Source organism: Ursus maritimus, unplaced genomic scaffold, assembly GCF_017311325.1.
Source record: "Ursus maritimus isolate PB19 unplaced genomic scaffold, ASM1731132v1 scaffold_31, whole genome shotgun sequence".
Taxonomy (NCBI): domain Eukaryota; kingdom Metazoa; phylum Chordata; class Mammalia; order Carnivora; family Ursidae; genus Ursus; species Ursus maritimus.
Window position 1 is genome coordinate 18,401,649 of NW_024425675.1, and position 72,089 is coordinate 18,473,737.

Here is a 72,089-nt window from a genome sequence, read left to right on the forward strand (position 1 = left end):
GCCCTGTAAGAACTGGTGAGCTGGGTCATACTAATGGTGCATCCAGCCAGCATCTTATCTTTGACATTTGTGATTCTGACCAACAGTTTCTGAGGAGAGTGTAGTGTGGTGCCCTTTTATTAAGCCAATCTCAAATGTGCCAAAAATATTTTTAGCTTCAGGAAGTTGTGTTACTATTTACTTTTTCTGAAATCATACTATCTATTGATAACAGTGGAAAGAGCTTTATCTAAATGCTCCTGAAATATTTTTTTTCATTGGCCCTTCACACATTATCTTTCCACTAGATAACAGCAAGCCTGTTTGACCTCTCATATCATGGAAAAGGGGAGAAGGGTCTATTGAGTTGGGAAGTAGATGTTCTGTTTCTCTGGTCTTCTAGATTCATGCCTCTCCCTTCCTTCTCAGGTCTGTGCCCTGGAGGGTAGACCTTTGTTGACTGCATCAAACACTCTTGCATGCCTTCAGACTTCCATTAGGTTTCAGCCAATGGGAGGAACTAGTAGGACATGAGAGCGTAGGAAGAAAGAAAGGTCAAGGTATTTATTCCCCTGTCATCCTCTCTCCATGGTCTGAGGTTGGCAAGAGCTCCATTTGTGTATAGAGCGTACAGCTCCTGCTGGACCATCCTCTCTACAGCATTAGGTCTCCCTGAGTTTGGGGAATGGCTCCCATGCCTTTGCCCTTTTAGTCCAAGGCTTGGTTTCTCTCCATTTCTCCTCCTTGTGTGTTTTATCATCTCCTCTTTACTACTACTTTTAACTCTGCCTACCCTTTTGCAAATAACCATTTTAATAAGCTCTCTTCAGCTACTCTTTTTGAAGGAGCCATCTGTTCCCTGTTACACCACTGACTGATACAGAGTGGTTTGTACCCTTTATTTGGGTGCTGTGCTCCTTAGGGTGGGTGCAGAGACACTGAGGAACTGATGGAGTCAGATGGGTCTTATATCTTAAGTACCAATCTTGTTGAGCTCTACAGAGCATTTGCTGGGGGAAATAATTGATGGGAGTTTTTCCCCTCTGTGCCTAGCAGGAGGAAGGAAATTTAGTGCCTTCCTATACGCTAAAAAGGAAATTGAACAGAATATAGCCTTGAACAGTGTATTAGTTTCCTATCGCTCTTATAAAAAAACTACCAGAAACTTAAGTGACTTAAAACAACACAAATTTATTATCTTAGAGCTCTGGAAGTAAAAAATACAAAATGGGTCTCATTGGGCTAAAGTTAACATGTCAGCATGGCTCTGTTCCTTTGAGATTTCTAGGAGAAAAACTATTTTCTTGTCCTGTCCAGCCTCTAGAAGGTGCCACATTCTTTGGTTCATGGCCTCCTTCCATTTTCAAAGCCAACATAACATCACTATGTTTCTCCCATAGCATCACTCTGACTCTACTGTTCGGTTTCCTCTTTTATTTATAAGGACACTTGTGGTTTCATTGGCTCACCTGGATAATCTAGGATACTCTCCTAAGCCAGAGGCTAGCTGATTGCCAACCTTAATTCCTAACCTTAATCTGCCCTTGTCATTTAACATAATGTTACAGTTTCTGGGGACTGAGAATTTGACTCCTTTGGGGCCATTATTCTGCCTATAGATAAAGCTTGACATTATAAAGAGGTTGGAACTGTATAAAACCAAACATTACGCTTCTGTCACTACACAAACACAGAGGCAGGGTAAAGAATATTACCAAGGACTTCAGGGACTTTAAATTAGAAAGTGTGAATTCTGAGAGCTCCTCCATCACCAACAAGCCATGAGACTTTGAGAAAGCAAGAATTATTCCAGCCAAACTCTGAATTTTCTTCTAACTCGGACAGACAGTAATTATTTTCATGGGTAGAGGAAGCATTTTAAATTCTAGTCCTCTGAAAAAGGACCAGAATTTCTGTTATTTATTTATGATTTCAGTGGAAAAGTTTCAAAACTTAGGACCACAGTGTACCAATATCTTTCCCATACTACCTGTAACACATTACAGTCAAGAGTTGTGGTGATGTTTTTATGGTACCAGAAGTGGTAGTTACATTGACTCTAACCAATGGAGTTTCCCTGTGCAACCTACCTATTGACCTACATTGACTTTGCTAGAAAGTTGGTCTGCATTTATTCAGTGAGATCATTGTACCTTTGCTTAAAACCAGAATATGCCATTGAAATAATAATTGACTGGTTTGTACTCCATAATAAAAGATTTTCAAGACTTGGAAGTCAGTTTTCATCTCCAGGCTCCCCAGTAGGAACCAAAAAAGCAATGTGATAGTGTGAAAATAATAAAACAAAAACAATCCTAGAGTATCTCCAGAAGTGAAAAGTATTTTCCAGTTCTCTTAACGCATCATGTATGAATTAGAGGATGTGACATTAAGACTGCTGAGACACAGAGAGCTGGGGCCCTTGTCCAAAATGCATTAACATTCAGGGCCATATTTTCTGTGCTGAGATAGGTGCTGGGAATTTGGAACATGTATATTTTTTTAAAAAATGATATCATATCTATTTCCCCAACCATTTATTTTTCCCTTCCAAAAACCATAGTAATAACCTTTTCTAACTACATAAAAACTGTGTTCATGCCAAAAAATTGCAACAGCATATGCTAATTCAGTACTGTAGTAACTTCATGACTTGATACTGCCTTAGAAATGAAGTGAGCCCTGAAACAGGGTTTGAATTGGACCCTCTGGGCAAATTCTAACAAGGAAGGTAAGTGATACTGCCTGTATCAAAGCCCAGGACTCCATCTCCTGGCCAGGGATGGACAAGATCCCTTTGAAGCATCTTGTCATGCTTGAGAAAGGAGAGGCCACAAAGAATATAGAATATGAGAAGAGGCACATATGACAAGTTTGACACAAACATGTTCCGGTATTGGCATGCAGACATGTCATGACTGGTGACTCAATCCTTTGGGATTTGGAGGTAACTGTAGGACCCTAACAGAAATACTTTGACTTGGAAGGCATTGTAGGGCTCCCTTCCCTAAATATTGGAAAGCAGAATAGATTCTTACCTGCAGTATTCTTTGCAGTAAGCTAGTACAATCTGGACCTCAAATTCAACCACTTGATACATGTACATATGACCTTGTATGTCGTATGATGTGGGAGTAACAGAAGGTAAAATTCAGTCTCTGTGGCTGTCAAGTAGGTGAGGAGATAAGATGTGAAAATGAATAGATAACGGACAACCCAGGGCCGTATTTAGTCTCTGCAGAAACTAAAAGAACTTGTGTTTTCCTGTTTTATTTTGTGCTCTTTATCAAAATACCATCCATCCTTTAAAGCCCATCCTCCAAGAAGTCTCCTTAGCTCCTGCTGAAAAGAGATCTTTTCCCCTTTCTTGTTTCATGGCACTACTTACTGCTTTTGTAGAATTAAAATATTTATTGGTGTGTATATCTTAATTACCCTACTGAATGGCGGCAGGAAGTAATATGAGCTATACTGTTTCTTCACGGTGTCTGTTTCATGTTTCACCTATAGGACGAGCCAGTAAGTATTTATCAAATGAAAAACTGAGCACATTCATTCTTATTAAATGAAAAAGTGAGGTATAATAAGAACTTAGAGTATAAGGTGGTTGCTTCTGCTTTGAATGTTGAGGGAAAAGGTTTAATGGGAGAAATAACATTTAATTCCCTTTTAGGATTATTTTAAGAGTAGAGTCCTTGCTAATATGTCAAATGCACGGTACATAAAAGGATAAGATTTATACATCTCTGAAGAGACATCCACGGAGTATCATATTCCTTCTCTACCAACACCCACTCCCGTCCTGCCTGCGTGCACGCGCGCGCGCACACACACACACACACACACACACAACGCAAGGATTTCTGACTTGGGGGATTTCGCACGTTGTCTGGCACACAGAAGAGGTCAGTAAAACTTGAATAAATGGTTGAAATATTTTGATGAAAAAAATTCCTCTCAAGTCTTTATTGCCAGTTAATAGTTTCTTCATTTTCAAAGAACAAAATTGAGATTTATTAAGACCTCTGTTGTAGGAAATTTCACATATATTTTCTAACTTCAATTCTGGCAACAGTGATGTGAGGCTGATATTATTGCCACCATTTTTATAAACAAAACTGTTGGCTCAGTGAGATCAAATAACTTTCACAGGTCACAAAGTAAGTAAAAGAGTGGCAATTGAAACCCGAAATGATCTTTCCATTACGCAGAGTATATGGATAAAGCAGATGACGTAGGTACCTCTCCTGGTGTGGTTGGTTCATACTTTAAAACAGCATTGTCATTCTTATTTTTAACCTTGCCTGCCATGAATTAAAATTTTTTTAGGCATCACCTTCAGAAGCTATTGTGATCTTTCTTTTGAAGTCACCCGAGTCTCCCATCTTGACCAAACCCTCTGGGTTTAGAGAGATGTTCATGAAATCTTTCCATCTTTTCTCTAGCATTATTGCAAACCTGGTTTCATTTTTACATTAACACATCCTCTGGTATTATATATATAAATAAAATAAACTAAATTCGGTGCTTCTTGTGCATCCTGATTGGCCAGGCCAGATGGAGTGATTTCTGAACTAGAATTGAAAATCAAAACACAGTGCTTTTTAAAGAGGTGGAAGTTTAGAAACAACTGTTCATGGCAGACTTAGCTTTAATTCTAAGGGGGTTAGGGTTTGTTTTCAAGCCCTGTTTGATGATGGAATATTGGAATCTCCACCCTTGAGCTACTATATATGTATCTCACATCTATATTGCCCTTGACAAAGAGGGGGGCATAGCTAGAGCTGAGCTGTAGGGTTTTGCAGAGCAATGTGGCTGTTATGATCATAGTTATGGTAGAAGCGACAGTTGTTTCCACTTTTGATTTTTAAAAGCCTCTATGCAGCAGAAACCAAGTGACACGAAGTCCCTTTGTTGAATAGGTTCCGGGAGGCCCCAGAACAAATACCGGAGAGTAATAGATGCTAGTTTTCAAGCACTTACTATGAGCTAGATTCCTTACACTAGCTACCTGATTTCATCTTCAGGACAATCCTATGAAATCAGCATTACAATTCCTGTTCTGAGGATACATGAGATCATTAGGGTCACACAACTAGTATAGAGAAGAGCCGATTTAAAAATCAAATGTGTGACTCCAAAACCCTTAATTTATTGCAACGTCAGCTCTGAACTTACTGTTAGGAATGTAGATTCATCAGAAGACAGGTTTCCTCTGTCACAGAGAAGAAAGGGGCTAGAACATATCTCTAAGTGATGAGATTAGCGTTCCGTGATATATAAAGCTTGGGGATATCCGATGCTTCTTGTTACTTTTCACCAAGACCAGGCAAAGGATGTCATGCAATAGGACAGTGTAACGATGATGAAACCCTTATGGAAGCCACTGTGGCATCATAGCCTACAGGATTTGGATCCGGAAAGTTTTAGAAGAGGACTTCCACTCTTTTCCCAGCGAGGTAACCTTAAGCAAATTATTTACCCCATTTAATTCTGTTTCCACGTCTGTACAATGAAGGTAAGATAGTCAATTCTCATTATTCATGGATTCTCAATTTCTAAATTTGTGTACTCACTAATTTGTATTTTTAAACCATTTTTGAGGTATGATGAATGTATAAAAAGCTGTTCATATTACTGCATACACCTAGATAAGTTTGGGGATAAGTATACACCTGTGAAACCATCACTGCCATCTGGGACAGAAACATATCCATTACCTCCCAAAGTTTCTCCCACCATCATCATTATTACTGTTGCATTGTTATTTTAGTGCAAGATAGGCTATACCTTCTTAGCAGTTTTAAGTCTATAATACAACTGTGTTAGCTATTAGAACTGCAGTGTAGAGTAAATCTCCAGAACTTACTTATCTTGTAGCACTGAAACCTGCCTTTTATCCATCGTCTCCTCATTTCCCCAGCCCCTGGCAGCCATCATTCTCTCTTCTTCTAGGAATGTCAATTTTAGATTCTGTATAAAAGTGAGATCATACCGAATTTGTCTTTCTGTCTTATTTCACAGAATATAATGTCCTCCAGGTCCATTCACGTTGTTGCAAATGGCAGGATTTCCTTCTTTTTTAAGGCTCAGTAATATTCTGTTGTACGTATATACCACAATTTCATTCATCCATTGATGGACACTTAGGCTGTTTCTCTATCTTGGCTATTATAAGCAATGCTGCAATAAGCATAGCACTACAGGTATCTCTTAGAGATCCTGATTTCAATCCTTTGGATATATACCCAGGAGTGGGTTTGCTGGTTCATATTGTTGTATTTTCAACTTTTTGAGGAAACTCCATAGTGTTTTCTGTAATGGCTGTACCAATTTACATTCCTACCAACGATGTCTAACAGTTTCCTTTTCCCTGCGTCCTTGCTAACACTTGTTATCTCTCTCTCTCCCTCTCTTAATAATGGCCACCTTAATAGGTGCGAGGTAATATCTCATTGTGATTTTGATTTACAGTTATCTGATGATTACTGATGTTGAGTATCTTTTCATGCACTTGTTGCCCTTTGTATGTCTTTTGAGAAATGTCTGTTCTGATCCTTTGTCCATTTTTAATCAGACTATTTGGGTTTTCTTGTTAAAGAGTTGTATGAATTCCTTGTGTATTATGAATATTAACCTCTTCTCAGATATGTGGTTTGCAAATATTTTCTCCCATTTTACATGTTGCTGTTTCATTTTGCTGATTGTTTCTTTTCACATGCAGAGGCCTTTTATTTTGATGTAGTCCTACGTGTTTATTTTTGCTTTTGTCTTCTGTGCTTTGGTGCCACATCCATTGCTAACACCACTGTTATGGAGATTTCCGCTGTTTTCATCTAAGAGTTTTATGGTTTCAGGTCTTGAGTTCAAGTCTTTGATCCATTTTGAATTGATTTTTTTTTTTTTTTTGTATGGCATAAGGTAAAAGTCCAGTTTCATTCTTTTGCATCTGGAATCCAGTTTCCCCAGCACCATTTGTTGAGAAGACTATCTTTTCTCCATTGTGCGTTCTTGGCACCCTGGTCAAAAATTAGTTGACTGTCTATACATGTTTATTTCTAGGCTTTCTATTCTGTTTCATCTGTCTATATATCTGTATACCAGTACCGCATTGTTTTGATTGCATTAGCTTTGTGATAAAATTTGAGATTGAGTTTTCTTTTTCTTGATCAAGATTGCTTTGAGATTGTTTTTTCTGTATCCGTGAAAACTGCCGTTGGGATTTGAATAGAGATTGTGTTGAATCTGTAGAATTTTTTGGGTAGTTATGGATGTTTTAACAATATTGTCTTTTTAAAAAAGATTTATTTATTTATTTATTTATTAACAAAGAGAGAGAGAGAGAGAATGTGAGCAGCAGGAGGGGCTGATGGAGAGGGAGAGAGAATCCTCAAGCAGACTCCCACTGAGTGGGGAGCCCAGCACGGGGCTCAAACTCAGGACCCTGAGATCATGACCCGAGCCGAAATCAAGAGTCGGATGTTCAACTGACTGAGTCACCCAGGTGCCCCAACAATATTAAGTCTTTTACTCCATGAGCACTGGGTATCTTCCCATATATTCGTGTCTGCTTTAATTTCTCTCATCAATATTTGATAGTTTTTGGTATGCAGATCCATCACCTTCTTGGTTAAACTATGCCTAAGTATTTTATTATATTTGATGCATATTACCCCAAAATCAGTGCTTGTGAGGTTTTGAGACCACAGAGCTGCAAATAATGTGAGTTGCCTAATGCACCCATTCCCCTCCAGCTGAGGTTGAGCCAGGTAATATTCTCCCTTCCTGTTTCAGCACTCATACTATAAACAAGCGTTCTTTTCATGGTCTATTGAGTGGCAAATATTTCCATATTTTTGTGCCTGTGTGTTCTCAAGAACACAAGAAAGTGTGTGTTTTTTTGGTGATTTTGCTGTTTAAAAAGGCCACTAAGCGAGGTGCCTGGGTGGCCCAGTCGGTTGAGCTCCTGCCTTTGGCTCAGGTCATGATCTCGGGGTCCTGGGATCGAGCCCCATGTTGGGCTCCCTGCTCAGTGGGGAGTCTGCTTCTCCCTCTCTCTTTACCACTCCCGGTGCTTGTGCTCTCTTGCTCTCTGTCAAATAAATATAATCTTTAAAAATAAAATAAAATAAAATGGCCACTACACATAACGCTGAAGTGCTAGTGGTCTTAAGTGTAAGAAGGTTGTGATATACCTTACAAAGAAAAATGTGTATTAGATATACTTTATTTGGGCATGAGTTAGCGTGTTGGCTGTGAGTTCAGTGTTGATGGATCAACAATACAGTACCTCTAGCAAAAGGAAGAAGAAATTTGTCTATCTGTATGTCGGTCCACTCTGAAAAAAATGCTAAAGTAATATCTGGATTGTGTGCTGAAACAATGGAGAAGATGGAAATACAGATGAATTTGTGGATTCATGAGTTGAGTTAGTAAAGCATGGCCCCAAATATTTCTATTAATGGTCAAGGGATACTCCCCCTATCATTGACATTATTCTCTCAGTCTGTAGTTTTTTCTTTTAGAGATTTTTTTTTGTCGCTAGAGCTGCTAAATTTATTGGAGTAGTTATACAAAATTCATCAGAGAAGAGTCTTTGGGGACAAATGAGAGGAGGGGTAGATTTGGCAAATATCTGGGTCACTGACCCAGGCTGGGCCATCTCAGGCATGGGGTGATGACAGGAGAGTGATGAAGTGTGCAGTCGGAGCAGTCCTGTCTCTCAGAAGGGGCAGAAGAGCTTTGAGTGCCTCTAATGGGTCGGAGGGCACAGTTCAGAAGGTGAAGAGAGAAGACACAGGTAAATAATACAAGCCTAATAGGACACATTGACTTGCTTGCTTTATTTCATAAACTTGCCCAGATTCTTGTTGAGGCTTACAAGAAAGTATTTTATTGACATGCCTCGTGCAATGAAAATGCAGCCCATTTGGCTCAAAATAGCAATCGTCGTTATTTAGAATTTGTGCTACATGCTATTTGTGTTTCATCAAGTTGCTTTATAGTCATTAATTAAACAATTACTCAAATTGAAAATGTCTCTCTTAGGAGAATGTTAAAAAATAATGATAAAGCACATAATCCTCATTAAGAACTATTAGTCCAAGTGTGACAAGCTTCATTTTGTCTTATAGAAAACAGAGATGTGATCTGGTATTTAGTCAAAATAAATGGGTTATGACACATTCCACCCTTTAAAATGTTCCAAGGCTGGTGGGATAAAAGAAGGAGATCTGCAGATGGTATGCCGAGCAAAGGCATCTAATGAACCTAGCGTTGCTCCATAGCAACAGCATTAGCATTTCATTTGTTGCAATGAATTATTTGAGTTTTTCACTTTTTCAAAGGCTTTATGCACTGATCTTTATGCAACGGTGTAACTAATGATTAAAAATGAACAAAGACTTGAAAAATAGGACTTATTAACAAAGGTTACAAGACCTGAAATAATTAAATCTGGAAGAAGGCTGATGGAATTATTTAGTCAGGATTCTTCGGTGCCTGAATGAGGACTGTCCAGAAGATAGTAGCTAGCTGTTCTTTCTCTCTAGGGAATGAATATATTAATAGATCTCAAAGAATGTCAACCTGAACTACAATAGGAGTTATTGGGGTGAGTTATGAGAAAAAACGTGCCTGGCTATTTTGGCAGGAAAGACCAAAATAATTAAGCGAAGAAGATATATGATCTTGTTCCCCTAGGAGTTTTTCCTGTCCCGCCCCCCAAATTAGAATCAATTCTCTTTGGCCTGAGAGATATCAGGACAGTCCTGTCTGAAGATAGAGGACCAAATGGTGTTTTGGTGTCTCTGTTTTCAAAAGGTTCGGTTGTTGCAGTCAATGTAGTGTGCTCAATGCTATATAAGCCTACTACTATTCTAAGACTGCACGGCTTTATTCTTTTTATAAGAAAGATCTCAAATTAGAGGTTGAAAATGTAAAAATAACAATTGCTTTAGCCCCGTGGAATTCTTAAAGCATATCCATTTTCCTTGCCTCCTAGAACTACGAGTTCATTATTAGCAAAAGCAATTTTATTCATATTTCCTCACTTGCTTCCTCCTTTATCCCCCTCCTTTTTCCTCTCTCCCTTAATCTAACCCATGCAGAGTGGTTACTTGAGGGAATGGTTTTATGAATAAAGACTGTATCCTTTGCTCAAGAGCCTTGGTGTGCGATTATAGATTAAAGCTTTCATTTTGAAAGTCAGAGCAATATACATCCATAAAAATAGCAGTAGCAGCATTATTTTAATTACTGCATGTAAAAGCATAAGAAAGATTCAAGACAAATACAGCACTGTAGCTTGTAGGCTTTAAGGGCTACACTCTGGCTAATTGTACCAGTGTTCATGCTGGGGCCAAATGGCTACCTCTCGGGGAAAGTCACAGAGGCTATTCCTGTGCCACATCTCGGTGGCTCTGGTTCCGTGCTTCTGGTCATCCCTCTGTCCTGTTGGTTGGTTTTGTTTTATATCCCCTAGTTACTCACTTCCCTGCCACATACAGGCACTATGGCTTTCTAATCCTCCACCCTAAGAACTTACCATGTGGTCCTCACTGCTATTTCCAGGTGATCACCTAAAATAATAGACTCCATGCAATATTTGGAACATACCTACACTTAAATTACTTACTGTTTAACTGGGCATCTGTTCTATATTCTTATTTCCTAAATCTGATAGCACTACATCTAGGTGGTATTTTCACTAATTCGATGGTGTTAAATGTGATTATTTCAAATGGATGGTGACTATTGGAACTCCATAAGACTGAATACTGAAAATTCCTCAAGCATAGCAATAAAGGGCAAACTCAGAGTTTAACTTAGAGGAAGTTAAGGATTTAAGAGTGACTGTCACACCTTAGAGTGAAGAAGCAGAGTGAGCTCAGTTTGGTTGGCTGACCAAACAAAGCAGACAAGGAGAATAAGATGTGTGGACTGATCTATAGGTTTGGTCTGGACCACAGAGGTTTTGTTTTTTTTTAACAGAATGGGAACTTTGTAATTGTAACCGTTTAAAGAACTTTGTGGTTGTATTTGTTTTTATCTATGAAATTAAAAAAAAATAGAACACATAAGAAGTTATGTGGCTCCCCCTGAGCCAGAGTGAGGAATGTACCATGTATATCATTGAATTCTCTTACGTGGAGTGATGGAAATGAGGTATGTATCCAATTTTGGTAAATGTTCTGTGTCACTCAAGAAGAATGTGCATTATGCTGTGTTTGCATAGAGTACTCTTAAATGTCAATTAAATCAAGTTATTTGGTCTCAACAAGATACTTGCAAACTGAATCCAACAGTACATTAAAAGAATCATTCACTGCGATCAAGTGGGATTTATTCCTGGGCTGCAGGGGTGGTTCAATATTTGCAAATCAATCAACATGATATACCACATTAATAAAAGAAAAGATAGGAACTATATGATCCTCTCAAAAGGTGCAGAAAAAGCATTTGACAAAATACAGGATCTATTCTTGATAAGAACCCTCAACAAAGCAGGGATAGAGCTAGCATACCTCAACATCATAAAGGCCATATATGAAAGACCCACGCTAACATCATCCTCAATGGGGAAAAACTCAGAGCTTTTCTTCTATGGTCAGGAACAAAACAGGGTGGGTGTTCACTCTTATCATTACTATTTAACAGAGTACTGGAAGTCTTAGCCTCAGCAACCAAACAACAAAAAGAAATAAAAAGAATCCAAATAGGCAAGGAAGAAGTCAAACTTTCACTATTTGCAAACGACATGGTACTCTACATAGAAAACCCAATAGACTCCACGAATTCAGAAAACACGAATTCAGCAAAGTCACAGGGTATAAAATCAATGAGCAGAAATATGTTGCATTTCCATATACCAATAATGAAGCAGCAGAAAAAGAAATCAAGGAATCAATCCCATTTAGAATTGCACCAAAAACCATAAGATACGTAGGAATAAGCCTAAACAAAGAGGTAAAAGATCTGTACTCTGAAAACTATAGAACACTTATGAAAGAAATTGAAGAAGACACAAAGAAATGATGAAATATTCCACGCTCATGGATTGAAAGAGCAAACATTGTTAAAATGTCTATATTACCCAAAGCAATCTAACATTTAATGCAATTCCTGTCAAAATACCACCAGCAGTGGGTAGCGCAGTCGTTAAGCGTCTGCCTTCAGCTCAGGGCGTGATCCCGACGGCCTGGGATCGAGCCCCACATCAGGCTCTTCCACTGGGAGCCTGCTTCTTCCTCTCCCACTCCCCCTGCTTGTGTTCCCTCTCTCCCTGGCTGGCTGGCTGTCAAATAAATAAATAAAATCTTAAAAAAAAATACCATCAGCATTTTTCATAGAGATAGAACAAACAGTCCTAAAATTTGTATTTTATACAAAAGACCTGGATCGCCAAAGCAATTCTGGGGGGGGGGGGCGGGTAGAGCAAAGCTGGAGGCATTACAATTCCAGACTTCAAGCTATATTACAAAGCTGTAGTCATCAAGTCGGTACAGTACTGGCACAAAAATAGACACATAGATCAATGGAACAGAATAGAGAACCCAGAAATGGACCCACAACTATATGGTCAACTAATCTTTGACAAAGCAGGAAGGAATATCCAATGGAAAAAGTCCCTTCAGCAAATGGTGTTGGGAAAACTGGACCACTTTCTTACACCATACACAAAAATAAGTTCAAAGTGGTTGGAAGACCAAAATATGAGACAGGAAACCATTAAAATCCTAGAGGAGAAGATAGGCAGCAACCTCTTTGACCTTGGCAATAGCAACTTCTTACTAGACATGATGCCAGAGGCAAGGGAAACAAAAGCAAAAATCAACTATTGGGACTTCATCAAGATAAAAATCTTTGGCACAGCAGAGGAAACAATCAATAAAACTAAAAGGCAGCCTGCAGACTGGGAGAAGATATTTGCAAATGACATATCTGATAAAGGGTTCGTATCTAAAATCTACAAAGAACTTATCAAACTCAACACCCCAAAACCAAATGACTCAGTTAACAAATGGGCAGAAGACACGAATAGACACTTTTCCAAAGAAGACACCCAGATGGCAAACAGACACATGAAAAGATACTCAACCACTCATCATCAGGGAAATACAGATCAAAACCACAATGAGATACCACTTCACACCTGTCAAATGGCTAAAATTAACAACACACGAAACAACTGATGTTGGCAAGGATGTGAAGAAAGGGGAACCCTCTTGCACTATTGGTGGGAATGCAAACTGGCACAGCCACTCTGGAAAACAGTATGGAGGTTCCTCAAAAAGTTAAAAATAGATCTACCCTATGATCCAGCAATTGCCCTACTAAGTATTTACCCAAAAGATACAAAAATAAAGATTTGAAGGGGCACATGTACTCCAATATTTATAGCAGCATTATCAACAATAGCAAAACTATGGAAAGAGCCCAAATGTCCATTGACTGATGAATGGATAAAGAAGATGTGGTGAAAGAATATTACTCAGCCATAAAAAAGAATGGAATCTTACCATTTGCAATGATGTGGGTGGAACTAGAGTGTATTATGCTAAGTGAAATAGAGAAAGACAAATACCATATGACTTCACTCATGTGGAATTTAAGAAACAATACAGATGAATATATGGGGGGCGGAAAGAGAGGGAAACAAACCATAAAAGACTCTTAGAGATAGAAAACAAACTGAGGGTTGATGGAGGGAGGTGGGTGAGGGATGAGCTAGATGGGTGATGGAGGGAGCTCGTGTTGAGCACTGGGTTTTATATGTATTTGATGAATCACTGAACTCTACTCCTGAAACCAATATTGCATTGTATGTTAACTGAAATTTAGATAAAACATTTAAGGAAAAAAAAAATAAGTTAGTTGGTGGTGTTCAAATCTACTGTGTTTTTGTTCAACACAATACTTATTAAAATAATTATTGAAAGAGGCATATTAAAATATATAATTACATCATGAATTTCTCTATTTCTTCCTGCAGTTCTATCAGTTTTTGCTTCATGGGCTGTGAAGCTGTTGTTAGAGGACTAAACATTTAGGATTACTATGTCTTTTCAATGACATGATGCCTTACCCTTTACTCTCTGTGAAATGATCCTCTTTCTCTCATAAGATAAACTGTATTCTGTAATCTACTTTGTCTGATACTCCAGCTTTCTTTTTCTTGTGTATGTGTATACACATCATATGTGTGTGTGTGTGTGTGTGTGTATCACATATTTATCCACTTAATTTTTGATGGATCCTTAGGTTTCTTCCATAATTGGCTATTGTAAAAATGCTGTCATAAATATAGGGGTGCATACATCTTTTCAAACTAGTGGTTTCACTTTCTTTGGATAAATACTCAGAAGTAGAATTGCTGGATTTTATTTGTATTTTAATTTTTTAAAAGATTATTTATTTATTTAAGAGAGAGCAAGAGTGAGAGAGCACAAGCAGGGGGAGCAGCAGAGGGAGAGGGAGAAGCAATCCCCCCACCCCCTAGCTGAGCAGGGAGCCTGAGGTGGGTTCAATCCCAGGACCCTGGAATCACGACCTGAGCTGAAGGCAGACGTTTAACTGACTGAGCCACCCAGATGCCCCTCTATTTTAATTTTTTGATGTAACTCCATACTCTTTTCCACAGTAGCTGCACAATTTTGCATTCTTGCAAACAGTGCATGAGGGTTATCTTTTCTCCACATCCTTGCCAACACTTGTTATTTATTGTCTTTTTGATAATAGTCATACTGGCAGATGTGATATAATATCTTATGGTGGTTTTGATTTGCACTTCCCTGATGATAAGTGATGTTAAGCATTTTTTTTTTTTAAAGATTTTATTTATTTATTCGACAGAGATAGAGACAGCCAGCGAGAGAGGGAACACAAGCAGGGGAGTGGGAGAGGAAGAAGCAGGCTCATAGCAGAAGAGCCTGATGTGGGGCTCGATCCCAGATCGCCGGGATCACGCCCTGAGCCGAAGGCAGACGCTTAACCGCTGTGCCACCCAGGCACCCCGATGTTAAGCATTTTTTAAAATATGTCTGTTGGACATCTGGATGTCTTCTTTGGAGGAATGTCTATTCAGATCCTCTGCCCATTTTTCAAATTGGATTGTTTGTTGTTGTTGTTTTTTTTTTTTTTGATACTGAATCACATAGGTTTATATATTTTAGATAACGACCTTATTGGTTATATCATTTGCAAATATCTTCTCACATTCGGTAGGTTGCCTTTTCATTTTGTTGGTGGTTTCCTTCAAAAAACCTTTTTAGTTTGATTTAGTTCCCTTTATTTTTGCTACAGTTGCCCTTGCCTGAGGACAGAAGTCCAAAAAATGTTGCTATGATCCATGTGAAAGAACTTATTGCCTATGTTTTCTTCTAAGAGTTTTATGGTTTCTGGTCTTATATTTAAGTCCTTAAACCATTTTGAGTTTATTTTTATAAATGGTGTATGAAAGGGTCCAGTTTCATTCTTTTGCATGTAGCTGCCCAGTTTTCCCAGCATCACTTATTGAAGAGATTGTCTTTTCCCCATTGTATATTCTTGTCTTCTTTGTTGAAGATTAATTGACCATGTCAGGGCGTGTTTACTTCTGGACTCTGTAGTCTGTTCCATTGATCTATGTGTCTGTTTCTGTGCCAGTGCCATACTGGTTTGATTACTATATCATTGTATATGGTTTGAAATCAGGGAGTATGATACATGCAGCTTTGTTCTTTCTCAAGATTGTGTTGGCTATTTGGGGTCTTTTGTGGTTCCATATAAATGTTAGGATTCTTTGTTCTAGTTCTGTGAAAAATGCCATTGGTATTTTGATAGGTATTGAATCTATAGTTTGCTTTGGGTAATATGGACATTTTAACAATATTTTTCCAGTCCATGAGTGTAGAATATCTGTCCATTTATTTGTGTTATCTTCAATATCTTTCATCAGTGTCTTATGGTTTTCAAAGTACAGGTGTTTCACCTCTTTGGTTAAATTTATTCCTAGATATTCTTTTTAATGCAATTATAGAAAGATGATTTTCTACAGTTCTCTTTCTGATTGTTCATTATTAGTGTGTAAAAATACAACAGATTTATATATATTAATTTTGTATCCTGCAATTTTGCTTAATTTATTTATTAGCTCTAATATTTTCAGGTGGAGGCTTTAGGATTTTCTATATACTGTATCATGTCATTTGATAGTAGTGAAAGTGTTACTTCTTACTTCCCAATTTGGATGGCTTTTATTTCCTTTCTTGCCTGATGGCTGTGACTAGGATTTCCAATATGATGTTGAAGAGAAGTGGTGAGAGTGGGCATCCTTTTTGCTCCTGATCTTAGAGAAAAAACTTGTTTTGCTTTTCATCATTAAGTATGATCTTATCTTTGGACTTGTCACATATGGCCCTTAGTACACTGAGATATAGTCCCTCTATACCCACTTTATTGTGAGGTTTTATCATAAATGTATGTTGAGTTTTATCAAATGATTTTTCCACATCTTTTGAGATGATCATATGATTTTTATCCTTCTTTGTGTTCATTGGTGTATCACACTGAATGATTTGTGGATGTTGAGCCATCCTTGCATTCCTAGAATAAATCCCATTTGGTAATGGTGTATGATCCTTTTAGTGTATTTTTTGCTCTGGTTTGCTAGTATTTTGTTGAGAATCTCTGTTCATCAGGGATATTGGTTTGTAATTGTGTGTGGGGGGGTGTTGTTTTTGTCTGGTTTGGTATCAGTGTAATGCTGGTCTCATAGAATAAGTTTGGAAGCATTTATTTCTCTTAATTTTTTTGGAATATTTGGAGAAGGATAGGTTCTAGCTTTTCTTTAAATTTTTGGTGAATTTATCTGTGAGATCATCTGGTCCTGGACTTTTGTTTGTTGGCAGTTTTTTTTTTTTTTTCTAATTGAAGTTCGTTGTTAGTAAATCAGTCTGTTCAGATTCTCTAATTCTTTATTCATTCTTGGAAGATAGTGTATTTCTAGAAATTTATCCATTTCTTCTAGGTTGAGCCATTTGTTGACCTATCATTGCTCATATTAGTCTCTTAAAATCCTTTGTATTTCTGCGGTATTGGTTGTAGTTTCTTTCATTTCTGACTATTCAATTGAGCCCTCCCTTTTTTTCTTAATAAGTTTGGATAAAGGCTTATCAATTTTATCTTTTTAAAGAACAAGTTTTAGTTTCACTGATCTTTTCTATTGTGTTTTTTAAGTCTCTGTTTCATTTATTTCTTCATTGATCTTTATTATTTTCTTTCTTCTACTAACTTTGGTCTTGGTTCTTTTTCTAGATCCATTAGGTATAAATTTAGATCATTTATTTGAGGTTTTTCTAGTTTCCTGAGGTCAGCCTGTATTGCTATAAACTTCTTTCTTAGAATTGCTTTTGCTGTGACCCTAGATTTTGGAATGTTGTATTTCCATTTTGATTTGTCTCAAGGTATTTTTTAATTGCTTTTTGATTTCTTCATTAATCCTTTGGTTGTTTAGTATCATATTGTTTAGCCTGCACAGGTTTTTTTACCCCCCAGTTTTCTTCTTGTGATTGATTTCTGGTTTCATACTGTTGTGATCAAAAAAGATGCTTGATATGATTTTAGTCTTCTTAAATTTATTGAGAATTCAATATTTTGATTTTCATGTAATATATCCTGGAGAACATTCCATGGGCACTTAAAAGAATTTGTATTCTGCTGTTTGGGGATGGAATGCTTAGTATATTTCCATTAAGTCCATCTGTTCCAATGTGTCATTTAAAGCTGTGTATTCTTAGTGGTTTTCAGTCTGGGTGATCTATCCTATGATATAGGGGTGTTAAAGTCCCCTAGCATGCCTTTATTACTGAACATTTCTCTCTTTATGTCTGTTAATATTTGCTGTATGCATTAAGTCCCTATGTTGGATGCCTAGATATTAATAAGTGCTACATCCTCTTGCTGGAGTGATTCTTTTATTATTAATCATATAATGCCCTTCTTTCTCATTACAGTCTTTGTTTTAAGTTTGTTTTGACTGATATAAATATTTCTACTTCAGCTTCCTTTTCATTTAGACTTGCATGGAGTATCTATTTTCTCTACCTTCACTTTCAGTATGTATGTATCATTAGAACTGAAATGAGTCTCTTGTAGGCAGCATGTAGATGGGTCTTGTATTTTCATCCATTCAGTCACCCTGTGTCTTTTGACTGGAGCATTTAGTCCATTTAAATTTAAAGTAATTATTGATAGATATGCACTTATGTATATATGGCATGTAGATATGACATTTTGTTGATTTTTTTTCCTGGTTGTTTTTGTAGTTTTTTTTTTAAAAGATTTTATTTATTTATTTGACAGAGAGAGAGACAGCCAGCGAGAGAGGGAACACAAGCAGGGGGAGTGGGAGAGGAAGAAGCAGAGTCCCAGCAGAGGAGCCTGATGCGGGGCTCGATCCCAGAATGCCGGGAGCATGCCCTGAGCCGAAGGCAGACACTTAACGACTGAGCCACCCAGGCGCCCCATGTTTTTGTAGTTCTTTTCTGCTCCTTTCTTCTCTTGCTTTCTTCCCTTGTGATTGGTGACTCTTCTTAATGTCATGTTTATATTCTTTTCTCTTTATTTTGCTTTTTTGGGGGGTATATATATTTTGTTCACCATGAGGTCTATATAACATGCTATATGTATAGCAGTCTATTTTAAGTTGATGGTTGTTTAAGTTTAAGCATTTTTTAAAAGCAGTACATTTTTACTTCCTTTCCACTTTTTGTATTTTTGGTATCATATTTTACATCTTATTATTTTGTGTATCCCTTGACGAGTAATTGTAGGTCTATATTATTTTACTACATTTGTCTTTTTACCTTCATACCGGCTATGTAAGTGGTTGGTCCACTATCTTTACTATATGTTTACCTTTACCAATGAGATTTTTTCCTTTCATAATTTTCTCACTTTTAGTTACGGTCTTTTTTTTTTTTTTTTCATTTAAAGAATTCTCTTTAACATTTCTTGTAAGGCTAATTTGGTAGTGATGAACTAATCTCTCTTGAGTTGGAGTGATAACCTTTCCAGGTAGAGTATTCTTGGTTGTAAGTCTTTTCCTTTTAGTACTTTGAATATACCTTCTACTCTCTTCTGGTCTGCAAAATTTCTGCTGAAAAGCCAATAGCCTTATGGAGGTCCCTTGTACATAACTAGTTGTTTTTCTCTTGCCACTTTTGAGATTCTCTCTTTATCTTTAATGTTGACACTTTGATTTTAATGTATCTTGGTGTAGCTCTTCTTGATTTCCCCTTATTTGGGACTCTGTGCTTCCTGGACTTGGACGTCTGTTTCCTTTGTTAAGTTAAAGAAGTTTTTCGCTATTATTTCTTCAAATAGATTTTATATCCACTTATCTAATTCTTTTCATTCTAGGACCCCTATAATGCAGATGTTAGTATCCTTGATGTTGTCTCAGAGGCCCCTTAAACTATTCTCATTTACTTAAATTCTTTTTTCTTTTTCTGTTCCACCTGACTGATTTCCTCTGCCTTGTCTTCCAGATCGCTGATCCATTCTTCTGCATCATCTAATCTGCTGCTGATTCCTCTGATGTAGTTTTCATTGCAGTTACTGTATTCTTCACCTCCAACTGGTTCTTTTTAAATATTTTGTATCTTCTTTTTGAAGTTCTCACTGAGTTCATCCACTCTTCTCTCAAGTCTGATGAGTACCATTATCACCATAACTGTGAACTCTTTATGTGGTCAATTGCTTATCTCCCTTCTAATTCTTTTTCTGAGGTTTGTCTTGTTCTTTCACTTGGACCATATTCCTCTGTTTCTGCATTTTGCCTGACTCTCTGTGTTTCTTTCTACGTATTAGGTACATCAGTTACATCTCCTGGTTTTGAAGTAGTGGCTTATGTAAAAGTTGTCCTGTGGGGTCCAGTAGAACAAAACCCCCAAGTCAGCCAAGCCAGATTCCCCAGGGGTGTCCCCTGTGTGACCTGCATGTACCCCCTATTGTGATTGGGCTGGTGTGGACTCACCGATGTGCAAGACTGCCCCCTGGTGTGGTTGTCTGTGAGCCTGGCCATGCCTGCTATAGGTGCACTGGTGAGAAGGGTTGACCCCTGACCTGTCTGGCTGACAGGCCCAGCTGCAAGTGACACAAGCACTCTAGAGTGCAGTGAACCACTTTTGGGTTGCTTTGGTGCAAGCTGAGGCCACTCACTGAGTGTGGTGGGGTGAGCAGGTTGCCTGGGAGGGGTCCTGGCAAAGGTTGGCAGGTTGGTTTGGGAAATCTGGAAGGGAATGTTGAGGTAAGGTGAGCAGTGCTAGCACATTAGATGGAGAATGTCAGAAATGGCTTCTACCAGCAATTGAGCCAGCTTGGTAGAGAGGAGTATAAAAAAACAATGGTGGCTACCAGCACTTCAGCCTCTGGAAAACATTCCAACAAATCTCTGTCCCTGTGGCACATGCCCTAAAATTAGTCAATGAATCTCTTTCATGTGTAACCCAGGCACTTTTCAGACTGCTGCCTCTGCACTGGGACTCATAGTGAGTGAGATCTGTGTGCACCCTTTAAGAGCAAAGTCTTGGTTTCCATTGCCCTCTGGCTCTTCCAGACACAAGTCCAAAGTCAGACGTTATGGGTGCTTGTGTTTCTAGGCAGGGAAGCCCAATGTGGGGCTCAGACCCTTTATTCTCATGGGAACGCCTCTGTGGTTGTGATATTCTTTCTGCTTATGTGTTACCCCATGCTGGAGTTGTGGGTTCTAACTAAACCATGTTTCCATCCCTCCAATCCATCTTGATGTGGCTTCTTACTTATAGGCAAACCTCACTTTACTGTACTTTATTGCACTTGGCAGGTACTGCTTTTTTAAAAAAATATTTATTTGAGAGAGAGAGAGAGCATGAGTGGGGAGGAGGGGAAGAAGGAGAAGTGGGCTCCCTGCCTAGTAGGGAGGATGATGTGGGGCTCAATCCCAGGACCCTGGAATCATGACCTGAGCCAAAGGTGGACGCATAACTGACTAAGCCACCCAGGTACCCCTGCAGATACTGTTTTTGTAAACGGAAGGTTTGTGGCAACGCTGCATGGAACAAATCTGTTGGTGTCATTATCTTTTTTTTTTTTTTTTCCAACAGTTGCTCACTTTGTGTTTCTATGTCGCATTTGGGTAATTCTATCAATACTTCAATATTTTTCATTATTATTATATTTGTTGTGATGATCTATGCTCACTGATTACAATTTGTTGAAAGGTTAGATAATGGCTAGCAATTTTTAGCAATAAAGTATTTTGTAATTAAGGGATGTACATACTTTTTTTTAAGCGATAATATTATTACACTCCCAATAGACTACAATATAGTAAACATAACTCTTATATACACTGGGAAACCAAAAACTTCATTTGACTCAATTCACTGTGACATTTGCTTTATTGCAGTGGTCTGGAATGAAAATACAGTATCTCTGAGATTTACCTGTATATCCTTAGTTGTGTAAAGTCTGTTCTGCTAGTCTTCAATTTGTTCTCATAGGTAGTTGTTCTATATGTAATTGTAGTTTAGTGTATCTGTGAATGGGAGTGAGCTCAGGAACTTGCTACTGCACTACCTTGATTCTGTCTCTCAACAATCTCTACCTTTTACTTGGGGGTTTAGACCATTTATGTTTGATGTAATTATTGGTGTGATTATGCTTGAGCTTATCATCTTACTGTTTGTTTTCTGTTTGTGCCATTTGTTCATTTTTTCCTTTTCCCATGATTCTGCTTTCTTTGGGATCGAGGATTTGTTATGGTTTCATTTAATCCCCTCTGTTAGCTAATTAATTGTAATTCTTCATTTTGTTGTTTTGGTGGTTGCTTTAAGCATATATCCAATTTAAAAGAAGTCTTTCTAATGTTTCCAAGACCTACTAAACATGCTCCGAGTCCAGTGCCATTGTTCTCTCAGTTCCTCTGCTCTCCTTATGTGAATATCTACGTGGTTCACTCTCTGATTTTATTTAGTCTCTGCCCAAATACCACTTTATCAGAAAAGCCCTTCCTGACCTCCTAATTAAGGTGGCTGCCTAAACTTGGTTTGTTACTATTTTTTAATCTAACTCAATTGTTCTTCATAGCCCTTATTATTTCATGATGCATATCTATTTCTTTATTGTCTCTTTCTCCCCACTAGGCTTATAAATTTCATTAGAGCAAGGGATTTTTGTTTTGTTCACTGCTGAATTTCCAGTGTATGGAAAAGTGCCTGACATATTAAGTCCTTAATAACTATTTGTTGAGTGACTGATTGAATGAAAGATTCAGAGTTGGGGAGAAGACTGATATCTAGTATAAGGTCCAGTTTGGTCTGCTACAATATCTGATCACCAGATTGCATTTGGCTAAACTAACCCTCCATCTCAGTCACTGCTCTGACTGAGGTCCTTTCAGAGTTGTACACTTGCTAGAAAAGGATAAACTTTCTAATCAGAGACAGGAACACCCACTGGTGAAATAAACATGAGGAGAAAGTGTTTTCAGGGCCTTTTTGTGCTCCTTTCTAGTCTTTTTGCACTGTATGGTCCACAGCCCATCCTGACCTTCTATATTCACACTCTAGATTCCTGTTGTCATAAGTTTTCTAATACCTTGAAGCTCAGAAGTTCAGATATGTTCAGCATTTAGAGGTCAAGGGTTTATTTTTTTTTCCAGAAAAATAATATAGCAATGTGTGTGAGGGAGAGAGAGGGAAAGAAAAAGGAATAATGATAAAATGCAACATTTGGGCAATCTGGGTGAGGAGCCATAAACATTCTTTAAATTAATTTTTATAACTTTTGTAAGCATGAAATCACTTCCAAATAAGAAGTAAAGGAAGTAACTTCAGGCATGTTTACTTCTACCCCTTCTTCTAATCCCTATGAGCTAATAGGATCACAAGTCCAATTATTTCAGTTTGTCATCTGACTTTGTACCCATTGCCTCATTTCATTTCCCTCTGGCCATACCCCACTTACTGTTCCTGCTTGCTTTCATATCCCCTACCTAGAATCTTGCAACAATCTCTGGAACTGGCCTCCTGAGGCAGTCACTTCTGGCTGCCATCCACTCCACATATGGCTGTGTGAATGCTTGGCCTGAAATATAGATCTAATCATATTGTTCTACTCAAAAGACTGTGCTATCTCCTTGTTGCCTACAGAACAAAGTGCCAACCCTTGGCTTAGAGCTTAATAGCCCTACACAATTATTCCCACACACTCTGGTCAGACTTCTATCCCCTGCCATGCCTCTGTGTCCATCCTATTTGAATACCTGCCACTCCAAGAACACACCTGCACTTTCCCTTTCTCTTTCCTTTATCTCTCATCTCTTTCCACTGAAGGGCTTCTTCAAATCTTACTGCCCCTAGAGGTCTTCTCCTTCTCCCTAAAGGTCTCCTAGTCAGTAGGACATTTCTTCTGAGGATTGTAGGTCTGTTATAGCACTGTGGTTTATGCCTTTGTTACAGAGTTTACATATCTGGCTTCAACTCTAAACTGTGAAGACTTTGAGAGAAAGAAACTTGTCTTTTTCATCTCTGTTATCTTTCTCATTTAAAACACCTCTCTAGCTTTACATATAAAGCTAACAAACATTTGCTGAATTGAACCAATTTAATTTTGAGTCTCATTTTCACCACTTCCTAATGGCTATTTCCACATAGCCCTTGTCCACCAAACTGTTTCATTTGAACCATATTCATTTTTTAAAACATAAATTTCAAAAGACCCAATAGGCTAAGTTCTTCAGTATACTATTCTGATTATCAAAGGCACAGAAATGATCAGTGTTTTAACCTCTTGAAGAAAACTCTGTGGTATAAGCTGGTGAGTGGTTATGTTCAGAATAGTTTAGAAAGGTTCTGTCACTGTTGGAATCATGCTTTTTCTTTCATCTTTAAGTAGAAGTGCTTATGCAGGTTTCTATCTTTAAAAAGCCTATTACAGTCAACACAACTAAGAGGTAGCCCACAGAATGGGAGAAAATATTTGCAAATGACATTACAGATAAAGGGCTGATATCCAAGATCTATAAAGAATTTCTCAAACTCAACACTCAAAAACTAATAAGCCAGTCAAAAAATGGGCAGAAGACATGAACAGACACTTCTCAAAAAAGGCATACAAATGGCTAACAGACACATGAAAAAGTGCTCAACTGCACTAGCTATCAGGGAAATACAAATCAAAATCACAATAAGATACTACCTTTCACCAGTTAGAATGGCAAAAACTAACAAGACAGGAAACAACAAGTGTCAGCAAGGATGTAGAGAAAGGGGAACCCTCTTACACTGTTGGTGGGAATGCAAGCTAGTACAGCCATCCCAGAAAACAATATGGAGGTTCCTCAAGATGTTAAGAATAGAGCTACCCTATGACCCAGCAATTGCAGTACTAGGTATTTACCTCAAAGATACAGATGTAGTGAAAAGAAGGGGCATGTGCACCCCAATGTTCATAGCAGCAGTGTCCACAATAGCCAAACTGTGGAAGGAGCCAAGATGCCCTTCAACAGATGAATGGATAAAGAAAATGTGGTCCATATATACAATGGAATATTACGCAGCCATCAGAAAGGATGAATACCCACCATTTGCATCGACATTGTTGGAACTGGAGGGGATCATGCTAAGTGAAATAAGTCAAGCAGAGAAAGACAATTATCATATGGTTTCACTTACATGTGAAACAGAAGGAATAGCATGAAGGACATTAGGAGAAGGAAAGGAAAAATGAAGTGGGGGAAATCAGAGAGGGAAATGAACCATGAGAGACTCCGGACTCCGGGAAACAAACTGAGGGTTTCAGAGGGTATGAGGGTGGGAGGATGGGTTAGCCCGGTAATGGTTATTAAGGAAGGCACATATTGCATGGAGCACTGGGTGTTATATGCAAACAACGAATCATGGAACACTACATCAAACACTAATGATGTACTGTATGGTGACTAACATGACGTAAAAAAAAAAAAAAAGCCTACTACAAAATAACGTTTCAAGCATCCTTTCTACAGGACCCCTGATTCACACTCTGCGTGTTGGGGAATGGCTAATTTCAAAGTCAAAAGAAAACCTTTTATGAAATTTTTGTTTGTTGACTTCTGTTATTATTTTATTTATTTTTTTGGTCACAGATTCCAATCACTGGTATTAGATACTGTAATATGTCTTTTTTGAAGAGTGAAAACAGAAAATATACATTGATTTCTAAAATCCTTATCAACTTTTTTGGATGTAAAGATTCACTATTCCCTGAAACATGTTTGAGTGGTATTAATTTAAAGAAGATTCAAAGCAATATAACATAGAATAATTACTGACGTTTGTGCTATCTGGTTCAGAGCTCCAGTATTTCGAGGATGAAATTTTCTAGAATGCTCTTCTATAAGCAAATATATGTGGCTTGATTTTGTGAGTTCTTCCCCTATGTACACACAAGTTAGGGTTCCTTTCATCTGATTTATGATCTGTTACCATAGTTTTTGTGAATTGAAAAATTTTAGTATTTAAAAATCCATTGAAATATTTAATAAAGTTCCATTTGTTTTTATTCCTTCTTGAGTTTACTATTTTCTCTTGAAGTGAATGATATTTTTCTAACACAGTTATGAGATAGACATTAAATTGGAAAATCCATTTTTTATTATATTTATTTAATCTCAAGAGACCAACATTTCATTTTTCCCACTTTCCTGGGATCTAATTTAATTTTCAAACTATTAAGGATCATTATTTAATTTCGCCTTTGGATTTGTCATGGGTAACTAGATTCATAGGTGTTTTTAATGACTCACAAAGCTGACCCTCTTGAGTCCTCCTAACTTTTGAAAGATTCCAGAAGTGTTTGTAACTAATTTCCATGTATACTCCTGATCATGCCTCTAAGTGAGCGTGCAGTTCGGTTCATTGCTGTTGTGTCAGCATAACTTCACAGATAGGGCTAGACACTGACCAGAGGGCAATAGAAGCTTTTTTTTGAACCTCTCAGCACCGAGACAACCCAACATGGTCTGACCATAGACACCTGACATGTGTACTTGCTGCTGAATCCAGCTTCACTGGATTCCTACAGTCTAGGGGACTTCGCTGCTTTCTGAGTCCTTGCGTTACACAGAGATATCTGAAGGACCTTTTCTGGGTTTTAATCACACATTTGATTTAGATAGCTTGACTATACCTCAAATAATTACCCTCCCAAACTTCCTTCTAATGATTCCTTTCTAATTACTTTGTCCCTCCCCTCCCCTCTACTTTTCTTGTCAATTATGCTTTGAACCATTCTTGCTGGATGAGTTTAAGTAATTTGGCAGCTACTTTGCAGTAATGATAGGAAAGGGCCTCGTATGTGTTTAAACCACCTCAGTTCTTATCTGCTTGCTCTTATGGGATCACATTCTGCCTGTTAATTTTAACTTGTTCTCACCCTGCTACTTATGCCAAGGTAATAATTGATTTCTGCTAATGATGCAGCAGTATATTTTAATAGCAGTACATTTATTTGCTGGGACAAAAAAAAGTTCTAAATTACTGCTTTATGTCCCAGAAATTATACATAACCATTCTTATTAAATATTATACATTCACTATAATGTTCTCAACAGCACTTTTCACTCATTTTTTTTTTCACAGAGTTTGCTTCTTACAGAACAGTCTAATCGTTCAGTGTCTTTCTTCTCTGTGGGCTTACCAATACTCGCTCGCACAGGCTTGCTCACCAACCTTCCAGCAATCCCTACACTCTGATATGTAAACTTGAAAGCCAGCTTGCCCCAGGCACAGACAAATCCCTTCTCTAAGATCTGAGCCTGCTCCCTCCCCAGTGAGAGCTAAACCTTCTCCCCAAGGAGCCCTAGGAAGGACTACCTTCTGATAGTCATAAGTATATGAGAGCAGTACCATGGTTCTTCCAATCGCAAATCTCAGAATTATCGTTGATTCTTATTTCTTCCCAGACTCCGTATCCAATCGTTCACTAAGCCTCACTACAAGCATGGAGCTGAAAAGGCATTGCAGGGGCAATTGGGGGCATAGGTTCTGACCTGGGCTGTGCTTCTAATTAACTGAGAAGCTCTGCCGTGCCCACATTTATCTTCGCACTTTCTTCCAAACATGGTTTACTCATCCTAACCATAGGTTCCTGGACCCCTTCTCCCAGGCTCTGCTCTTCCTTACCAGCCACCCATGCCACCCACCAGACCACCATTCTGCTGGCTCCACTTCTGTACTCAAGTGTGGGCAATTTCTAACCTAGAAACTCCATATAAGTGCTGCGGGTCACAGGTATGGTTTCACATTAATCCGTTCCAATCCTGAGATGCTATAGAGGAAAACCCAAAGGTCTTAGGGAAGACACTGAGATTCATTTTCTTCCATTGTCAGAAAAGAGACTGCATTTCCATTTGTTGTGCTTTTGATAAGGGATTCGTATCTTACTTAAATTGTGTACGAAGTTTGGGACTCCTTAGTCCGCACTTTAATCAGCGTCTAGGTCAGCATTTTCCATATTTCTATATTGCCTGTATAGTATATAGGGTTTCCTCACTGAAATGTTGATGGGAATGGTATTCTCCCTTCTTCATTGCCTGACAAGTTATTCCCTCCTCTTTGTTCCTACATGTTCTTTCCCCACGCAATTGTTATGGCAATTCTGAACATTAATCTTCAGTTTACACTGAGCTTGTAAATGAACAAAGTACATAAAATGAGAAAAGACCATATATAGTCTTATATATGGAACTATATAAATAATATATAGAACTCAATATGTTCTAGTATTAATGAGTTGGAAAAGACTCAACCAGAAAATGTATGTGTTTTAGTGTTTTTCAGTTATCCTTCAATTGAGTCAGGCTGGACCCTGATACATTTTCATCTCTGATAGAAGAGTTAGTATACCCTTCTTTGTTAAAAAGTTATGTTTAAATGGAGAATTCTAGGGCACCTTTGTGGCTCAGTTAGTTAAGCATCTGCCTTTGGCTCAGATCATGATCCTGCATCAGGCTCCTTGCTCAGCAGGGAGTCTGCTTCTCCCTCTAACCACCCCCCTCCGGCTCGTGATCCCTCTCTCTCACCCTCTCTCTCTCAAATAAATAAAATCTTTTAAAATAATAAATAGAGAATTCTATTAAAGTATTCAACTACTACTGTAGCAGAATGGTGTGTCTCTCTTTTTGCAGTAATAAGATCTTAAAGATTGATTAATGTGTAACTTGATTTATTTAAAATACATGAAGAACTGGTGGGAATGTAAGCCAGTAAGCCATTGGTCGATACCTGGTCAGGTTGAAAACATGCGCAGTCTATGGCCTGTGAATTCCTATTTTAGCATTATCAAGGCATTCTTCCAAATATGCAATTGTGTAGGAGATAAACATACTTTTTACTAGCTAGAGGAAATATCACTAAAAACTAACAAAGACTGAACATTGCTATCTGTTCCAAGTACTTTATAATTTCATTTAATTCTATTGCAATTTACCATCTTAGGAAAAACCTCTTCTATTATAGTAAGTTTGAGTTGATTTTCCTGAAAGTAGAATTCCATGAATCCGCTCATTATAAATTTTTCTGTCATTTTAAATATTTATACTTGCAGTGCTTTTCTTTTCCTTGCACTGTTGTTTAGAAGTCTTAGTTTATTGGATAAAATTTCTAAAATGACATTTACTATAAAGGTGAAACCATTCTGACATTAGCATATATAATCCCAGTGTTTCACCTTTACCAGTGAGTTGTTTTAGGGTCCTTATTTAGGTAAACAGTTACAATACATAGGTGTAAATTTAATAAAAATGTGTTGTACTTGCATGAAAAAAGGTATACCATTTAGTCAATGGATGAAAAACAAGATTTAAACAAACGGACACATTTACCAAATTGGCTCAATGCAAGTTCTCTTCAAATTAATATATGTTTTGCTGGCATTAAAGCAGAGCGGTGATTTCATTTGTTAGATCTTGAAAAATCCTTTCAAAAGGAAGAACATATGAAAATATTTCTCAGTGTTATAAAGGAAGACGGAAAGATGAGTAACTGAACCAGATATTAAAGCTTGTTCTAAAGTCGTAATAATTAAAAGTGTGGTATTGATTCAGAGAGAATTCAATGTTCTTTTGTGCTGCATTGGAGCCTAGTGACTCAAGCTTGTCCTTCACATCACATTTCTTCCTTGTCTCATTCTGCTTCCTTTTTATTCCTACCTGCTTCACAACCATTTTTCCCCCTGTCCCCGTTACTAATTATCTCATCATTGAATATTTCATCTCTTATTTGATAAACACAGCTTTGTTTTTTCTTGAAGGGACACATCACATGCAGTATGCTTCTATTTCCTGTCATAATTCTTTCAAATGTACTTTTTTCTTTTTATCTCAGGGCAGTGTTCTAATTTTTTGATATTGCAGATTCTTTTCATGGATTCCACATTTTCTATCTTCTCACTTGCAGTGAAAGAATGTTAACAATAGTACTTCCGCTCACAGATTTCTTTTTACTACGAGATTCTTCCTATAAGATCTTATGATTGATGGTTTATTGAAACAAATTTTTCGTAACAGGAACAAAAACAAGAAGAAACCCAGAGCCATGGGAACGCTGGGAAAAGAAAACTTCGTTTCTGTAAGCTTTGATCTGTGTTTTACTAGAAATCCCCTCTTTATAGCCAATTTTCAGTTTTGCCTGCTTTTCGTGCCAGGTATAAAATGTAACTGCCTTCTACCAAATGAATCGTATTGAAAGTTCTTCTGAAGCACAGCTTTATTCCATGAATAATCATTTACTTCATATATGTTAAAATTATCACTATGCAAACATCAGAGTCAAGGAAAATGTCAATTATGGACTATAACTCTCTAGTAGGCACCTTTCTCATTAATCCACATAACAACCTATAAAATAACTATTATATTCCCATTTCACAGACAAAATGAGTTATGAGTATATAAGTATCTAATAAACTTACTTAGATTCATTCTATAAAGTCAGAAAAACCGAACTTTCAAGGAAAGAAATAAAATTCTACAAATTCCCCTGGAAGTCATTTAACTTAACCTCTTAGGCGAGGCCTGAATGCCTTTAATAGTGTCCCTGTCAAGCAATCATTTCCCATCTGCTTGAAACCTTCCTTTGACAGGAAGTGTTTTATCTTCCAAGACACCCTATTAATCTGTGATCTGGTCAGGGCTCTGGCCTGGGAGCTCATGGGGTTCCATTCCACAGACTTTGGAAATCATGTCTAGACTCTCTCAAGTAATGACCTTGCAGTTATCAGTTTGAACAATGATGTTACCTCCTTCTCCAGAAACTAATTCACTAGTAAAACTTGAGTTTGTGTGTGGATTGAGGTCATGTAGGAAGAAGGGCAGGTATCACGGTAAATTACTGGCAGTTCTCAGAGGTCGCACAGGCCCCCTGGAGGCTAATCAAGTGAACACATTTTCTCCTTGGCAGAGCCTCTGAAGACTGGAGAGGAGTGGCGTTGAAGAGGTATGGCTGGCTGCTCTGATTTCAGCAAATAGGGTTCTCAAAGCCTCTTCATCTATAATTACTGACCCTTCCCTTTTGTTTTAAATCAGTACATTCTGGGTATGTCGCTTTATCTTCAAAAATACTCTGTTTGGTTTGCGTTTTAGCTTTTTCCTAAAAGCTACATTATTTCTCCATACCATCCTACTTGGATATATTTCACTTCATTCCTTTTCAGTCTGCAGTGACTTCCTTCAGGGATTCATAATACCAATTTGCATCTTTAATGAAAACTCCCATTTGCCAAGGGATGTCTCCTCTGTCTCAAATACTTTAACATTCGTAAGACAGAGAGCTCAGACCTCAAGCTCCCCAATTTCAGACATTTTAGAGCAATCGTGTTCAGTTTGTGATTTTATGATTTTAAAAGAAAGCAGAGAGTTCCTTGAGGGTAGGTGTCAAGTCTGATAAATTCTCTGTCCCAAAGCCAGAGTTACGTCAGTGCTAGACTCAGCAAATACTTGTTAAATGAAGAAGTGCGTTCTACTCGATTTTGTGTCTTAATTTTTGAATTGTGATTCGGGGGGTTTTGTTTTCACCCAAGTGGGAAATAAAATGTCTTCTCTCATAAACACTACCGAAATGATCTCTTGACAGGAGGAAGAGCTGCGTATCTGGAGTTGGATTATAGGATAGGAGGAGAGATGACAGTTAAATTGGGGAACTGGAGTAAGAAGGAAGAATTTCCATATTGGACGTTGGGGGAGCAAATGGACCTGAGTCTATTTGGCAGAGAGAAAAATGCAGCGGCAGTGTTGTGTGTGTGTGTGTGTGTGTGTGTGTGTGTGTGTGTGTGTGTGTGTATAGAAACAGAGAGAGAATTAGGGCGGGGGGATGTCAGTAAGGGGTTATTGAAAAGGAAACAACATCATAAACGCAAATGAGATGAAAAACTCCTAGAGTAAGGGCACCTGGGTGTCTCAGTTGTTGGTCATCTGCCTTTGGCTCGGGTCACGATCCAGGGTCCTGAGAATGAGTCCGGCGTGGGCTCCCTGCTTCTCCCTCTGCCCCTTCCCCCCAGCTCATGCTCTCTGTCTCTCTCTCTCTCATACACACACACTCTCTCTCAAATAAATAAATAAAATCTTTTAAAAAATTAAAAAAAAGAAAAACTCCCTGAGTAAACTAGTGGCACAGAAGGACTGAGAAGAGATGTGGCTGATCTTGAAATAAAGAGCCAATGGGAGAGCCAATAAGACGCACCTCCCCAAATGGAATGCTTATAAAAATAATGAAGACATGGAAAAGAAGATTGTTTTAGGTGAATGACATAGTATGAAACAGAATGAGCCAATGTTCATTTAAGGAAATCTCAGAAATATGCAGGACAAAAGATGAACATAGCAAAAGGAAAATTGGAAATGCAGCTGATATGAGGAAATATAGAAATCCAATGAGGATTGGTCAATGCACTAGAGAGTAGTGTCCTAATAAAAAAAATAGATGTAAATTTTCATTATTTATTTGCTTTGGAATGAAAGATCTGGTAAAAATGAAGGTCTCAGAATCGAGGATAGAATAGCTCTGTGAAACCAGCAAATATAAATATAACTAGTATATATACTATATATATACATATATACACAAAAATGGTGGAAATAGTTCTATTTTCCAGTAACCAGAATAAAAATCAAAGTAACTTAGATCACTTTATATGTTTCATGAAAATAGAAAATGGCAAAATTGTGAAAAATGGGGCCTCTCCCCAAACGTGGACATCTTCTATAAAGCAGGCAAATTCTCCTAAGATGACAGGGCAGGGTCTTTGATGCATTTACTAGCAGCAAGTCCAATACCGGGGAGTTGGAAACAATCTGAAGTGGGTTTTGCTTGTTTTCTTTGTTTGTTTACATGTAAATTACTAGGACCGAAACAAAGTTACTTTTGGAGTTCAAATGTGAATGTCCGCTACATAAATCTATAACTTCACCTCTCCAGTGTCTCTGCTTTGTGCTCTCTTTTTCTCTTCTAGGTCATTCGCTTTTCCAGTAGAACTTCCTTAAGCCTCTTTGCCAGTGATGGTCTTCCCTGCTCCAAACGTTTAATGGATAATCCTACTCTGAAATCTTCTGAAACACTACCCTGATCTAATAACCTAAAGTGCTTCCTTTGTCCCTTAACACCCTTCCCAGTGTAACTTGTATTCAAATGGTACGAGTATGTGACAGTACACCAAGAATCACTTTATATTCCCAATCTCTGCCTGTGATATTTGAGTTCTCGGGAAATTAGGGAAATTAATGGACCACTTATAAAATCATAGAATGTTGGAACCGGGAGGGAATTTTGAGATCATCTAGTCCAACTTATTATGAGTCATTAGTTAGCAGCTCCAAGGGACTCATTCACAACAAGAAATATAAACAATTAGGGCCTCTTTAAAAACTCTAGAGTAAGAAAAATTACAGGATTCCCCCAAGGAAGGAAATGAAGCTAAGTGTGCTAATTTGGACAGCTGCTTGAACAGCATCTCCAACACATGCAGGCACAAAGGCAGGGCTATGTTGATTCAAAACAGTAGATGAGACTTCAAATCAAACAGAGACATTTATTAAGCATAGCATCATGATTAAGGTATGCCCAAGGCGTCAAAGAACGGAGGCTGTGTTCCAGAAATATGAGAGACACAGTACCCAGCACACAGAGAAAAACCACAGTCCTCCTGGATAGTCAGTCATGCTTCTCCTTCTAAATCTGTAGCTTAGGAAGCTCGGTGCTCATACCGTTACCGAGGAACTATATCACCGCAGAGCTGTAGAAGGAGACTTAGAGAACACTGTTTATACGGAATACACTTGCTAATACCCTTGTACCGCTCTGGGGGAAGAGCGTGACTTCCCTGTTCCTGCTGATGTCATTAAAATGTATTCAAGTTAACAATTACATTTCCCCCACAAAAACTTGACGATAGCCTGGAGCTTTGTATTGTATTCTATTTCTGATCAACAAGGTTGGGCGTGTGGGAGGTCTGCCTGAGCCTTTTCTGCAGGTTTTCTTCTGGAAAGTGCTCTCAGGGTCTTAGCCTGGAGAAGTCCTTGGCTGATAAGCCCCAGCTTCTACTTTGCCTTCACTGTGAAATCTTTACGACCTCCACAGCCCAGACTGGGCAAGGTAGAGTCAAAGCCTCTCTCTGTGGGCTCTCGTAGCTCTTTACAGAGGACCAGCAAAGCAGTGGTGCCCTGGAGGTGGTGCTGCCTTCGAGAGCATTTTGGAAATCTTCAAGGAGTTTTCGTTGGAGGATAGCAGGCACTGTTGGCATGTAGTGGGTGGGAGCTGGTTTCATACAATAAAGACGTATTCTGTGTCCAGCATTTCTGCATAATTTTAATGCGCGGTGCATCTTCCAAGAGTTCGGCTTGCCATGTAGATTGAGAGAAGACTGCACATTGTTTTATTGGAAATATTACTGAGTCAGTGGCAGTGCCAGTTGTGATATTTGAGCCGTCAGCACCTGTCACCTCTCTCATTCTGCACTTGGAATTTTTGCAGTCAAGGAGAACCTAGGTAGAGGGACAATACATCATATTATGTCTATGATGTCTGTTTTATTATGTATGTTTTATTTTATCATAAGTTATCTTCCTTTTATTCCTTCTTTATTTTACAACCAGGAGACTACACACATTTTTCTGGACTCGTATAGGCAAATATATATTATCTGTGAATTTCAGTAAAGGAGATACTACAAATAATTATTATAGAAAGAGAGCATTGGGTCTGATATGGATGAGGTAGAAAGAGCAGGAGCTTTGACGTCATATCTGGATTCTAGAATGGTCTCCGCCTTTTACCAGTTTTTGGGATTCAGGGACATTACTCCTTTGTGTCACCAGGTCCTTATCTGCAAAATAGAGATAATAGCCATTGTGATTTATGTAAGTTCCTGAGACACAGCAGATGCCTTTACTCTTTCTCCTTCCTTTACTCAGTCAACAAATATTTATTGACCACCTGCTTTGGACAGGTATTAGTTTAGCTGCTTATATAAATTAATAAACAAATGGAAAAGTCTCTGGCATAGTAGAGGTCACATTCAAATGGTGAAACATCATGTAGTTTTGCTATTTCACATGAATTCTGTTGCTGTTACAACATTTTATTGAAGGTATGTGACAGTCTGTGTGCCAAATTACTCATCCTTGAAGCAGGAGGAATGTATTCGCTTCTATAGCCTTGGCAACTAGCGCCTCTTCTACCATTAATATTTTTGAGTTGGATTGGATTATCAGACATTTTCCATACTAAAACTTTAAAACTCAGAAATTCTAAGACTTAAAATTAAGTTTAAATAGTAAAAACACAAGTGAAAAATGGGTGTAGTGAGAATCAAGAACATTCTTTGCATGATTCCATAGTGTTTATTGGTGACCCAGCCTTCCTTTTGCTTAGTTCCACCTTGAACTGGGCGAGACAATGCCCTGCTCTGGCCTTAACTGTGGCATGTCCTTTCATGAGGTGAGGAGTCCAGGAAGCTGGTGTGGGGCTTGGGGGCAGATCCCGCCTCTGATCCTGCACAGCCTCCTTCCGGTCCATGTTCTGTTGTCTGCTTGGTCTGCCCCATGTCTGATTCCAGGAACTAGGCAGATGTCTTTCCCACGTCTGTTCTTTTTTTGGAATGCATGCCCTTAGGCTCAAAGGGTGGCCAGGAAATAGTACCTGGAGAGGATGTGAATGGACTGGATGTGACCACTGAGCGGGGGCACTGACCTGCCTGTATGTGAGGTGCCTGTGGTGTCCATGGGGCTGGCAGTGGAAAGTCCAGGGTACAGGTTACAGGTAGGTCATGTTCTGATCTGAAGTTCAGAGGAATCCCAGAATCAAAATGGAAACTTTGTCAAGGTAAATAGATAGAAATAACTTATTTAATGGTTTGTTACCATGATTTGTAACTTCCAAATATATCTATGTATGATATGGGCCTCTATTTTTCAGTGTACCCTGGGTCCCATGGATGGTAAAGATGGTTCTGCTTCCAGTTCTTCTCTTCTTATTAACTTAGAGCACATACAGGTGTGTGTGTGTAGTTATTTTAAAGATGCTGCTTACACTATTTCCCTGATCTTATTTATTCTAGCCAAAAGGAATTAAAAACAATTTTTTACCTATCTCTAAGAGTATTATTTTGAAATTTCTGTGCCATTAATCTAAACTTTTATTTTCCATTTGGTTGTAAATAGGATTTCAGATTTCAATAAAATTGTCACATCTCTTTTTCCTTTGTGTAGCATATTTCCCTCTGAGGATGAAAAAATCTCCATACATCTATTGATAGCTCTATTCTTAGATTCCAGCATGACAAGATATTTTGGAGCTAAAGATATTCTTAATGTTATTGGGATTTTCTGTTGGAATTTCTTTGGGTAGAATCTTCATAAGAGTTTCTTTAAAAGAGAAATATATGCATTTGTTTGTTTGTTTTTTCCATATATCCTGAAATATTTTCTCTGTAGTTGCATATTACATGCAGACTAATTATGAAACAGAGCTCCTGTCTGCCTAGTTGCTGACATTTATGATTTTTACATAGCTGTTACAAATACGTTAATATGTAATGGTATAATTTGTGATGATCTTTATGTATTTCCTAAAGATATTTTCCATAATACATATTTTAATGGAATAATTTTATTCCTCTTTATTTATATGGTAGATCCCCTTTTTGATATATGCTCGTAGTTTAAAAATGTGTATCTCAGCTTGTTCATTTTGTATGTTATGTATTGCATTATAGTATGTTACTAATATCTTTTCTTAGGTATGCAATTATCATTAATGCTTCATAATTTTCTGTTTTAAGAGGTTATTTAATTTTTTCTATTATAATAACTTCCTGTTCGTTCTAGTACATTAAAGTATTAAAATCATTGTACCCAATTATCATTTTTAAAAGATTTTGAATGGAATTCATGTTGAAATCTTAGCCATTTAGTGTTCTGCACATTGTTTCTTTCATATGAATTAGTACACTCCTCTGACTCTTCTCCGGCTAATGCAATCAAAGCAATCCTTCAAAATACAGCTTATGTATTACCACTGTCATAACTTTGACATTCATTCATTTATTTATTCAGAAATTCAACAGAATTTATTCAGTGACCGTTATGTTATATGAACAGTGTAAGTGCTGGTGATAAAAGAGCAAGTAAAAACAAACAACTGGTCTCTGCTCCCAGGGTGGGGAGATAGTGATCACATTTGCCAATCTGTAACCTCCAGTTGAGAAAGGAACTTAGCAGAAAAGAAACAGGGCTCTGTGAGAAAGACAGTGAGCAAACGTGACTCTGACCAGCCCTGGGTCTCACAGGGTAGCAATAGTGGATCCTACCCAACAGTCTGACAGTGAAGTTAACACATCTCTGATGGATTGCTTGCCAGGATGGATGCAATAATCCTCCATGTCTGTACACAGGGCTCTTTGCTCTGTGACTTTGCTGCTCTTCCCACAAAGGTTGCAGTCTATTTCCCCTCTCCTTGAATTTGGGCTGGCCTTTTGGGTTGCTGCAGCCAAGAGAATGTGGCAGGAGTGACATCATGTGAGCCCCAGAACCTAGGGTTTAAGAGGTGGTGCAGCTCCCCTCCTCACTCTTGTAGAATGTTGCCTGAGCACTACCATGTAAGGAAGTCTGGGCTGGCCTACTGAAAGGAGAAGGAAGGGCCACATGGAAGAGAGTGGAGGCTTCCAGCCAACAGCCAGAACCTATCATCAGACACATAAAGGAGGGTCTTAGACCAGCTAGCCTTATCTAGGCTACTCGTAGGCTGCCAGGTGACTGCTGCCCCATGAGTGAATCATCCAGAAGAAGAATCATCCAGATGGCTGAGCTCCTTGGTCAAATCTATTCCTAGGTGTTTTATTCTTTTGATGCTTTTGTAAATGGGATTGTTTGCTTAATTGATTTGTCATGTTGTTAGTATATAGAAACACATCTGACCCTTTGAAATTGAGCTTTAGTGGACACAAAATATTAGTTTCAGGTGTACAATATAGTGATCGACAATTATGTACATTACAAAGTGCTCGTCATGATAAGCGTAGTTGCCATCTGTCACTGTACAAAATGACTACAATATTATTACCTATCTTCCCTATGCTGTACGTTACATCCCCATGACTTATTTTATAAGTGGAAGTTTGTACCTCTTAATCCCCTTTACTTGTTTTGACTATCCCTCCACCCCGTTCCCCTCTGGCAACCATCAGTTCTTTATACTTATGAATCTGTTTCTACTTTGTTGTTGCTATTTGTTTGTTTGTTTGCTTTTTAGATTTCAGATATAAATGAAATCATGTGGTGTTTGGATTTCTCTGTCTGACTTACTTCGCTTAGCATGGTACCCTCTAGGTCCATCCATGTTGTTGAGAATGGGAAGATTTCATTCTTTTTTATGGCTCAATAATATATCATTGTGTAGATATACCACAAATTCTTTATCCATTCATCTACAGAGGAACACTTGGGTTGCTTCCATATCCTGAGTATGGGAAAAATGCCGCAATGAACATGGAGTGCAGATAACTTTTCAGATTAGTATTTTCATTTTCTTTGGGTAAGTACCCAAGAGTGTAATTGTTAAATCATATGGTAGTTCTATTTTTAGTTTTTTGAGGAACCTCCCCACTGTTTTCCACAGTGTCTGTTCCAATTTGCATTCCCACCAACAGTGCACAGGGTTCCTTTTTCTCCATATCACCCCCAATACTTGTTATTTCTTATCTTTTGATACTAGCCATTCTGACAGGTATGAGGTGATACTTTATGACGGTTTGGTTTTGCATTTTCCTGATCATTAGTGATACTGAGCATCTTTTCATGAGCCAATTAGCCATCTATATGTCTTCTTTGGAAAAATGTCTATTCAGGTCCTCTGACCATTTTTAAAAATCAGATTATTATTGTTATTATTGCTATTGAGTTATGGGTTCTTTATATATTTTGAGTATTAACTCCTTATCGGATATATCATTTGAAAATATCTTTTCCCATCCACTAGATTGCCTTTCTGTTTTGGTGGTGGTTTCCTTCATTGTACAAAAGCTTTTTAGTTTGATGTATTCCTGATTGTTTATTTTTCCTTTTGTTTTCCTTGCCTAGGGAGACATATCCAGAAAAATATTGCTAAGGCTGACATCCACGATTTTACTGCACATGTTTTCTTTCCTCCTTCCTTCCTTCCTTCCTTCCATCCTTCCATCCTTCCATCCTTCCTTTCTCTCTTTTCTTTCTTCCTTCCTTCCTTCCTTCCTTCCTTCCTTCCTTCTTTCTTTCTTTCTTTCTTTCTTTCTTTCTTTCTTTCTTTCTTTCTTTCTTTCTTTCTTTCTTCTTTCCTTGAGAGAGAGAAAGTGCATGTGCGTGCATGCATGCACAAGTTGTTTGGGGCAGAGGGAGAAGGGGAGAGAATATTAAGCAGGCTCCCTGCCCAGCATGGAGACCAATGCAGGGCTCAATCTCACATCCTGACATCACAACTTGAGCCAAAATCAAGAGTTGGATGCTTAACAGACTGAGCCACCAAGGCACCCCATATTGCCTAAGTTTTCTTTAAGGAGATTTATGGTTTCATGGTTTACATTAGGTCTTTCATCAATTTTGAGTTTATTTTTGTGTATGGTGTAGGAAAGTAGTCCAGTTTCATTCTTTTTCATGCAGCTGTCCACAGTCAAGTGGGATTTACCCCAGGGATGCAAGGATGGTTCAATATACACAAATCAGTAAGATGCACCACATTAACTAAATGAGGAATAGGATTATCTCAATAGATGCAGAAAAAGCCTTTCACAGAATTCAAGATTTATTCATGATAAAAACTCTTAACAATACAAGAAATATATCTCAACATAATAAAGCCATATATGACAAACCCACAGCTAACATACTCACTGGGGAAAAAGTAAAAGCTTTCCCTCTAAGACCAAAACAAGACAAGGATGTCCTTTCTCACTACTTTTATTCACCATAGTACTGGAAGTACTGCAGATGACATGATACGATATATAGAAAACCCTAAAGACTCCACCAAAATACCCACTAGAACTGATAATTCCGTAAAGTTGTAGGATACAAAATCAATATAGATAAATCTGTTGAATTTCTGTACACTAATAATGAAATAGCAGAAAGGGAAAATAAAACAGTCCCATTTACAATTGCATCAAAAAGAATAAAATACCTAAGAAATTTAACCAAGGAGGTGAAAGACCAGTACTCTAAAAATTATAAGATGTCGATGAAAGAAATTGCAGATGACACAAATGGAGGTGTTTTGTGCTCATGGGTTGGAAGAGTTAATGCTAAAATGTCCATACTACCCAAAGCATTCTACAGATTCAGTGAAATCCCTATAAAAATACCAATAACATTTTTCACAGAACTACAACAAAAAGTCCTAAAATTTGTATGGAACCACAAAAGACTCTGAATAGTCAAAACATTCTTGAAAAAAAAAAAAAAACAAAACAAAGCTAGAAGTATCATAACCCCAGATTTCAAACTATATTACAAAGCTATAGTAATCAAAAAAGTATGATACTGGCAAAAAAATAGACACGTAGAACCACAGAACAGAATTAAGAGCCAGAAACAAACCCACTTATATACAGTCTCTTCAATAAATGATGTTAGGAAAACTGCAAAACTGATTTTTGTACAGGCATAACTTGAAGATATTGTGAGTTTGGTTTCACACCACTATAACATAGCAAATATCATGATAAAGCAAGCCAAATGAATCTTTTGGTTTCACAGTGTATATAAAAGTTAGGTTTATACTATATTATAGTGTATTATTTATGCTTTGTACACAAAAGCATTGGTCTAGAAAAATCTATATACCTTAATTAAAAAATACTTTATTGCTAAAAAATGCTAACCATCATCAAGCTTTCAGTGAGTCATAATCTTTTTTAAGTGGAGGGTCTTGCCTCGTGTTGATGGATACTGACTGATCAGGGTAATGATTGCTAAATACTGGGACGGCTGTGGCAATTTCTTAAAATCAGACAACAATGAAGTTTGCTACATCAATTGACTTCCTTTCACCCATAATTTCTCTAGCATGTTATGCTGTTTGCCAGCATTTTGCCCACAGTAGAACCTCTTTCAACTAAGTTAATGTAATATTCTGAATCATTTGTCATCATTTCAACAGTCGTCACAGCATTTTCAACAGTAGCTTCCATCTCAAGATTTCACCCCATCACTTTCTTTGCTCATTCATTAGAAGTAACTCATCATCCATTAAAGTTTTATCATGAGATTGCAGCAATTCAAATATAATAATGAAAAAGTTTGAAATATTCCAAGAATTACCAAAATGTGACAGAGACATGAAGTGAACAAATGTTATTAGAAAAATGGGGCCAACAGACTTGATAGACATAGGGTTACTACAAAACTTCAGTTTGTGAAAAAAATAGTATTTCTGAAGAGCAATAAAATGATATATGCCTATATATTGATTTCATATCCTCAACTTTCCTGAACTCGTTTAGTAATTCTAACAGTTTTTTGGTGGAGCGTTTTGTTTTTTTCTATGTGTAAATCAGGTTATTTCCAGAGAAAATTTTACTTACTTTCTGATTTGGATGCCTTTTCTTCCTTCCTTCCTTCCTTCCTTCCTTCCTTCCTTCCTTCCTTCCCCCCCCTCTCTCTCTCCCTCCCTTCTGTCTAGTTGTTCTGACTAGGACTTCCAGTATTATGTTGAATAGAAGTGTCGTGAGTGGGTATCCTTGTCTTGTTCCAGAAAAAAACTGGGTATCCTGAGCAGCATTCTACGCCACTGGGGAAATCAGGTTACTCATTCACATTTTCTCACTTTCCCATGTGGGAGAAATCAGTCTGAAGAGGTCTCTCTTGGACCTGAGCTGTGCTGCCCAGACACATGGTGATGCAGATAACGTTAAACTGTAATTCTTACTCTCTTCAATGTGTCTATTCCCAGACTTTTTGCTCTAACAGGGTCCTGGGGCTTCTCCACTGGACTCCCAGGATCCCACAAAGGCACTCTTATCTGTGGGGGTTGTCTTCAAAATTGATGATTCTGTGGGGGAATGACAGCTATTCCACCATCTTGCTGTTGCCACTCCTAAGAACTTAGTTTTCTAAATTAACATGTATCTAACTGCTTCTGCAGGGGTGTGCTGTCTTCTTATGGAACGTAGGTAAACTTTTCCTCTTGTAATTTGAGGTCTGTATAGTAACCAGACTTGAGACTGATACAAAGGGTATTGCATGGTTATCCATATGTATGCCATAGCACCTTAACTAGACAGTACGTTCCTAACCATAGGGAAATGAGAGGAAAATCATGAATGAGGGGAAGTTTGAGCTAAGCTGAAAATGCATGCATGGTGGGGAGGACTGGGAAAGCTGCCATTTTGTGGGTCTCTTTATTTCCCCAAGGGTCCTATGTATCATGTCTTCTTTCTTCTTACTCCCATTTCTTACAACTTTCTATAGCTAGGCTTTCCTGGAAGAAACTTGAAATCCCATTAACATCATTTCATGGATTCACTTGACTGACCATCGTTCTCATAAGATTTAATATTGACATATGGCACTTTGGGAGCTGCTATACTACACTATACGTTATACCTGTATGCACCGGCTCCATTATTTCTCTGGTCTTTATTTTTGCTCCCCTGAGCTAAAGATGACTGGGCTAAATTTCACCCCTTCCTTTTTCTTGCTTTCTCCGGCAAGTTGCATCATACTCTCATCGAGTGAAGCTCAAGTAGATTGCCTTGTTGTTTTGTGAATTTTCTAATACTCTTCTATGTGTGCAAGTTCTGTCTCTCCAATTAGACCATTAGTTCACCCATGACAATTTCAGTGCATTGCCAAAGGCAGGGACTTAACAATTGATTGCTACTTAGAAGAACTTATTTGTTCATTCAACAAATATTTATTATGTGACTACTATGTGTTAGATATTCTTATTACTGCTTGGAACATATCTATGAGGAAAGTGGACAAAGATTCCTGCCTTTGTAATGTTTATTTTCTAGTAGCGGAGCCAAATAATAAACACTAGGTATAATAAGCAAGTTAACAATAATGATTTATTTGCACATAAAACATTAAGCCAATGATCTTTATTCTGATAATTCTTTCTTTTGTTGAAAAGTCCATATAAATCCAAGTTATTTTTGATTAGGAGTCCAGATTTTCATTTCTAGATCCAGTAGACCATTATGCAGGATCTGTTCCTAGCTGTAACGTCAGTACAGTACACACAAGAAAACCAAAATACTGATAACTCTCTTTACAGTACCATTGTAATTACTATTGGAATTGATGCAAAAATGAAAGGAGGACAAGAATAGACATAAAAATCTGCATAACAAAGAGGCAATATGGAATTACAGGTGGATATTGGAGCCAAATTCACCAAATGTATTAACTATATCTTAAGATGGAGGTGAGGGGATGTTTACCTCCATCTGCATGGGGTTGTTTCCAACATCTTTAAGGTTGCCTGGGATCCTAAATTCTGGAAGTGGATTAAATTTCTTTTTGTTTCCTGCTCTCTGACCATTCTTTGAAAAAGAAAAAGAAAGGAAAGGAAAAGGAAAAAAGGGAGGAAGAAAAGGAGGGAAAATAGGGAAGAGGCCTGCAGGACTCCAACATGTGGATGATCCTGCCAACGTCCGGGTCCCTCAGTTCCATGTCATTGTCATTTCCAAGGGCCCTCACTTTCATGCGGTCACTTATTCCTGTAGTCACACTACGTGCTCTGTCATCAGAACTGCTCCACCTCTACAGCCACCCATTCAGACACCCTACTTCTGGACAGCAGTCCCCCCTTCTTCTGGCCTCTTGTTAGGCTGTTTCCACTATGATTGTTCTTCGGTCTAGTGGATCCCCCAATCAGCGGAGAGACCTCGACACTTTGCCAGCCTTGTACTATGATGTTCTTCCCTTCCTTATCAGAGAGAGTCCTAGATCTGGCCTTTTGGCCACAGTGTTGTGAATACGCCTCTCGATTTCCTTTTGTACTACTTATCTCATAAAACTCTACTACTTTTTCTTCGTCTGTACATGACCAGCTGAGCCTTGCTGGAGAAGGTTGCAACAAATGGCAGATAAGCACCATTAATATTCATGATTTTTAAAACATGTCTCACATGCTGGCTAATATTCCTGTTCCATTTATTTAGTCAACTTGCTCCTTTGATCCATGACACTCATTTCGAACTTTCTACCTATCCTCAACCTCAGCCTCACTTTCTGTATGCCCCACCATCCTAACTCATAAACACACCTGCTTCTCATTTTTATCAGTTGGCTTCATCTCTTCTTCAGGAAGAATTGAAGTTGTCATTTAAATAATCATCAAATTTTCTACAATTAATCATGCACACCACTGACATGTGCCCTCTTCTTTTTTTTTCTTCTTTACTCCAGTTGCTTTAGAAGGAGTGTCCCTCCTTCTTTCCAAGACATGTTCGTCCACCTCTCTTTTGGCTCCTAATCGTGATCATGTGAACACTATGTGCTCCCCATATGCCAGGTCTTGCTCAAAGTACTGTACTCATAATACTCTTGACAATCCTAGGAATTGATCCCATAATTGCTCCCATGCTTCAGATGAGGAAACTAAGGCACAGAGTGATCGTATAACTTGTCCAAGGTAACCCAGCTAGTAACTGGTGGAGGCAGGTTTTATTTCCTGGCAGCCTGGTGGCAACAATACTATACTGCCTTTTAGGAAAGTGACAATACAACTGTCCTCTCTATACCTTGCTTAATCAACTGTTCCCTCTCATCAGAATCATTCCCATCAACATCAAACATGCCCACATCTCTTCCGTTGCTCTTATTGACCTCTCATTTCATCCAACACTGTTTCTTTTTAACAGCCAAATTTCGTGAATGAACACTTTTTGTATTTGTTGCATTCAGTTTTTCACCTTCTCCTCAGTAATCCCACTCACTCAATCTGGATCCCACACCCCCACCAATTTAGCAACCAGAATAGCTCTCAGTAAGGTCATCACTGATGTCTGTGTCCAAGAGTCAATGGGCAGTTTACCGTGTTTATCTACTGGCCTTCTTAGCAAACTTTTAACTTTCTTGAGGATTCCATTATTCTTTTATTAATTAAAAGCTTTATTTTCTAAGTAACTCACATACCATACAATTCACTCATTTAAAGTGTAAAACTCAGTGGTTTCTTTGGCATTTTCTAAGAGTTTTGCAAACATCACTACAATCAGTTTTAGAACATTTCCTATTTAGAACATTGTTCTAAAACAATTTTAGACTTTAGACTTTAGCAGTCACCCCCACTTATCCCCAAACTGCCAACCCCAGGCAACGACCAACCTACTTTCTGTCCCTGTGGATTTGCCCATTATGGACATTTCCTGTAAATGGAACCATATTATATGTGGTCCTTTGTGACCGGCTTCTTCCACTTAGCATACTGTTTTTGAGGCTCATCGATATCAATACCTCATTCCTTTTTATTGTCAAATAATACTCCATTGCAAGGATAGACCACATTTTTTTGTCTGTTCATCAGTTGATGGATATTTGGGTTGTTTCCACTTTTTGGCTATTATGAATAATTCTGCTATAAACATTTGTGCACAAGTTTTTGTGTAGACATATGTTTTTATTTCTCTTGAGTTTATATCTAGGAATGGAATTGTTGAGCCATATGGTAACACTGTGTTTAACTATTAGAGGAACTGCAGAATGTTTCCCAAAGAGGCTACACCATTTTACATCCCCACCAACAGTGGATGAGAATTCTGATTTTTCCACATCTTTGCCCATATGTGTGATTATCTGACTTTTTGATTCTAGCCATCCTAATAGATGTGTAGTGATAGCTCATTTCAGTTTTTAAAAAATTTTTTAATTTTTAAATTGAATAATTGACATGCTCTCTCCTCTTTATAGGTGTACATCATAGAGATTAAATATGGTTATACATTATGAAATGATCACCATGATAAGTCTAGTTACCATCTGTCATTTTACAAAGTTGTTATCATATTATGGTCTACATACCCGCATGGTGTGCATTACATCTCTATAACTTATCCCTCTTATAAACGGCAGTTTATAACCTCCTAATCCCCTTTATCCACTTTGCCTATCCTCCAACCTCTCCTCGCTCTGGCAGCTGACAGATTGCTTCCCATATCTAGGAGTCTGCTTCTGTTTTGTTTTGTTTGTTCATTTGTTTGTTTTTTTTAGATTCCACATATAAGTAAAATCACATGGTATTTGTTTTTGGCCCATTTCAGCCAGCACAATACCCTCCATGTCCATCCATCTTATTTCAAATGGCAAGATTTTTATTCCCTTCCATAGCTAAGTAACATTCCACTGCATATATACACCTCATCTTCTTTATCCCTCCATCAGTGGACACGTAAGTTGTTTCCCTATCGCAGACATCGTAAACAATGCTGCAATGAACGTGGGGTGCATACACCTCTTCAAATTGGTGTTTTCATTTTCTATGGATAAACACCCAGAAGAGGAACTGCTGGGTCATATGGTAGGTCTATTTCCATTTCTTTGAGGAAATCCGCATTACCCTCAAGAGTGGCTGTAGCAATTCACATTCCTCAAGTGTTCCCTTTTCTCTACATCCTCACCAAATCTTGTTATCTTTTGTCTCCCTGATAATAGCCAATCTGACAGGTGTGAGGTGATATGTTACTGTGGCTTTGATCTGCATTTCCTCACTGGAAGAATGTCCATTCAAGTCCCCTGCCCATTTAAAAATTGGGTTTTTGTTTCTTTGATAGTAAGTTGTGTAAATTCTTCACACATTTTGGGCATTAACCCCTCATGAAATGCATGATCAGCAAATATCTTCTCCCGTTCAGTAGGTTGCTTTCTCATCTTGTTTATTTATGGTCTCCTTTGCTGTGCAAAAGTTTCCCAGTTTGATGTGATCCCACTTGCCCATCCTAGCTCCTGTTTCCCTTACCTGAGGAGAGGAGTCCAAAAAAATATCGTACACACTGATGTCAAAGAGCTCACCACCCATGCCTTTCTCCAGGAATCCCACAGTTCCAGGTTCTATAATCAAGTCTTCAATCCACCCTGAAGTCACCTTTTATATGGTGTAAGCGTGGTCCAGCCTCACTCTGACTGTTGCTGTCCAGTCCTCCCAATACCACTCATTGAAGACACTTTTTCTGCCATTGTATACTCTGGCCTCCTTTGTCATAGAGTAACTGACCATACATGCAAGGATTTATCTCTGGGCTCTCTATCCCATTGATCTCTGTGTCTGTTTTTGTGCCAGTACCATAATGTTTTGATTACTGTAGCTTTGTACTACAGTTTAAAATTTGGGAATATGGTACTTCCAGGTTTGTTCTTGTTTCTCAAGATGATTTGTTCTTCTTTTGTGGTTCCATACAAATGTTAGGATTCTTTGTTCTAGTTCTGTGAAAAAAGGTATTTCGATGGGGATTTGATTGAATCTGTAGATAGCTTTGTGTCATATGGACATTTTAACAATATTTATTCTTCCAGTCCTTCATCGGTGTCTTATAATTTTCAGAGTACAGGTCTTTCACCTCCTAAGTTAAATTTATTCTTAGGTATTTAATTTTTATGTAAGCAATTGTAAATGGGATTATTTTCTTATTTTCTCTTTCTGATAGCTTGTTATTAGGGTATAGATATCCAAACAGGTTTTGTATGTTTTGTATCCTGTGACTTGACCAAATTCTCTTGTTAATTCTAACAGTTGTTTGGTACAGTCTTTAAGGTTTTCTATATATAGTTCCCTGTCATCTGCAAATAATAACAATTTTACTTCTTCTTTTGAATTTGGATGCCTTTTATTTCTTTTTCTTGCCTAAGTGCTGTGACTGGGACTTCTAATGCTATGTTGAATAAAAGTGACATGAGCGGGCAACCTGGACTTATTTATAATCTTAGAGGAAAAGCTTTCAGCTTATCAACACTGAGTATCACGTTAGCTGTGGACCAGTTATATACAGACTTTATTATGTTGAGGTCCATTCCTTTTATACTCACTCTGTCAAAAGTTTTAATCACAATGGACCTTGAATTTTGCCAAATGCTTTTTCTGCAGCTATTGAGATAATCATGATTTTTATCCTTCATTTAATGTTGTTTGATTTGCAGATGTTGAATCATCCTTGCATTCCTGAAGTAAATCCAACTTAATTGTGGTGTGTGATCTTTTTAATGATTTGTTGACTTTGGTTTGCTAATATTTTATTGAGGATTTTTGCACCTATGTCCACTAAGAATATTATAGACTGTGTTTACCTGGTAGTCTTGGCAGGCTGGCTGGACCTGTGGTGGACATGAGCAGTGGGGTCCCAGGATGTTGGGACCACTTTGGTGGGATGGCTGGAGTTGGAGCAGGCATAGGCAGGGGGAGCCTGGAACATGCTGTGCCACTGCTGCCTTGGCAGGGCAGCTGGGATGGACCCAGTCTGGGAGGAGTCTCAGGGCATGCCATGCTGAGGCTGCCTTGTTGGCACAGCTAGAGCTGGGTGCTGGGAGGTATCCTGTCATTTCGGTTTTGATTTGCATTTTCCTGATGTCTAATGCTGGAACTCTTTTATGTGCTTATTGGTCATTTGTAAAACTTCTTTGCAGAAAATCTATTTAGATTATTTGCCACATTTTAATTAGGTTATTTAGTTTTTGTTATTATACAGATTCTTTATATATCCTAAACGTAAGTTCCCTACCAAATATATGATGTGTAGAAAATTTCTTACACTCAATGGTTGACTTTGTGGATGGTGTCCTTTGAAGCATAAGATTTTTTAATTTTGATAGTGTTCCATTTATCTATTTTGTTGTTGTTGCTCATGCTTTTTCTATCCTATCTAGAAACTATAGCCTAATTCAAGATCATGAAGATATATTCCTCTGTTTTCTTCTAAGAGGTTTATAGTTTTGTTTTTTTTTAAGATTTTATTTCTTTATTCGACAGAGATAGATATAGCCAGCGAGAGAGGGAACACAAGCAGGGGGAGTGGGAGAGGAAGAAGCAGGCTCATAGCAGAGGAGCCTGATGTGGGGCTCGATCCCACAACACCGGGATCACGCCCTGAGTTGAAGGCAGACGCTTAACTGCTGTGACACCCAGGCACCCCTCTAAGAGGTTTATAGTTTTAAACTCTGATATTTATGTCCTAGACATGTTCTGAGTTAATTCTTATACATGTTATGAGGCAGGGGACTCCATTATTCTTGAAAAATTCTCTTACCCTGGCTTTCAGGAAAGCATATCCTTCTCATTTCTCCTTGACCCTCCACATGGTCTTTTCCAGTATTTTTTTTTTCAAATTCTGTATTTTTAAATGTTGTATATTCTCAAAATTTTGTAATAGTTTATCTTTTCTTCTCCCTACATACTCTCTCCTGGAGAACCTCAACAAGGGCTGAACTTCAATCATATCTATATGCTGGTGACTTCTACATCCATATCTCTATCCCAGACTTCTCTGAACTCTAGACACTTTCATCCAACTGTCAATTCTATATCTCCTCTTAGTTATCTCAAAAAATACAACAATTCAGGCTCTTCAAATTAAAACATGTGATATTCCCATTTCCCCCAATCTGGCACCGGTTGTTAACTGTGAAATCTTAAGACTTACATGCCATCCCTGATGCTTCCTTCTCTCTTACTCTCAAGTCCAATCCATTACCAAGTTCTCAAATTTACCTTCTGCACATTTCTAACAGTAATCCAATGGTTTGTCTCTCAACTATAATCATCCTAATGAAGTTACTTTCCTTATTTTCGTAGATTTCTAATAGATTTCGAACAGATCCCCACTTATCTATTCTAGACCACCTTGACTGTTTTCTCCACACTGCATCCAGGGTGTTTCCCAAATATAAACCTCACCCCACAAATTAAACACCTGCCCCATCAGCAAAAATAATTTAACCCCAAGACCCCAACAACTAAAAACAAAACAAAAAAACCCCACAAAACTTTTCCATTGCTTCTGCGGATTGGCCCCTCAAGCTTAATCATCTTAACTCTCCATGTCTAGACATACTACCCTTTTCTCTTCAAAATGTCAGAGTACTTCCCTTAACACCGTGGACTTAAATATGAGCCATTCTATCCGACTGGACTTTCCTCCCCTACACTTCCCTATTTAACCCCTTCCCATTCTGACAAATTTCAAGTCAACTGTAATTCTTTCTCTTTTTACTGAGTTATAACTTACATATAACATCGTGTAAGTTTAAAGTGTACAGCATGTTGATTCGATACTTTTATATATTGCAATATGATTACCACTATAGCTTTAGCTAACGCCTTTATCACATCACATAATTATCATTTCTTTTTTTGTGGTGAGAACATTTACAATCTTGTCTCTTAGAAATCACGAATAGACATTTTTCCAAAGACATCCAAATGGCCAACCGGTACATGAAAAGATGCTCAACATTACTAATCATCAGAGAAATGCAAATCAAAACCACAGTGAGCTATCAGCCCTCTCCTGTTAGAATGGATTTCATCAAGAAGACAAGAGACAACACACTGTGGTAAGGATGTGGAGACAAGGCGACACTAGTGCACCATTAGTAAGAATGTAACTTGATTCAGCCACTATGTAAAACCCTATGGAGGTTCTTCAAAATATAAAAATACAACTACCATAGATTCCAGCAATCCCACTCCTGGGTATATAACCAAAGAACCGCAAACAGGATGCCAAAAAAACGTCTGCGCTCCCACATTTATTGCAGCATTGGCCACAGGAGTCACGATATGGGAATAACCTGTGTCTTCCAACAAGTGATCGGATACAAATGTGGCGTGTGTATACTATGGAACAGTATTCTGCTGGGAGAAAGGAGGAGCGCCAACCCTTTGCAACAAAATGGATGGACCTTGAGGGCATTGTGCTTAGTGAGATAAAACACACAGAGAAAGACAAATATCGTGTGATATCATTTATATGTGGAATCTAAAAAAAAAAAAAAAAAAAAGAATAGGAAGGTGATTACCAGGGGCTGGGGCATCAGGGCTTAGGGCAAATAGTGCTCAAGGGCACAGACTTCAACTAGAAGACGGGTAAGTTCTAGAGGTCGAGTGCACAGCGTACTGATCATAGTCCAGTGTTATTCTTTGGTGACACTTTGTCTGATTTGCTCCTGTTTTAGGTCTTGCCTCCTTGTTCCGTGATCTGCGAGAGTGAGCCCTGTCTCTTGTCTTTTGAGTGCTTCTCTCAGTTTGTAGTTTCAGATTTTAAAGTGTGACTAGATTAGTCCCCCACGAGGAAACAGTAAGACTGAATGGCTTGGTTACCACCCCATTACCAGACTTGAGCACTGTCCTTGTATACGGTAGGTGTGAACACATGGTTTTGTGGTTTTTTTTGTCACATGAATACAAAGAATGGATGCATGTGTGTTTATTAGGAAAAAACTGATAGTGCTTGCACAGAGCTTGGATGTAGCTGACTAGACTGTAACCTCTCTGGAGCCAGGAAATCCCCTACACTTGTTATTAACTCGCTTGCTGCTACCTACACAGCATGATTCTCACTAAGCATTTGGAGATGAGCATGAAAAAGAAAGAGAAAAAAAGAACATTAATCCATGTAGTGCAACATATGACTCATCAAACAGTTTCAAGTCTGATTTTAAAAATTATACCAAGCAACTGGGTGCCATCCCTACTGGAGTTATGCTTGCTTTTCTGAAATAAGGTCATAGGTTTGAAATGTGGGGCCAGCAAGTAAGCTGAAAATTAGTCCAGAAGCTCACTTTGGAATTACATTATTTTCAGAAGTTGGCTTTCAGGAGGGAAGAAGACAAAAGGCAACAACAACAACAAAAAGCAGAGGAAAGAATATGTGATGAAGTCTTTGCCACCAGATACTCTTCAGGCAGAGGAAAAGAATGGGAAGAACATGGCAAAGGGGTAGTGATGGTGAGATCCGGGGAACCAAAAAAGTGACCGTCTAAGAGCAAATAAGCTTACGACAGTGAGTGCAGGTAGAAGACCGAAGAGGAAAATCACAGCCATGAAAGGGAAGAAGAATGTGTGTAAATTCAAAGAGAAGCTCATTGAAATAGGAAATGGGTAATAGAGTTTTCTTGAAGGAAAGAATGGTTTTCTTATTTAATGCCTGCCTCTAAGGATCTTTTCCATGAGAGTCCTGAAAGAATAAAGAAAGGACGTTTGTGGAAAGCATCCTGAGGTATTTCTGAAGAATCGTGCCGGGTAAATCCAAGGTGCTCGTAGCGATCGTACTGGTGCAGATCACAAAAGAGAGCAGACGTCCAAGGGGAGAGCCACGTGCCCAGAAGCAGCTTATTTGTAACCACGGAATCTGGCTGCATTTCCAAATTGTCACCATCAGGTCTGCAAAGGTGGCTTCAAATCACGTTGCAAGTTGAAACCGTAGCTTAAAGGTTAAACGAGCAGGGTCATGCTGTCGCCGGGCACGTATACGCGAAGCCCGAGGAAATGCGCCCTTTGCTCACTGTTCCATTTTAGACTTGGTGTCAGATTTTTATTTTTCTTAAACATAAGGGAAGTTCTGTGCTTGTTCCTGCACAGTTATCTAGCTTCAGGTTAAGCAGCAAGTGTTAGACTAGAAGCAGCAGTGGGTGTGAAGCCTTTCGACTTCTGGAGTTAGAAATTCACTATTGGGAACAGATGTCTGAGTTAGACTTCTGAGAAAACGGGGTGAAGGGCCCCTGAGAGGACCAGCTTCTGACCTGGGAGGAGCGGGAATATCCGCTTGGCCCTAACAAAAAGGGCCCGGAGCTCTTGACTGGAGCCGGCGCAGTGGAGGGAGTGAGGGAGACTCCCAGGGCCTGGAGACCCACCACCCTGCTGAGCAGTCAAGAGCTTGAAGAAGGGGGACAGTGGCTTCTCACTGCCGCCGTGATTCCCACAGCTCCCCCTCTGTGATCTCTTTACACCCTCCCACACTCGCCAGCTGCCGCTGTGACAACACAGCACAGTACTCCCTCTGTGTGTGTGCTGCTCCTCAAAGCCCAGAACCTTCCCCCACCGTCCTCCCTGCCAACCCACCAACTGCACCCCTGGGTGCACTCCCTCTTGGCCAGCCCCCTGACACTGTCTTCCCCCCACACCTCGCTTGCCTTTGGTCAGCTCAGGGATCAACTCTGCAAATTTTGCCTCTTTTCAGTCCTTTAAATTGAGTCTTTGGAACAGGAGGCCACTGTATCTATCTATAGGAGGTACAAGAAGCCTGGCGAGTCCATTGCCAGGAGCTCCAGCATATTCCGACATTCGCATCCCTCCATTTGCAGCCACTGCTTGAGAGAATATGGCACTTAAAACCAGGAGTTAGGAAGTCCCGCTTCTCCCCTAAACTGGCTACTACCTGGCTTTGCGAGTGCCAAAAAGTCACTAAGCTCATCTCCTATCCCTTTCGACTAGAACATTCTGTAATTCCTAATTCCTCCTGCCCAAGCTGTCTCTCCACTCTCGGGCACTATCTTGTTACCTGAGTGGACTGGTCACAGAACGGGGACCTGCCCGGTGCTTGCCCACCCACCACCTTGCTTACTGAGCTCCCTCTTAGTCTTTTCAGTAACATTTTTTTTTTGAGTGCCAACTAGGTGATGGACCTAATTTCTGGGTTAAAATTAATAAGCAAATAGTGGTATTTTCTTTCTTCCAAGAGTTTAGAGTTTAATATGAGACAGACAATAAAACAAGAAAAATGTTAAAAATTCTAAAATGCAAAAGGGTTGTGAGTAAATCTCACACATTTGAAATCTTTTCTTAATCCCATATCATTTTCTGAAACTCAAGCTGCAGCTTGTGTCATGTAAATTGGCCTTGAGTTTGAGATCCAGATAACTCCGGCACTTTCAGACAGCAGACTCTCCATTTCCACAGCTATGATCTTGGAAAGACTGTAAAGATCAGAAGTTCACAGGAAGACTGAGCCGGATTGTGAATGTCCCTTAGGTTTCCTGAATGTTCAAACCATATCATGTGTGGGACACTGTTTAGAAATAGGTATAGGCCTGTAATTCCCTCTCTTTCTCTCTCATACTTTAAAATGCATTTATGAATAATGTATCCCATTTAGTTTGACTTCGTAGTGCATACATTCAAGGTTTCCAGTTTCTGGAAGTTCTGAGAGATAAATTATACATTGGCACTTTAAGAGGCCCTCATTAACGCCTAGTTAAGGAGAAGAAACGAGTTCAGAGAAGCAGGACAGCTGGAACCAATGAGTGGGATCCAAACAGCACCCAAGGCCAGTTTGGTTCTGTAGGCTGTTGGAGTAGCTGGTTCTCTCGGCACTTTTAATGATTCCCTGACTATGGGAAATTCGTGGTAAAAATCATAAGTTGGTCTGGGCTTTGCTGCTGGGTCATTACAGACCAGGAGCCTTGCAGTGTGGAGGGGATACCTCGCAAGTCAACAGCAAGGGAGTGGAACTGAAGAGCTTTGAGCGGCTGGTTCCTAGGCACACAAGAGAAAGATTCCCTGGAAAATGCTCCAGAAAGCTGTGGGAACTCTTGGAGGTGAGCAAATTTCTGGAAAGGAGCAAGTATAACCTCGTTTTCTTGTTACAGGCTGCTGAGGCTGGAGATTTTTAGCATAGATAAAACTTCCTCCTTCTTCCCCAAATTCCTCTCCAGTAAGTTTGGGAAAGGCCTTCTCATCAACTCCCCCTGGACGGAATATGGATTCGTAATTCCCCCAAGGTCACAAAGCAGTCTCGGGAAGTTAGCCTTGCCTCCCGACCTGCCGTGTGATCTCTCCTACGTCGTGGTAGGTCCTTCCTAATAATTAAAAGGGTGTCGGAAAGGTGGACAGGCTCCGTGGAACTAAAGCTGCAAAATGCTTTTCCTAATTCTTCCATTATGCTTTGCAGTCAAATCGAACTGCTGTTCATTTGGAGACTAAGGACGCAATGTTCTGGATGTAGCGTTCTCAGTCCCGTTCCCCCTGGATGAGTCGCTAGGGATCACAAACAGCACAGCTGATGTTAATGGTTGCTTAACACCCAGCAGCTTCTCAAATAGCCTGCAGGTTTGGCACGAGAGCCCTTGGGCGTGAAAATTTAGGTTCTCTGTTAGGTTGTACTAAAGCTCTAAGACCGTGACCCGCGGTGATTTCAGGTTCCCTTAGATGCATGAACTACTGAAAGTTATGGGGTGTGGGGACTCCGTCACATACGGACACGGGCAATTCTGCCAGAAAAAGCGAACAATGTAATATGCTCTACAAAATCATAGTCCAAGTGTCTGAAAATAAGCCAAGCTCAATCAGTTACCAGGCTTTTCATTAACTTTGATTCACTGCTTATTTATTGATTTCATTCTGTTACCACTTGTTATCAGTAATAGGCACCAACCACTGAAGAAAACTTACGGGAAGAGAACTTAAATGAGAGGTTTTGATACAGAAGTTTGTTACATACTCACATCACCACCATTATTTGATTTTTCTTCTTTTGGAAAATGGAATACCCCGATCTACCTCTCAAAAGATGTATTTTTGGGCCATTGCTGTTGGATCAAATATAATTACATTGGATCTCAGGAATTTGTAATAATAGAAGAGTCAGTTTGAACTTGTTATTTTTCTTAAGGTCTAAATGGTTTGTTAATTGCATTAGTAGCGAGAGCAGAAGGAAAATTCTTAAGCTAGGTAAGATTTTCAATTTTCCAAGTACTTTTAGACACATACACATGTCCCTTGCAATTTGGTTACTTATACACCTCATTGGTTGATTGCCAATCTCTGAGAAGACAACTGATCTTGAAAAAGATACAGTAAGCTTCATTGTCTCCTTCCCTCATCCTTCTCTCCCTCTTGTCCCTCTCTCTTTAGAATCAACACTCAAACCCCATGGCTTCTCAGAAGACTATTTGAAAACCACTTTGTAGTAATTTCCAATGTTCTCAACACATGTTGCACTTGACATTTAAAGTGCAATGCATACTTTGGTTAGAACCTGTTGATCTGTTAACTGGAAGACATTCCAGGCTGTTGAGTCTATCATCTACACCAGTTGTTAAGACTGTGAGCTCTGGGAGGGCAGGAGTCCCGCTCCCCGCACCCCACACTAGGTGGTGTCCTTTAATAATGTTGCTATTGACTATGATAATGACAGCTGAGACTTACATAGTTGTCTGTGTCCTAGGCACTCTTGTAAGCACTTGACACACATTAACAACAACCAGTGAAACCAGTACTCTTATCATCCCCATGTACAAGGGAGCAAACCCAGGCACTGTGAGGTTGAGTGACTGTTTGAAGGTCAGTAAGGGGAAGAGCAGGATTTGAGACCAGGCAAGCTGGCACCTGGACCTGTGCCCTTAACTGTCACAATAGACCGTCTCTCAGTGCACGAAAATAAAATGGCGCACCTTATGAGAAAATTTTATTTGATTTCAGCTCTTCCCTGACTGCTCCCCTATTTGCATGACATTTTTATACCTTTCTTAGAGCTTCTGCATATTTTACCTTATAATCAAGTTTTCAAATGACCAGGTTCTAAATCACTACAAACCTTTCCATTTTTCCAAGAGCCGTGCTTTGCATTACTCATAAGTCAGATGCAGTTTTTCCTTACCTGATCTGGATGAGGCTGACGCTATTACCTGACAGGCTGAAGGCTGTATTTACCAGTCTTTTCATGCTGTGGACATCACTTGTACGTTTTCTGGGTTATTCTCTAGTCTACAGAGCTTTACTGGCATAAAAAAAAAAGTGATCAACTCTAATGAGCAATTTGTACAGCTACTCATAGTTCTTTTTATTTAACGTTGTAACTTTGCACTCTAAAGCTATTATAGTTGACGTTGTATGAAAAAATAACACAATACTGGTGTTTGACATCCTAAAAAAAGCAAAACTCAAGACTGAGCCTCCGTTGCTGTGAGCCTTCTCTAACTGCTTCCACCCCCAGTAATAATGGAAAGTGTTTGAACAGCACAGAAAATATGTAGTCGGGTCACAAATGTACTTACACCGATCTTTCTCGTCAAGTGGCTATCTGTTGGATAGAGAAGAAAACAGAACAGCTCAGTTTAGTTTCATATAAAACAAGTAAGACAAAATAATTTTTATCTATATAAGGGTTTAAGCATTCTTAGGACAACTCTTCAGTGTTTCAGATTCTCCTACATTCTCTTTGCTGTTTTCCAAGATGGCAGTCAAGAGTATGAAGCAGGGACCACAAGACAATGGTACTGGGAGAGGTGGGTGGGTGTGATAACTAATGTCAACTTAGCTCCATTATGGTTCTACCCAGCAAGGCCTGATCCTAGGTAATCTGTTGATATCTGTTATTGACGTCTTTGGTGTATAAATGCACAATATATTGTTTTTCAGGGTCTCAGAACTTGAAAAAACTCCCTGATGACTAAGCCTCCTGTTAACCTTCATCAGTTTTGAAGACTCCTTTGAGTCACCACCATATCTATCATTGGGCCCCTGGGTCATGCTGACTACCCCAAAAGCCACAGCTGTGGGGTTACCTTGCTCATGGTGGGCTCCATAACATCCTCTCTGCCTTTTGCCTAAATGCCCACGCCACACAAGAAACAAAGAACTATTAGCAAACCCCTTCTTCATTTTTTCTGGCCATGCCCACTCGGGTATGTTGAGGCCATCTGAAATGAGCTCAGAGCCCTTTGTTTCAAGGCTTCCACCAAAGAGGGAACTGGAAAAGAGGTCCTCTGCCTTCCATGTTGCCCTTAAGCGGTGTAACTGATGTCCTCAGGCCTGGTTTCCCAGCCCTGCACTGCAGATACCCAAGCATGTGTCTGACTGCATCCCACTCTTAACTCTGTTGCTCTTTTTCTTCCTACTAACAACTGGAACGGAGGGGCAGACATTTTTACCTTCCTCTTTTGGCCTGGGTGGGCTAATTCCCTAAATAGTATCCACCCTCTTCCAGAATTATGTCTTCTCTCCCTCCATTTCTGAAACTAAAGTGATAGACTGATTTGGGAGAGAGAGAAACTGGCTTCCTGAAAAGGAACATGAAATGGGAGATAATTAAAAGTAATGCTCCAGTTACAAATGTTGTTTTAGCTAATGGAGGCATTTAAATACCATTTTTTAGCAGTAGATGCAATCAAAATTATGTTGATCCTGAAAATATATGGCAGAGAGTGAAAATGGTCATTATATTAAAACTACGAGGAAACAACATGACTTTGTGATTTTAATTACAAAATAATAAATTTGGTATGATTTATTCTCAGTGCCCTCAAATCCTAGAATGTTAGAACTATAAAAGGAAAGAACTAGTATTTATTGAATGCTTGGTATGCTCTGGATACCTGCAGACAGTTATTTATATTATCTCATTTCACTCCCTAATGACACTTACAAACTTTTAAAACCTATTTGTTAGCATTCATAAAATATTTAAATTACCTACTGAGGCAACCAGTAAGAAGACAAAAGAGCAGTTTCAAAGAATGTTTTAGGAATAGGGATTTGTGAAGATGGAAGAGGTGTCTGCAAGTATAATTGCTAAATTAGACAAACCATTAGTTAACTTTCTACATCTTTCCAATTTCAGAGGTTACCCTTCAGTCTTATTGGACTAGAATTAGCTGTGTTTTTATTAGTTGTGGATTTTTAGTACAATATATAGTAGCAGAATCACATTTTCAGCAGGGCTATCAGAAAATGCTACAACATATCAAAAAGTTAAGTACTCAGGGGGCGCCTGGGTGGCACAGCGGTTAAGCATCTGCCTTCGGCTCAGGGCGTGATCCCGGCGTTATGGGATCGAGCCCCACATCAGGCTCCTCTGCTGTGAGCCTGCTTCTTCCTCTCCCACTCCCCCTGCTTGTGTTCCCTCTCTCGCTGGCTGTCTCTATCTCTGTCAAATAAATAAATAAAATCTTTAAAAAAAAAAAAAAGTTAAGTACTCAGTATTTTGGCTCTTTGTGAGTTTGCAATAATATTTTATTTCAGACTCTCCCATGAATTGAGTAATGATGTCCTCATTTTATTGATAAGGACACAAGCACAGTAAAGAGAAATAACCTGACCAAGAATTTAGGGTTATGCTGTTGGGAGACAACTCTTCATGGATCTGGCATTTTTGCATGTGTTGCAGACAGAGTCTTTTGTTTTAGACCATGTTTTCAAGGATACTGTATAGTGAACTGTAATGGCAGGCAGACAACGTCTTCTTCCAGAGCAAAGGCTGGACAATTTGTTTGCTGCCCAATGTAAAAGACTGGAGTTTGCTAAGCTCATGGTCCCTCTCCCGTAAGTCAGCACATAGAGGTATCCTTGGGCCTTTTGTATTGCCCCACAGGAACTGGGGGTCGAGGAACTGGGGTGAAGATGATACTGTATGTGTTGCTGTTAGTAACACATTGTCCTTTGTCTCTGATCCAGAAGTCTCGTGTCTTCCGGCAGCTTCCTTGAGACTGTGAGAGGTTAACTTGTTAACTTGCACATAGGGTAAAGTCTCGGGGCCTTCATAGTTGCTGTCATCCACTAGGGGCCAGAACCAGAACTCAAGATTCCAAACTCTTGGCCTATATTCTTTCCATTTTACCATATCCAGCCCTAATTTCCCACCTTCCTCAATTTCTTGCCTTTGTATCTTTTTTTTTTCCTTGTTCTAGTACCTCTAGAAATTCTAGACCACCTGTTTTCTCCTGACTAATGATTTACCTGGAATAGGCTACTCAGCACCAAGCCTCTGGAAATCGTCCTTCACCTCTACCTCACTGGCTGGCTTCTCTAGGAAAAAATAGTCCTAGGAAAAAAAACAGTCCACAAAACATTTAAAACTAATTACTCTTACTGTCTCATACTGGTAAGTTTAGTGATTTGCAACCAAGAATGCACGAGAACAATATTCCTCTAATTGGAATATACCAGAGAATGGAAGAGAAGGAAGAAGGTACTACTTAAGCAAGGTTTCTCTTCATCTGAAATTGTGTAAGTCCTCTAGGCTAGGTGTCAGAATGAAAGCAACGTCCTAGTCGTATCTCGTCCTTACCCTCCCCACACCCCCAGGATCTACCTCTCATGCTAATTAGAATACTTTATCTCTATTATAAAACACTTAGATGGCTCCCCAATAGCTCAGGAGAAAGTCCAAACTTCTTTGTGTGTTGTTTAAGGCCCTTCTAGTCTGCAGACTTCTTCCCTCAACTTCTTCCTTTCCTTTACATCTGGCCTCATCACACTGAATCCCAGGCTATTTGTAAACTTACTGAGCCTCTTTATGTCTCTATGTCTTTGTGTGGAAGTTCTTTCCTCTTCTTCCACTGCCTATTTGCTACTTAACGTTCAGAGGAACTCTTCTTAGAAGGCTTTAATGAGTGTGGGTCCTCCCTCTCTGCCCCCACTGGACTGAGCATTCCCATCCACTCGAGCTCTTTCTCTGTGACCAAGTTGCCAAATTGCAGTATTTCCCAACTTAAGTTTCCCCAAATACCACAGACAGTTCAGAGTGTTCAAGAGAGTAATGGTGTCCATTTGGCAATAAAATAATCATTCAAGCTGTCAAGCAGTAAAATAATTATCTAAGCTTTTTCTTTCCTTTGAAACTGATTCGTTAGAAAGTTTCCAAGGATTGATGATTCCTGAAGATTAGTAACCATGACCAATTCGGATGTTTTAGAATTTGGTCGAACTCTACACCCATCTTGTGGTAATAACCATTATACAACTCTAAATTATGTGCTTTTGTTACTATAGGCTGTATATTGTTTAATTTAAATCTATAACAGGCTTGATAAATTATATGGAATACAAAGAAACCTGGTTTTGAAATCCAATAAGTTAATAGGGAGATGCAAATGATATGACATCTACAAATTTGCCTCAACGTAAACTTTATTAGAGCCATTAATCACACTCATGTGATCAAGTGTTTTACATTGAGCTTTCAGCAAAAACCAATACTTCAAAATCCAATGTTAAAAAGGAGAAGCTATACCGATGACTATTTCCAATCTGATTTTTATTTATTGGGAATTAAGACTATCCCCACTCACAATATGTTATTTACAGAAATGTACTTGCAAATAGGAGTCTGAAACCTATTTTTTTTTTAAAGCACAAAATGCAAAACTACCGGGTATAAGATGGTGAAAACAATTTTGCCTTTTTAAAGAGTGTTTACCATTTAGTTAAATTTTATATTGCATTTTAATATATGTTCTCAAACCAAACTTGTCATAATTAAATGTATGTGTTGACAGATAATGCTTTTTCTTGGGAAATTTAAAGTAAAATGAAACACTTGTGCCATGTGTTAAATGGAAAACAAGTCAAAATTTATCTGTACTTAGTTTGAATGTTATTGATGTTTCTCTTCCAGATAGCTGCACGATTCGTAGTCATTTACTCCGGGTCTTTACTCAAAAGTCACATTTATAGCGAGGCCTTTCCTGACCACTCAGATTTAAATTGTAAGACACGCCCTACCATCTCTCCTCTGGTCATCTTTCCATGGTTTAGTTTCTTCTCAGCACTTTTCACTCTCTTATATACTATACATTTTATTTAAAAAATATCATTTATTATCTATCTCACTTACCAGAATATAAACTCCAGGGGGACAGGGATCTTCTCTGTCTCATGCACTATTGTATCCATGGTACCTAGGATTACATCTGGCCCTTAGCAGGTGCTCAGTATTTTTGAAAAAGTTATAACTTCATAATATTTTTTAAAATGTACTGATCTAGCAGGAAACATTTTCTACTCAAACACAATTGTATATCATTTGCCATTGTTGATATTTATACGTATTTTCATGTTACCATCTTTGTTGGCGTTTGTAGTACTATATATTGCTTTCAAAGTGTAACAAATGGGGAATAAAGCTAGGAAAAGTGTGTGTTGTAATGTTTGACATTTGTCTTTAACTAGACTGTGACTTTTTGTGGTTAATGATACTTATTCATAACATTTCTGTCTTTGTTTCTCTAGTGCTGCTAAAACTTGGCTCGTTGTTGATGCTCAAAAATAGTTATTGAATGAATAAATGATAATGTGTCAGAGGGGGCCAACGTGAGTTAGTGTGAGAATGAATTCCCAGGGCACAGAGACACAAGGCTTCACTCTAATACCTTTGCTATAAGCCTAACGTCTGACTGCACTTCTGTCACTGTGTCCAGAGGTCACTCATTAGTCACGTCCCCAGTTCTACTGGGAACTCTTTGTTCATTTCAACACCATAGTCCCAATGTCAGTTGGAAATGTGGTCTTGAGAAGATTTGTCCCTTGCTGAGCATAGACATCACTGGACTGGTGAGAGGTAGGAGTGATGGTTAGTGGAAGTATAAAGACAACTGGGGTAAACATGAACAAAAATAAAATGGAAAGTGAACACTAATTGAATGGAAAGTGAGCAGAAATGAAATGGTTCTTTTTTGCTTGGGGAATTAGAACTTGTACCAATCTCAGAGTGAAGAAGGGGAAGTGATCATAATTGTCTTGAGTTACAGTAGTTGTACTGATGAGGGTCAAGTCAATGAGTCACTCTATCTCCCCCCCCCTTTTATTTTTTACCTGCCCAGGACACAACTCCTAGTCTTAAAGGAAAAGACCCCAGTGCTCTCCTATGTTTCTGAGAAAACGTATGATAAATTCAGAACCCTGTTTCAACATGGATCACTGGTCTAGGCTTGAAAGAAGAGAGGGTGATTGTTGGAAGCTAATGAATGTCACCATTAGATGTCAGATCCCTGTGTCTTGGAGCAGTCTTCTGCTGTACTCCCACTGTAGAACTGTAGTAAGGAGATATTCTAGATAAAGGAATATAATTTTGAAATTTCAGCATATAAATAGTGGACTGTAGACAGTAATCATACTATTTATTTTCCTGGAAGGTTTGCTCTTTACAAGATTTCCCCTCAACCTTGACCATTCATTGTTTTCCACTCTCAACTGGACATGCTGGAATTAGGGCAATTCACCCTAATATTTTTTAAAAGTCTTTAATACTGGCTACTTCTTTATATAAAGAACTTGTCTGCACAATGCTTTTTTTCCAAATTCTCAAGGAGCATTGTGAGGGGGTAATTAAAGCAGTCTGTTTCTCCAGCACGTTCTGTCTGTTTTTTCTTTTCATTATTAGATGTGATGACACATTTGCCTGTGTGGCTTCCCACAGATGGCATAGAAATTTTGTGATCAAATGGTAAGAGTAAACCAACTGTCGTCTCAGATCACAGCTTACCATGTTGTTCCCCATGTGTAGGAATCTCACTTTAATAAAATGCTTGCTTCTTTTTAAAGTGGTATTACCTGGTACGCAGAAGATTTTAGAATGAAGTTCAGAACTGTGGAAAGACAACTGAACATCTGAGTTAACAGCTAGTTGTTATGTCCTGTGTTTTGATTCTGATACAAAAGTGACTTGATGGAAATAATATCCCCACAGGAAAGCTGATGATTAAAAAATAATATAAGTTAACTATGTTTACAAGAGAAGCAGAAATAACAGAGTTTGGGTTTTTCTTGAATCTCTGTGAATCGATAAAGAAATACCACGAACTTTGTTTGATTTTTAAATGTATATCCTATTTAGGCACAAAAACCTAGACTCTTCAGCAAGACACTTTTTCTTTGTCTACCAAAAACTGAATAGAACAAAATGACTCCAAAAAAGAACTTTGTTAAAGTGGCTATTGTAACATTTATTAGAATAAAGCTTAAAAATTGGCTTTGATTTTCAGAGCTAAAAGCAGAGCGAGATACATATATGTCATTTTGAATGTAAGAAGGATGATGGCCACTTGGTGAGTTACCTTTCGTTACGGGTATTTTCCTTTTGGGTTTGGGCTGGAGGGTTGTCAATGAAAGAGAAGAACCAAGCACACATTGAGCGTGAAAGCCACAGAAAATTGGTTGGGTTTGGATGGTAGTTGGGGAAAAAGTAGAAGACAAAAGCTGCTTCACTGACTGGTGAAGAGAAGAACTTTGGAGCTGAGAAGTTTGAAAATGGTCATCCAAAGCAAGGGTTGGATCAGTGAGTGTTCTATCAGTGTCTGTGGTAGGTGCCTTCAAGTAAGAACAGTTCAAAAGAAAGCACAGACTGGAAGGTTTCAGATCCTAAAGCATGAGACTCAGAATTATATCAAATAGTAATTGATAACACATGCCTCGTACAGTGGAGTCAGAGGTTAAAAAATGCAATATGTGAAATCTATGCTGGGATTCACCACTAAGTAGCATGTTGAGCTTTTGAATGAGTCCTGTAATCCCTGTGAGAATCAGTTCCTGTGGGTGGGAAACAATAGCTGGATTAGGTGGACTGTCCGTGAGCTAGCAGTGCAGAAGCTCTATAAATCCTTGTTGAACCCAGACTTGAAATTTGCTCTAATCTTCCTAGCTAATTTGCTATACACTATAATTAACGACAGTTTGATAGGATCGTTGGATTAAAATAACAGTAGAAATCCACTTGTCAGTGTCATGTGGGGTCTCAACCATTAGGCTGAACAATTATAGAGCCCTTGGATTTGGAGACTTGAAAACGAAGTGTAATTGTTATCAACTCTCTTGAGTTTCAACTAATCCAGGCTCAAATCCCAACCTGTCCACAGCTACCTCTATGATGTTGAGAAACAAACTTTACCTTTACTTTTATCTCCTATAAATTGGGCAGTTCCTTTTATCTGGATCATGGGATTATTATGATTAAATGCAGCAATGAAGGTAGAATGTCTGGTTCATAATAAATACTTGTTATTTTGATCCTTTCAGTATGATACGCTCTCGAATTTTTACTATTCCCTATACGTTTGAATTTAGATTCTGTATTGGTTTTAATATTTCTACCTAACTTATGATAAGCACTGATTTTAATGACTAAGAGAATTTGCTATGACGATTAGGTAAAAATAACTCACATGCAGGCAATATTTCATTATCTGTAGACCAGGTAGCCAGGATGTAGCAATTACTGAGTCTACTTCTTGCTTTAGTTTCACTCTTTTCAGTGTACAGGCAGTCATTTAATATTTCCAACTCATTTACTGTTGTGTAAAGTAGGGATCCTGGCAAACATTCTGCCTGGATTTTTTGTTTATTTTGTTTATTGGTGATAGTCTTGGTTTAAAATACTTAACTGTTTCCCTGAACTATGATTTCTGTGAAAGAGATCCATACACTAACTATGGCATAAGGAAAAACTGATATATCGATGGAACAGAACTGAGTCAAGAAACAAACTCTTAGGTTTACCATCTATTGATTTTTAAGGAGGGTGGCAAGATGAATTTAATGGGAGGAAGAATAGTTTTTTCAACAAATGGTGCTGGTATAACTGGATAGTCACATGTAAAAGAATGAAGTCGGACCCCTACCTCATACTAAACATAAAAATTAACTAAAATGGGTCAAATGCCATAGATAATAATTAAAACTATAAAAATCTTACAAGAAATGATAGACCTATATCTTCATGACCTTGAATTAGGCAATGGTTTCTCAGATGTGACACCAAAAGCTCAAGAACAAAAGAAAAATTGATAAATTTGACTTCATCAAAATGAAAAAGTTTTGTGCTTCAAAGGACACTGTCACAAAAATGAAAGAACAACCCACAGAATGGCAGAAAATATTTGCAAATTATATACTTAATAAGGGACTTGTATCTAGAATATATATAAACTCTTAAGACAGTAACAAGACAAATAACCTAATTAAAAATGGGCAAAGGATCTGAATAGATATGGTCAGTAAGCACATTGGCAAAATGCACACCAGTAGTCATTAGGGAAATGTGAATCAGAACCACAGTGAAATACTACTTGACACCCACTAGGATAGCTATAATCAAAAAGATAGACAATAGTGCTGGGGAGAAAGAACCTCTAATACAATTGATGGGAATATAAAATGATGTAGATGATTTGGAAGAGAATCTGACAGTTCATCAAAAGGTGAAACAGAAAGTTAATATGTGACCCAGCAATTTCATGCTTAGTGGTTCTACAGCCATTAGAAATGAAAACATATGTCCACAATAAAATGAATAAAACATGAATATTCACAGAAACATTTATTCATAATAACTCCAAAGTAGAAATTTTCCAAAACGTCCATCTACTGATAAAAGAAATGTGGTGTAATCTATACAATGGAATATTATTTGGCAACAAAAAGGGATAAAGTACTAATGGATGATAAAATACTGATGAACCTTGAAAATGTTATGCTAAATGAAGGCAACCAGTCACAAAAAATTCACATATTTATGACTGCATTTATAGATAATGTCAGTAATAGCCAGATATATAGACAGAAAATAGATTAGTGGTTGCCTAGAGCTTGAGGGATTATGGAGAAGTGGAGAGTCACTGCTGATAATATGGGGTGGCGAAATCTAAAATTACGGTGATGCCGCCCAATTTTGTGAATATATTTAAACCACTGAGGCGTAGTTTTAAATGAGCGAATTTTATGATTGTGAATTTTATCTCAATGAAGATGTTACACAAACTAAGGAAAATGCAAGGTAAATACTTTTCAAATTCACATTTGAGGTATTTTAAGACTAGAAACATGATTTCTCTAGCGGAACATAGGAATGGAGGAAGCCAGATAATTGAAACAGATCAAAGAAGAAATCTGTTTTGAGTTTTTATTAACTGTTGCGGGGCTTTTTACTTTGGGCATATGCCTATGGCATGTGTTTAGCTCAAAATATGTGCTGGAAAGCTTTTCCATTGAATAGGATCCTCGGAAATATCTTTTTAAAAGTTGTTCACGTGATCTTTAAAGTCCTATGTGCCAAGACTAGTTCCTTCTCAAGAGGCTCTTCCTCTGCCTGTATGGACTGTGGTAATGCTGGGATTCATGAAAAACTAGATTTGGGCTAGTTGGAAGCTAACCATACGTACCCGTGGTGTAGAAGGGTGGGGCATTTTGCAGGAGACTCAAAGTAACAGTTCAGTCTTAATATATCTTTATCCCATGGCCATCAATTCCATCTCTAGCTCTAGGAAGCAAATACATAGATTTTTGAAGGCAAAAGGGGGCCCAGCTGTGGTGAATTATTGCAAATCCATCCCACTGATTAAAAAAATATGCACTGAAATAACTTCAGGAGGAGAATGACAGCATAATATGGTTCCTATTTTGTGCAATTTATAATGAAAAGAGATGCAGAGAAATTATGGCTCAAGGGAGAAAATAAAAAACTTAAGTTGGAAGATAGAATCTAAGGACAAACAGTAAAGAAAATGCAATTATTTAAACTGTAGCAGAACTGGATTTAACCCCCGAACTAGTGAACACTGAGGTTCACGTGACTCCAAAAGACTTGAGGAAAAGCAATGCCACCACCAAGATGTTTTTAAAAGCAAACAGTCTTTTGTCATGTGCTAAGGCTGGGTTCTCATCTGAGGACTAAGGATCTATATGTACTAACTTACCTTATTCTTAATATCGAAGGTCCTATGTACAGAGAGGACCTTTTTTTGAGAGGCTACTCTTTCACTTCAGCAAGCCAATGGATGGACCCGCTGTGGGCACAGCCTAGGTTTTTCAGGGCTGGGCAACACTTGGGGACTTTGTCAGTTTATATCCTAAAGCATTTTATCTTGATCCCGTCCCCAAATTTGGCCTGAAGTGAACTGGCCTTGGATTGAAAGTCATTCCATTCATGGTAAAGGGCCTCAGAGCCTTGCTTACTTTTACCAGGCAGGGATCTGCACCAGCAAGAAGACTTCCAGTTTGCAGAGTTGGTTTGTGAATTTCCACCTAATGGTAAGCAGAATCATGAATCCCCGAAGATGTCCTTATACTCATCTCCTACACCTGTGAATATTTTACTTTACCTGGAAAAGACTTTGCAATTATGATTAAGTGAAGGATCTTGAATGGATGGATGGTCCTGGATTGTCTGGATGGGCCCAATGGAATCACAAGGGTTCTCAGAGGCAGGAGTGTCAGCATCAGAGATATTTGAAGATGGTGGCAGCAGGGACCATGAGACAAGGAATTCAGGCAGCCTCTTGAAGCCTGAAAATAGAAATAGATTCTCCCCTTGTATGAGTCCACTCAGGCTGCCGTAGCAAATTACCACTGGCTGGTGGCTTAAACAATGGAAATTTATTTTCTTAGCGTTCTGGAGGTTAGAAGTCCAAGATCAAGGTACTGGCAAGGCTGGTTTCTGTTGAAGTCTCTCTTCTTGGCTTAAGACAGCCGCTTTCTCATCATTGCTCTGTGCATGCATGGAAAGAGATCTTTGGTGTCTCTTCCTCTTCTTATAAAGTCACGTCCCATCAGCTCAGAGCCACACCTCTGTGACTTCATTTGACCTTAATTATCTCCTGAAAGATAATATCTCCAAGTACAGCTACATGGGAAAGGGTTAGGGCTTCAACATAGGAAATTTAGGGGACCACAATTCAGCTAATAACTCCTTATAGGCTTATAGTCTCCACAAGAAATTCAGGCCTGTTGACACTTTAAGCCCCATGAGACTTTTGACTGCAGAATTCTAAGATAATAAATTTGTATTGTTTTCAGCCACTGAATTTGAGGTAATTTGTTACAACTGCAGTAGGAAACTAATACAACATTCTCATTTGTTTTAAAACCTATTCTCCATGTGGCAGATTCATCATTATTGATAGGCTAACACAGTATATAGCTGCATTAAGGAATAAGAGCTGGCCCCACCACTCTGCCCACTCTAGTGTGTGAATGCTTGTAGACTTGTACACGGACTGGCCTCCACAGGTTTCCATTCCAAGAGGCTTTGGGAATTCCTGCAGGCCGACAACTACTTGAGATTTTTTTGTAAATTGACCTAAGTTGGGAGGACTGTATAAGTAGTTCCTTAATTTCTAAGGAACTGATCATTTTAGGATGCTTTTCTGATCCATGGGTAATGATTCACTCCTTCAAGTAATTCAGGCCCAGACCTTCATAACTGCTCCTTGTTGTCTTTTCTATTGAACTTCAGGCTTAAAAGATGGGTCTAAGGACACCTGCCATGTACGACCCAACTTCGTGTAGTTATCTGGGTGGGCCTCCAGGGGAGCAGGTATGCACCATGTCAGTGTCAAGGTGAAGGATCTCTGGAAATCTTCAAACGGGCTCCTTTCCCACAGAGGCAAAATGTTTTCTGTCCATCTTGAATTCCCACATTTCCGGGAGTTGAAGTAGGAGACGAAGTGTTAGAAGAAGGGTGGAAATAGATTAAAAGCTCATTTGGAACAAAAGGGTAGAGAGTCCTTTTAAAAGGACTTATTAATGGTTTCTAGATACATGTGGCTAACCTGAAAAGAGCAGATGATCTGTTTGGGAAGATCTGGAGGTACCAGACTTTTTTGCCCTGAATCCACAGAGAAGGCCTTGTGGAATCCTCTTATTAGCAGACAGACGGTCACATCCCCTGGATCTGTCCTGGATCTGTGTAGTGTATTCTAGAGACGAAAGGTGCCAAAAATACTAAGCACAATTAGATGGTTCTTGGCAATCTTTTCACTAATATGGAAATTGAGGTATGAGAGGGCTCCTGGCACATTTTTCTGAAAAAAAAAGAGACCAATTCAGTCATTTCACCAAAATTTCATCCCTTGGTATTATAAAATAACTGTATCATTTATAATTCAAGTTTTACTTAAAGGAATTTTTATGTGGGAGCTAGGAAAAATCTCGTGAATTTCTAGCTTACTTGCTCAGGGTGTGATTTAACTCTTTAGTTGATTTTTTTTTAACTATTCCTTGTGGGCTACCAGGAGAACGTATGCTTCCTTATTAATGCAAGTCAACAGAGCCTTCCTCTGCCAAGGATCATGCCAAAAATCGCATCGTATGAGGTTATTGGCTCTTTTCACTGTATAGTGAAACCAAACAAAGGGAACTACTTGCAAAGCCATAGAAAGTATTTTTTTTTTAAAGCGTAGGATGTTATTTGCAAAAGTGCTGCAATTTTTAGAAATATTTCACTTCTAATGAGAAAACATAAAATTCTTTTTAAAACTCACACAGATTTAAACTCTGTACATAATTTTCATCTATTTTAACTATGGCACACCGCGATTAATGCTCAGCTGAATTTTTTACGGGGCTTTCAGTGAAGAGAGTTTTGCTGTGTAATATCCCAAATTCTCTGTATTTTTCTCCTTTGGCAAATTTTGTACACATTTACTCAGATCTCCTCTTTTTTGATCATGTAGAAAATAACCAAAAGATCATACTTGATATTCCAGTTAGAAGCATATCATTTTTCCTTTCCTTTGACTGGAATGGTATAATTGGGAAATAACTTCTGGGCTTCATGTAGCTTAAAAATTGGCAAGAAATTGTCATATTTACATAGTGGATATCAAAAAAACAGTCCTCTGTAACGAAGGCAGGTTCTGTAAGGGTTATGTCACTGTGGAATTAGATGGAATAAAAGGACATGATTAATTTAAACAGGTTCCAAATAAACAGTTGGCTTAAGATTTTTTATTTGTGTTTTGCTTTTCACTTTGCCTCATAATGGTGAACACAACCACCTAGTAAGAAAAACATTTTCCCCCTGAATTAGTAGTTCTTTGTTATGATCTTTTTCAAAGGTGTGGAGGGTTGGGTGGGGGAGGTATTGCTTGGTCAAGGCCCCCGAATCTCCTGGAAGTGAGACTGAGATACATTTGAGGTACGTTTTCCCCATTTTATTGAGACAAAATTGATAGAAAACACTGTGAAAGTTTACGGTGCATCACGATCTGACCTCCATATATTCTGAAATGATTCCCACAGTAAGTTTATTAACATCCATCATCTCATATAGATACAAAAAAAGAAAAAAGAAAAATGTTTGTTTCCTTATGATGAGAACTCTTAGGCTCTACTCTCTTAACAACTGTCACATATACCATACAGCAGCATTAGCTGTGGGCAACATAGTGTACATTCCACCCCCAGTACTTACAACTGGAAGTTTGTGCCTTTGACCACCTTCTTCCGATTCTCCTGCCCCTTCTGGTAACCACAAATCTGGTCTCTTTTTCTATGAGTTTGGATTTATTATTTTTTATTTTTTATATATATATACTTTTTAGATTCCACCTATAAGTGAGATCATACTATATTTGTCTTTCTGGCTTATTTAACTTAACATAATGACCTAGGGTCCATCCATGTTGTCACAAATGGCAGGATATCCTTTTTTATGGTTGCATAATATTCCATTACATATACATACCAACGTTTTTTAGCCATTCATCCGTTGATGGATGCTTAGGTTGTTGCCATATCTTGGCTCTTGTGAATAATGCTGCTGTGAACATGGGGGTGCACATAGCTCTTTGACACAGTATTTCATTTCCTTTGAATATATTCCCCAGAATGGAATTGCTTGATCATATGTTCTGTTTTTAATTTTTTGAGTAACCTCTGTTGAGTTTTCTATGTTGGTTGTACCAACTTACATTCCCATCAACAGTACACAGGCTTACCTTTTCTCTACATCCTCACCAATATTTGTTGTCACTTACCTTTTTGAAAATAGTCATTCTAATAGGCATGAAGGTGGTATCTCGTTGCAGTTTTTATTTGCATTTCCCCTTATGCTTTGTGATGTTGAGGACCTTTTCATATACCTGTGGAGCATTCATATATCTTCTTTGGAAAAATGTCTATTCAGGTCTTTTGCCCATTTTAAATCATTTTTTCCCTATTGAGCTGTATGAGATTTTTATATATTTTGGATATGAACTCCTTATCAGATAATCTGATTTGCAGATATTTTCTCCTATTTGGTAGGTTACCTTTTCTTTTTGTTGATGATTTCCTTTGTCATGCAGAAGCTTTTTAGTTTGGTGTAGTCCTACTTGTTTTTTATTTTGTTGCCTTGTGCTTTAGGTGTCCTATCCAAAACGTCATTGACAAGAACCATGTCAAGAAATTTCTATCCTATGTTTTCTATAGGAATTTTATGGTTTTCTATCTGAAATGTTTTTTTTTTAAGATTTTTATTTATTTATTTGACAGAAGGAGACAGCGAGAGAGGGAATACAAGCAAGGGGAGTGTGAGAGGGAGAAGCAGGCTTCCCGCCAAGCAGGGAGCCCAATGTGGGGCTCGATCCCAGGACCCTGGGATCATGACCTGAGCCAAAGGCAGACACTTAATGGCTGAGCTACCCAGGCGCCCCTGAAATGTGTTTTTAATAAAATGCCTTATCCATAAGATTGGGATTTATCATTAAGATTATTTCCTTTTTCTTTCAGAAAGATCTGGGATGATAATGCTAATGACAGTAATCATAATTTCCATTTATTGAGTGCTTACCAGATAACAGGCACTCTGCCAAGTGCTCTTTTCGTATTATCTCTCTTTATTCTCTCAACAAGTTTGTGCTATAGATACTATTACTACCTCTATTTTATTAATTGAAAAACTGAGGATTTGAGAGATTAAGTACTTTGTGCAAGGTTGTGTAGCTACACTGGGCCATAATCAGGATTTGAACTTGTAACTTACTGAAGAAGTGGTTCTAGTTTATAGTTTAACCATTAAGGTATCGTGATCACTTGAATTATCAGGGCCTTATTGTCATCAACTATAAATATTGGGATTAGATAGATCAATGAGTAAACAACGTTATATAAACTGGGAATGTG